This window comes from Myotis brandtii, unplaced genomic scaffold (genome assembly GCF_000412655.1).
Source record: "Myotis brandtii unplaced genomic scaffold, ASM41265v1 scaffold354, whole genome shotgun sequence".
NCBI lineage: Eukaryota > Metazoa > Chordata > Mammalia > Chiroptera > Vespertilionidae > Myotis > Myotis brandtii.
This window is the reverse complement of record NW_005363609.1, coordinates 902,865-974,953: the sequence shown is the minus strand read 5'-3', so window position 1 is coordinate 974,953 and position 72,089 is coordinate 902,865. Positions and strand designations below refer to the sequence as shown.

Genomic DNA, 72,089 nt, shown 5'->3' with positions numbered 1-72,089 from the left:
GACCACTGGGTTCAGCATGAGCGTGGACTCACTGCAGCATGAGCGTGGACTTGCTTACTCGAGTTTTATTTGTTTTTCAGGATTGCTGATCTGGACCAGTCCATCTGAGTGACCCCAGCATTAATAGAGCCCTTGGCACCGAAAGGGCACCAGATAACTGTTCACCAGTCAATGCTGACTTAATGGGCCATGTCATTTCTGGGCTTTCCTCACAGCACCCAGCATGGCTCTGGGTAGAGTGTCTAAAAGAAGGCTCAATTGATGGATTGATTTTCCTTCAAGATGTCCAAAATGCCTGTCTCTCTCAGTCACCCATTTGTTCTCCACAAATATATTAAGCATCAGCACTGTGCTAGTTTCTAAGGTTACAAAGTCAAATTAAGATAGAAACCACTCCTTTGTCATCTTGCAAATCAGTAAGAGAGGGAGGAGTGTGCTGTAAGCAGCCTGGTTTGGGGCTCCTCTCTGCTCATGCAAAGATCTCGCCTTCTACCAGGCATCTCTGAGTGCCCCACGTGGACACAAAACACATTCAATTCCAGAATGAGGGATGCTGCAGGTGCAGCTGCCGCCACCCTGTGCTGCCTGCTCCTCCTGGCACCAAGGTCCCTGCTGTGGCTTGGGGCCTGTCAGAGCCACTTTGGAGGACATGGCAGGTGTTTATCTCACTGTTCTATCCTGGCCTCCAGGCGCCACAGGTACAGAGGTCTCTCCTGGTGGTTGCCTGGGCTCCTGGGATGCTCAATGCTGTGCAGCCAGAGTGGTGTGATATGTGTCCCCCCAAACATGTGATAGCAGCTGTGGCAGGGCCCCAGTTTGTTATAAGGTACAATGACTGTTCTTCTCTGGACTGAATTGTGTTCCCCAAAATTCAGGACCTCAGAATGTGACCTTAATTGGAGATAGGATCACCGCAGAGGTAATTAGTTAGGATGAGGTCACACTGGAGTGGGTGGACCTCCAGTCCAATATGAGTGATGTTCTTACAAAAAGTGTACATTTGGACCCAGAGACAGACATGCATGGAGGGAGGATGGTGTGAAGAGACACAGTGAGTAGCTGGCCATCTGTAAGCCAAGGAGAGACACCGGGAGCAGAGACTTCCTCTCAGCCTCAGAAGGAACCCACCCTGGGAACTCCTTGATCTTGTCCTTCCAGCCTTGTCCTTACTTTAGTTTAAGCTGCCCCGCTGGTGGTACTCTGTCAGGGCAGCCCCAGCAGACTATCACAAAGTGTTGCCCTTTAACAAATAGATGGCCAGATGTTTCTCCAGAAAAATGGGTTTATTCAGGAACAACAAAGAATTGCAATTCTGCACGAGTGGTTTAATGGCAACCACCAGCAAGTCCTAAGAAACAAAGGAGAGGATGGTCTTTGATGGACTTGGGAGGAGCTATTGTAAACAAAGAGTCCATTGGAAGAAACTGGGAGTACAAAGTGAAGTGACTTCTGATTGGCTGAGCTGTTACTAGGCCAGGAGGAATCTCTTCTTTCTCTTGCTGGAGGAGTGGTGTCACTTCCTGTGGGAAGACGCAGGTCAGTAAGTGCATGACATGGGTGAGAGTCCTCTCCTTTAGGCTGCATTTTTAATGAGGGTTCTGAGTATTAATTTCCACAAAAGATGCAGGTCTGCTTGTTGTTCCTCTGCCCCCTCCACGTTGGTACAGGGGAGAGGCCACCTTGGGATGTTTGACATCCAGGATACTGTCCTCAGTGTCCCTCCCTCCTGACAACCAGGACTGCTACCAGTGAGGATCAGTGGGAGGCCTTCCCCAGGAGGCCCTATTCCCCTGCAAAGGCTGCCCTTCTCACCTGCCGGCTCCTACAGGCCAGACCCTGGGCCTGGGGGGTGGAGGGACCCGCAGCCAGAGCCCTGCCCTCGGCTTGAGGAGGTGGCACCCAGGCGTAGGTGCTGGCATGGTGCAGCGAGGCTCAGAGGGACTGCTGCTGCCTCGCAGAGGGACCCGAGCAGGGCGGGTGTGCAGGGCGGTTTCTGCAGAAAGACAGCCGGGCGGGAAGGAGAACAGCTCAGGCAGTGGGTGCCACAGAGCATTACAGAAGGATGGCGGACTCTGCCCCGTGGGGAACAAGGCTCCGTGGTTGAGGAGGACGCACAGGATCGGACTGCACTTTGGAGCAAACAGCACCGGCAAGAGCGGCAGGTGCTGGGAGCTCCAGGCATCACTCACAGTCACCGCTGCCCTAAGTTTGGATGCATTCCTTCTCCTCACACATGTACACACACACACCACACACACACACACACACACACACACACACACACACTACACATTCTTACACACAACACACACATACCAGTCACACAGACACTACACACACTCACCACACACAACACACTCATACTCTCATAAATACACAGCACACACTACTCATAAACATTACACACACACACACTACATACACATGCCATCCACCACAGACAACATGCACACACACACTCTTCCCACTGTCTACCAGATAATGTTAGCTCAGGAGTCACACCCTGGGAAAAGCTCTTTGTAGTTGAGAATGAACAAGCCAAAGGTGTTCACCTCTCTGAACTTAACTTCTCTCCTGCTATATTCACTGACCGAGTTGTTATATGGATGAAATTAGGTTTTGATATTGGACAATGCTCTCTACCTTGGCATGAACATAAGGAGTGCCGGCGAGAATGATGAGGATGACTACAAAGGTAACAATAATGGTGACTAGGATGATGACAATGATGGTGATGATGAATATGGTGATGGTGATGGTGATGGTGGTGGTGATGATGATGGTGGTGGTGATGATGGTGGTGAGGGTAATGATGGTGGTGGTGGTGGTGGTGAGGGTGATGATGGTGGTGGTGGTGGTGGTGATGGTGATGATGGTGCTGATGATGATGATGGTGGTGAGGGTGATGATGGTGGTGGTCGTGGTGGTGGTGGTGGTGAGGGTGGTGATGGTGTTGGTGGTGATGGTGGTGGTGATGGTGGTGGTGACAATGGTGATAAGGGTAATGTAGAATGCCAGTGTAACTTACCTTCCAGGCTACTGAACCTCTTGATTGGGCAACCATCTTATGCTGCCTTTGCCACCACAGCCAAGAGGGCACTGGTTGGAAAATGCGGAAAGAGCAGCTTGATCCCCGATATTCATGCTCATCAAAGCACAGGGATTCTGCTGCTCATAGACCCTCTGTCTTTCATTCAGAAGCTTGTACTTAGCACTGGAATGAATACTCAGGACTGCCTTGGCACCATCCACCAGCCTGGTCCTTGTGTTTCAGAAGGAAGTCCTTGACTTGTTAGACTCAAGGGGCGAGCACCATAGACCTTCCACCCTGGTGAGTGAGGCCAAGCTAAGCTACTTCTTGCAGCCCATGGTGTGCTCCCCAGTGGGAAACTCAATTTAGCCAACGGAAATGGTAGTTCAGTGCTCATTCTTGCAAATTAAAAAGTGATCAGCAGTCCTCTGTCTTAGTCATATCCCTTTACCTCTGTCCTAGAAATCTGAGACTTGTGGCAAGAAAAATGCTGTCACTCAATCCCCACAAGCCTCTCAAGGCAAATTCTCAAGGCCTCAGGGCCTTACTCAGCAACTCTATCTTCCCAAGGGCATTGGATCTTTTAAAGGTTATCACTTGTAGACTGAATATTTTCAGTATTTTGGAACAAAAGTGAATTTCAGCAATACTCTACAAAATCTGTTTCTAAAACAGGTTTAATATGAGGAGGAGAATTAGGAGCAAGTGCCCAATGGCCATTAGTTAGCATAAGCAAACATCTTGCACCTCTGAGGTCACTCAAGCACTGACAGAACCCGACCCTCAGGGCTCCCGTCAGCAATCCCACTACTGCTAAATATGTTATTAAAAGTTGAACCAAGCAATTCTTGCCAAACCCCAGGGGGGAAGTTTCAGGGAGTGAATAATTCTGAAAAGATTCTGGGCATCCATGTGCATGAATGACAAAGTCTACCTAAGCCCTAGCCGTGGAGAGTAGGGGGGTTTCAAAACTTGGCTCATGTGAAATGGCAGCTCCCTCCATGTGTGGGATGCCAGTGCCTGGGCCCCCACCCACAGGCTCAGCCAGGAGGGGAGCTGCCTTCTTTCTCTTTTGATCGCTGGAGAGGAACAAGCAAACTCCATCTCAGCAGTTTAGCAGGAAGCTGCTGCTGTCATTGCCTCTGGCTACTTATAAGGCCCCTCCAGCACCCCACGGGGCAGAGGCAGGGACTGCAGCCAGGAGGGAGCTCAGGGAGGAGCCTGTGAAGCATGCCACACACCCTGTGGTGGTGGAAGTAGGGCATTGACCCACCCCTGGCACAGGCTAGGGCAGGGGTGGGCAAACTTTTTGACTCGAGGGCCACAATGGGTTCTTAAACTGGACCGGAGGGCCGGAACAAAAGCATGGATGGAGTGTTTGTGTGAACTAATATAAATTCAAAGTAAACATCATTACATAAAAGGGTACGGTCTTTTTTTTTTTTAGTTTTATTCATTTCAAACGGGCCGCATCCGGCCCGCGGGCCGTAGTTTGCCCACGGCTGAGCTAGGGGCACCTTCTCCCAAGGAAGCTCAGTGACCTCTTCCCTACTGTGCTCTCTCCTTTTCACTCCCCACCAATGATAGACAGTCTAGGTCCGTGGTCGGCAAACTGCGGCTCACGAGCCACATGCGGCTCTTTGGCTCCTTGAGTGTGGCTCTTCCTAAGCCTTAGGAGTACCCTAATTAAGTTAATAACAATGTACCTACCTATATAGTTTAAGTTTAAAAAATTTGGCTCTCAAAAGAAATTTCAATCGTTGCACTGTTGACATTTGGCTCTGTTGACGAATGAGTTTGCCGACCACTGGTCTAGGTCTTCTTGCCTTTACCATCAGCATATCTTTATGACATTAGGTTCATTACTTAACCAATGGGAACCTCAATTTTCTCATCTGTCAGATGGGAATGGTCCTCTTCTGGTTGCAAGAACAGAGACTCATTTATGTTACATCAGAGGAGGTTAGGAGACCCTTGGAAATCAGAATGGCAAGGGTCTTCAGCATGAGGCCATTGCGCCAAGAGACTGAATTGTTAGGCTCTAAGGGTCCCACAGCTGAACTGTTGACTGACCAAGAGCTCTGGAGTGGTGTCTCTCGAGGGAATATGTACTCATCCCAGCCCTATCACATTCACATGACTCAGCCTATCTCCCTTTGTGTGTATCTCTCTATCCAGTGGGCACTTCTGGAGAAAGACACTCAGATACGATTGGGTGACAGCCGTCTTCCCTGCTTGGCCCTTTCTGTGTGAAGCTGTATCGTAGGTGCTGGACTGATTACAGGTCACCTGTCCTTGGGTCACGTGCCTGTTGTTTGCCTGATCAGACTGTGGAGGTCAGGGTCCCCCCCCACAGGCATAGGTGGTGTTTCATGCTATGCCATTAGCGGGGATCAGGCATGTGTGCCATGCTCCCCAAATGCACCCTGTCATGAGAATCGTGACACTTATATCACACATCCAGGCTCCTGCCGTGGAGAATCTGATTAGGTCTGGTAGTCAGAAAAATCTGAACATTTAGCAAGCGCCTTCAAGAGGTTCTTAGGCTCCCCATGCAAGCCAGCTTCATGAATGTGACCAGCACAGTCACGCAGGGCCTGACACAGAAGGGTCTTGTGCTTGGGATTAATACTTCAGGATTGCTGTCTTAAACTTCTTCATCATTTTCCCTTTGAATTAGTGTTTTGTAAGTGAAGTCTGATGGGGTAATGGAGGGTAGTCCCACGATTTCCCCACCTCCCTGGAATGGGTTCTTGGCCCCCAGCTCATTGACCCTGGTGCCCCAGGCCCTGCTCCACCCCCTCCCCAGACCGAGACCACACCAGCCTCTGCCTGGGTGGGCACCAAGTTGTATCTGTGGGAGAGGTATTTGTTCTGCTGTCCCTCCACCCTTGGCTGGGGCCTGCGCATGAACACAGGGGGCAGGGTGGGGCACGTGTCCAACAGTGTCTTAGTATTGATGGTCCAACAGGAAATAAGACAAAATTCTCACTTTCATGGAACTTATGTGACAGCAGGAGAGATAAGCCATAAATAAATGAGCAAATAATGTGATTTCAAATCACAAGTGCTTTTTTTAAAAAATAAGCAGAGTAATGAGGCTGAGTGTACCCATAGAACAGAGGCCATGCTAGGTGAGATTTTTTTTTTCTTAGATGAGATCTTAAGAGAAAGCCCTTGAAAGTGATATTTGTCCAGAGACCTGCATGATGGAAAGGAGCCATCTGTGGCCTCCCTGGTAGAGGAAATAGGAAGGAGAATGGCCCGAGGAGGAAAGTAGCATGGTAGGCTAGAAGAACTTCCAGAGGTTAGTGTGGCTGCAGTGAAGAGAGCACGGGAGAAGGTGGCAGGAGATCAGGGTAAAAACGCAGAGGGGTCTAGGCATTGAAGGCCCTGGTAAGTGGTCTGGATGGTGAGTGCCATGGGTAGCCCATTGGAGATGCAAGTCAGGACGTGATGTGACTTAATTTACATTTGAAGCATTACTCTAGCTTCTAAATTTAAAATGAGCTGTGCTGAGCAAGAGTCAAAACAGATCCAAATTTAATCTAAAAGACAGTATTACCTTGATACCAAAACCAGATGAAAACATTACAAGAAAACATCACAATATTCCTATGAACATAGATGCAAACGTTCTCAACAAAACACTAGCAAACCAAAACAAACACTAGCAACCCAAATTCAACAACATGTAAAAAGGATTATTCACCATGACCAAGTGGGTTATTTCTCAGGAATGCAAGGTTGGTTGAATACCCCCAAATCAATGATGGGTCCTAGAGTTCTGGACATGTCTACTTTTTTGTTCAAATGAATCCCAAGATGTAGTATCCCTGAGTGAAAGGATATGGGAGAATATCTGGTTTGTAAAGGGTTTAGAGTTGTGGTTTATAACTCAGTGGGGTCACATGGTAGTTAGAGTGACGAATCACCCCAGTCCTGGTGTAACTCAAGTTCTTCAGTATATGTGTAAGGATGGATGAAATGGGAGAAAGAACCCAGGTCCAATTTTAGGGATTGTTTCCTGCAAGCTGTCCACCTCCTCCGCCCCCCCCAAAAAATATCATGACTAAAGTGTTCATGCTCTGGACCCACGCTGTGCCTCCCAACCCCGAAGACTTGCAAGCTACTTTGCAGAAGTGTGGCTTGTTTAACTAATGCTTAGAAGGACAAAGTGGCATCAGCTCCTAGAGGAGATCCTGTAGTTTTTACAAGTGTGACAAGCTGTAACCTGAGACCTCAAGGAGAAGAAAGGGATAGGACAATCTTTAGGAGGCGGGCTGAGACGAGGACATGGAGCTCTGGGCGAAGGGATGAGACAGGAGCAAAAGTCCAATGGCAAGGCTACTCCTTCTGAGCCTGAGGCATCCATGGGAGCCCCCAGAGAGCCAGGATAAAAGGGGCCCACTGGGAAGAGGGCAAGGGGGCCTGGGAAACCCACCCGCTTCAGCATTATGCAGGAGTTGGGAAAAGCTGCTCACACAAAGTAGACAGCATGTGTGGGCTTGATTGACTAAAAAAACAACAACACACAAAAACACAAGACAAACAACAAAATAAAGCCAAACTCGCACCTTTGCAACCTCTCACCTCTGTCTCTCAAGGGGCCATCAGTAGACACTTACCTGTTCAGAAGTGACTTTACTGTATTGGTCTTAAATCAGAAGCTAAAATTGTGAAATGGTCCCTGCCATTTGGTGTTAATGTTTGGTTTTGAAGCCAATGAGCTGAAAACTACAAATTCAAAGTATCTCTAAGTAATGGACTCAGAGCTTCCATTAGTTCTCTTTGCTAATTGAGGTTTCTATTCTGTCAAAGGATTCCAGAATGTTCCAAGGCTATTTGAGTTGAATCCATGTTGCATCATCTCTTTTGTCCAAAGGCAGTGAGGTCACCTCTGACAAGCCTGGCATCGTTTCCGTGTCAGTTCTGGCAAAGAAAGGATCATCCATCTACATTTCAGTGTGAAGGTCATCACAGGAAAGAAGCCACCCAGTTCTGCAGGGTCTCCAGTGCCCACAGGAGGACACAGTGAGGATGAGGCCTTGTCACCCAGCCTGGACTGCGCTTACTCCAGGATTGCAAAGCTCATCCACTTCCAGGCTTTCCTTCCAGAGTAGCAGCTTGACCAGAACATCTTGTGATTTTCTGGTAACCTCTGTACCTATTGCAGATTCTTGAAGTAAAGATTTATCTTCTTCATGTGCCCCAAAATATTCTCCCATGAATCCAAACTGGGAGTGAATGTCCCGTGATCAAATAGATTTGCTCTCTCTCTCTTTCTCTCTCTCTCTCTCTCTCTCTCTCTCTCTCTCTCTCTCTCTCTCAGATAATCTGCCTAAATTTGTACTACAGGTCAGTAATTTCTCTTCCATGTCCCCAGGAGTTGATGTAAGTACATTGAGGAGCTTCCAGAAATTATTATTGAAGAGGAGGAGGAACAAGAGGCAGGAGGAAAAGGGCAAACAAAACAAAACTAAATCCCCGCCCCTCCCCCCCAAAAAACAAACAAAATAAGCTCTGTGAGGATAGGACTGGATAATTGGAAGAGAATGATATAGAGCGTTGGATGCCTTTAGCTATAAATAAATTGGAAAGGCTCATTCAGGGCACACAAGGCAGGATCTCTGGGAAAAGAGAGAACACTGGCTTGGAAAGCGTAGCATTTTACTGGTCGACACTGCTGGTCGTGGACTATCCCTAACCGCAGATGATGTGCAGGTAGCATTCTTCCTGGTGGTGCAGTAACTGCCTCTCATGGTTGCTACGGAGACTACGTGAGGGAAAGCTCTAGAAAACCCCCATTAAACTGTTGTGTGTTATTCAATTTCAGGGACTGTTATTTTTGATCATCAAACAAAATTCGATTTGCATAAAAAGTATTTATCAAGGTGTTACTCACATGAAAGACACTTTAAATTCATGATTTACTTTCATCTTTACAATTACCCTGCAAAACAGATATTGGTCCATTGATTTTTTAAAATGAAAATAACTTATAGCTCATCTATAAGAGAAGCATCTAAGTGTTTCGCATTTCAGGGAAAATTCACATGCACACAAAGTAGCTCTACATGCAATTTTTGAAAACCACGAGAAGAACAATAATGTAGCATCTGGGTTTAGCTGAATTTGGCAGCACTAAACCCAGAGCTGAGTATTAAACACATACCCACTTGGATGTTTACTGCAGTGGGGGACTGGCTGGTCAGAAGACATTCATTCTCTGGAAAGAAAAATACAGAGAGATAAGAGTACTTGGTGAAAAGGAGAGAAAGGGCACGTTTCTCAGGTTCCCTTAGCTGCTAGGTACCACCTTACTCATTGGTGTCAGCTAGGTCTTCCCATGGATTTGCTCAAAGCACTGGTCTGGGCATCAGAAGAGAGGCTCACAGTGGAGGAAGAGACAGGGGAAGGTTTTGAGTGAAGATGCTGTAGGGACAAAGGGTATAAGATGACCCAGGTTCTTCAAAGGTACCTCAAAGAAAGGTGTTTCTCTTAGCCTCGTGCATTCAGAACATCCTAGGATTAAAAAAAAAAAAAGATACAGACAAGAGAAGCGAGATAAAGCTAAGCTGGGAAGTGTTGTGGAATATAAAAGCAGAAAATGGAGCTTCTGGACCCATTGGTAGGTATGAATTCTTAAAATAAAGTTTAATTCCAGCAGGGTATAAGGTGACTTAAGTGCTAAGCAGATGCCTTTTTAAATAATAGCTATTGGCTGTAGCGTGGGCTGGGCGCTGTCCAAGGTGCTAAAGAAACAACAGTGGGTGGGACCCAGGGCCTGCCCTCATGTTGGTTCCAACCTAACTAAAAAAATCAAATAGGTAAGCAGGGTTATGAAACTGAAGACGGTGCTCCAATAAGAAAGATGAAGATCCTAAGTACCCTGTGCAGCCCTGACTAAGCCTGCGCACAGCAGCCATGGGAGGATGGAGGGGGCCGGGCATGATCCTCATTGTAAAAGTGAGTGAGGGACAGCATGCAGATGGCCAATAAGCCCATAGAAAGATGAGCTCAACATCACTAATCCTTAGGGAATGCAAATCGAAACTACAATGAGATGCCATCTCACACTATCATGATGGCTACTATAAAAAACAAACAAACAAAAAACAGGAAATAAGTGTTGGTGAGGATGTGGAGAAATTGGAACCCTTGTGCATGTTGGTGGTAATGTAAACTGTGGGAAACAAGATAAAGTTTCCTCCAAAAATTAAAAACAGAATTACCACTGGTCCAGCAATTCTGCCTCTGGGTATATACTCAAAAGAATTGAAAGCAGGACCTTGAAGGGTATTTGAATGCCCATGTTTCATGGGCATTATTCACAGTAGCAGAAATGTGAAGGTTCATTAGTGGATGAATGAATAAACAAAATGTGGCATATACGTACAATGGAACATTTCTCAGCATTCAAAGGGAGGAAATTCTGGGCTGCCAGCATGGATGAGCCTGGAGGGCATTATGCTAAATGAACTAGGACAAGTGAGTACCATGTGAATCCACTTATACAAGGTACTTAGGGTCGTCAAAGTCATAGAGGCGAAACGTAGAGGGGTGGTTGCCAGGGGTGGGTGGGGGGGAGAGCTGGGCAGCTGGGGTTTCATGGGCACAGACTTTCAGTTTTGCAAGATGAAAAGAGTTCTGTGGATGGATGGGGTGATGGTGGCTCAACACTGTGAATGTATTAATGCCTCCAAGCTGTACACTGAGCGATGGGTAAGACGGTATGTTTTATGTTATGTTATTTTATCACAATGGAAATACAGTGGGTGAGGGAGGCCGATGCCGGGAACTCAGAAGCAGAGGGTGCAGGAAACGGGAAAATGCCATGTACAGTATTTATTGAAAAGAATCCGCCTATAAGGGACCCGTGCAGTTCAAACCCATGTTGTAAAAGGGTCAAGTGTATGTACATACAAATCATGTCTCTATAAAGCTGCTTTCAAAACAAACAAGCATTCTTATTGTCGTGTCCGCTGCACGAGAATGTCACTGTTATTGGTTCCAGTCCTTTACAGGGAACATGAAGCGATGAACTTGAAAGAAGAGCCCTTTGTGCCCGAGCAGCTCCAGGCAGCTCCCTCTGATCCCTGGGTGGCCCGTCTCCGCCCCACCAGGCCTCCCTCTCGTGGGATGCATGTCCAACCCCCTCGGAGGCTGGGACCATCCGGCCATCCTGCCAGCCTCCCTGGGAAGGACCAGGTGGCAAGCACCAGGCAGCAGACACTCACACTTCCCCCAAGAGGGCCGGGCTGCTTCATCAACACCATTTCCTTTCCCAGTTAATCCTGAGGATTGGATGCAGCTGTGTTCCTTCTCCCCGGTTCTTTCCTTTCAAAGCGGCTCCGTGCACTTTGATCTACAAAGGCCCAGTCTCTTGATGTGGAAGATGTTCGTCTTAATTAACGATTTGCTACTCTGTTCTAATTTGTTCTAGATTTGTTCACTTTCAAGCTGCCACTTGGGCACCTGCTCTATTGAAGCAACGATGAAAGAATCCCGTGGTTACAGAACATGGAGTCCAGGCATGTGTGACCCGCCGCCGCTGCTTCCGACTGGCGCCTCCGTGTCTCTGCGTAGCTCCCGGGTCAGTGGAGATGTGTGCTCCGAAGACTGGAGAGCAACGTACTGGGTGCCCGTGCTTTGGTTGGGACAAATATGGTCTTTGGGAAGAAGTCAGTTTCCGAAGGAGCAGGAATGACCTTCTACGACTTCACTCATGTCCCCCTCCTCCAAAAAGCTACTAAAACAAAAGTCACTTACAATTTTTGATACCCTAACACATCTCCAACACAAGACTCAGGAGCACACACCACACATACATGCATGTACACACATGTATATACACATGTACACACATGCGCGCCCACACCATCTCCCTGATGTGTGTTCATTAAAGAGTGTCCCTGGGCCAGAACCCACCCAGCAGTCATGAGAGTCATGGAAATGGAAGGCCTCCGCCACCGGCTGGATGTCTAATCCTGACCACACTCAGAGCAGGTGGCCTGAGGCCGTTTGAAGATGAAGATGCTGAGTCTGGAAGAGGATGAGGCACTTGCTGGAGGCCACCAGGCATTGGACACCAGAGCAGGCGAGTCTGGATCAAAAGCTCATGCCTTTTCCATGGAGCCAAAACGCCTTCCCAACGGCCCCAAGAGGGACACCACACAGCTGGAGCGCGGCCTTCGGAGGAGTTCCAGTGCGAGACCCAAGCACCTGCCATGCAGCCTCTACGTCAAAATTAAAGTTTGTGACTACGGACCTGTGTCCCCTCCCATGTGTGCCAAGCAAAGGCACCTAGGCCACCTGGGCAGATCAGTGACACCCTGGCATCAGGCCCTGGTGACCATCGCTGAGCCACACCAGGCGTGTAGGGTGCGGAACCACTCTACTCCACGACAACCTCATTGTAACTAAGTCCACCGGGCGCTGGCTCTTCGCTCCAGGGTGCGCTGAGAGGAGGACGGCACCTGTGTGGGCACCTGTTTCCCTCCCTGTGCCGTAGAGACGTCCTCTGTGTCCCTGTTTCCCTTGGCCGGCACGTGGGCTCAGGCCCCATGTTGCCTCCTGGGGGCCCAGTGTCTGCCCAGTGGTTGTCCTGAGGTGCTGATGAGGGCTAAGGAGGTAGGAAGCTGGATTGTGGTCTGAGATCCCAGCCCAGACCTCCAACCCAGCTTCCCAGTAGAAAAGCTGATATATTATGTCTGCGTCCTGTCAACCTTCAACTAGTTTGACCTTCAACTACTTTGGGACTTGGGAGTGAGATAAATTGGAGAGGAGGCTGGAAAGGACTGGCTTCTGAGGGCCAGAATTCATGGGTGGAGAGAGGGAAGCCTGGCTGGGACAGGGCACAGCTCTAAGCCATCACACAGAGGAGCTCGGTGTGCAGAGGGGGGAGCTGGGCTGGCTGGTAATCAGCGAGGCCGTGCACGGCAGTCACCTTGACCTGACTCAGCCAGGCCCAGCTGGGCCCAGCAGGGAGTGGAGAAGCAGACAGAGTCTTCGTGATCCCAGCCAACAGAGCTGCCGGGCATGGGCTGTGCGGGCAGCAGCGGGCAGGTGCTTCCGAAGGCGCTCTCTCCAATTTTCTCACCAGCTCCGCATTTATACTCGGAGAGATTTGGGTATAAATTTTCCTCTTCATCTTATCTGACCTTCCTCTAAGGTCAGGGCAGAGTGATCAGTCATTGTGTGGCCTTCTGCGTTCACTCTGAGATGCAGAAATGTGCTCGTGAGGATTCTGCATTTGGTAGGCATGGTAGTTCTTATTAATAAACAAGTGAAACTGTGTAAAGACCCACATAAGAGAGGAAAGTGGAGGTAAAGTTGAAGGACATTCACATAAATCTGAAGGTCAAATTAACCTTACATGAGACTGGGACCTGGGACATCTGAGGGTGGGAAGGGATGACACAGACACTCCCACACCTCGGGTGGCAGTTAGAGGAGTTTCAGGATGTAAAAGGGACTGAGCAGGGAGAGGTGAGTTCAGGCCCAGCCCATGCCTGCCCTGGGCGCCAGGCCTGCGGAGTCACATGCTGAGCACAGCGAGGTTTGGGGAAGGCAGAAGGGAGAAGTGTTGGTCCCACCGGCCAGCAGGCAATTTCAAAATCACCCGCAGCAGCTGCTATTCAGGAATCTGCTGAGGGCGATTCTCCTGGTGAAATGGAATAAATGCTGAGAAGTAGAGAGAATGAACTCTAGGAGTTAGGTTTCACTGGCCAGAGCAATTCTGCAGCAAGAGGCAGAGGTAGGTGCTAGGGTGGCCAAGACGCTGTCACTGCCCACCCTCGATGCAGCACCGGTGCCAGGTGAGCAGGGCTCAGAAGGAAGTGGAAATGCAAAGTCCTTCTAGACTTAGCATGTGCACAGAGGAACACAAATCTAAGACCTGGTGATTAAACTTCCTAAATTTTGCACAAAGTTAAGACATGTCAGATGCTACTCTTTGATAGAGGAAACAGGGGTGTTTGACTTCTTTTCTTTGTATCAGGCAGCCATTGCTACAATAATGCTGCTTAACAAACAAGCCCAGAACCTCAATATTTATTTCTTGTCCATAGGTTTGTGTTGGGCTGTGGTTCTGCTGCACTCAGCTAGGATCTGCTGGGCTTGGCTCCAGGCTGTGGGCTTAGCTCAGGTCTGTTCAATGAATCTCCTCATTCTCCTTAAAACAGTGGCTATCAAGGCAGGTGCCTTTTATGGCAGAATTGCAAGAAGCCAGGCCAAACCATGCAGGCCCATGGGAGGCCTCAGTTAGTATCTTGTTTTCTAACATTCCATTGGCCAGTGCAAGCAAGTCATGAGACAGAGCTCGAAGGCAACCAGAGATATCGGCTATCCTCCCCACATCCCATTGCGAGGTGCAAAGTCATCCGGGGGAAAGTCTGGATGCGGAACCTCTTTCAAAGAGGGGATAAAGGACTAGACCCACAATCCCATTCACCACTTTCCTAATAGGAGATTTTTCTCAGAGGCGTGTCGACCTGTAGGGTATGTTATAGACACATGGTACAAACACTCCAGACAAGAGTGAAATCAAGAAGAGCTTTCTTTCACATTCCCTCTGTCTGTCTTCTTCCTTGCAGCTACACCAATGTCCAGGCGGCCTTTGGACATGCTGTTGGCCTTGCATTTTTGGAGAATCTTCGGATCACATTGCACAGGCTCAGGTGAGCAACACAGCACAATGAGTGGGACACAGTTTAAGACAATTTTTGAAACAGAGTGTATTTTTAGTCTCAGGCACAATACGTCATGTGGCAAATTTGATTAATGTTCTATTCTCTACCTTCCAGAATCGTGCTGGGGAAAAGACTAACCTGCTTACCCATGTCCTGGACCCCCGCAGGATACACAAAGGAGCAGGAGTTAAAATTAGGGCTCTTCCTTCTGGACGGGTCCAGCTACAAATCCCTGTAGACCATCAGCCTGATGGTGCAGTCCAGTGGGCTGAGAACACAAAATGCAGAATCTGTGTTTACCCTTCACTTCTCACACTTTCAGAGAGGGGATATATTGGTCAGTGTGGGCTGGGTTATGCTGCTGTAAGGAAGAAGTACAGGCACAGGCCACAGTGGTGGACCCCAGGGCGTGTTCAGCTCCCCTCTGCTGCAGTAAGTACACCGAGGTCAGGCATAGAGCAGGACGCCCGTCTCCCTTTGTCCCCAGGCAAGGGACCCATTGCCAACGTGGCAGACATTCTGAGTCTTCCTGCTCTGCAGACCTTGCTCTCCTCCAGGTGCGTCAGCCCAAGGGCTGGCTTGGGAGCAAGGCTGACGAGAACCCCAGGTGGGTCCATAAATCAGAATGAACTCTTCCATATTCATTTACCTCTTAAACAAACAAACAAACAAAATCTCTTTTGTTGGTTTTAAAACAATCTAGTGTCATATTTCTTAGGGCTTATTACTAATTAGGACCCTAACAAAGGGCTGGCTTGGGAGCAAGGCTGACGAGAACCCCAGATGGGTCCATAAATCTGAATGAACTCTTCCATATTCATTTACCTCTCAAACAAACAAACAAACTCTCTTTTGTTGGTTTTAAAACAATCTAGTGTCGTATTTCTTAGGGCTTATTACTAATTAGGACCCTAACGCCCCCAAAGTCCATCTTTATTCACTTGATTTTTTAAAAAGTTTTAGTAATTTTTTTGTTAAAGTTTCATGAATGTAGAACACACATACAGAAAGATACACAAGGTGAGTAATAAACAGATGAATGAATTCTCATAAAGACACACATGTAATTAACACGGAGATTATAACATTCCATCCCTCAAAGCAAGAAACAGAACATTCCCAGCCCCGTGTCCCTCCTCCCCTTATGTTCACTTTCAATAACCAGCCCCCTCTTCCCACCATTCTGACCTTGAACATCATAGATTCACTTTGCCCGTTTTAAAACCTCACATAAACAGAATCGTACAGTTTACATTGTTGGTGCCTGACTTCTATTGTTCCGTATTACATTCTCGAGCTTCGTTTATGCTGGTGGGAAGAGTTTTGATTTGTCCATTTCCATCTCGGTGTGAGAACCCACTGTACGTCTTCCTCTCTTGTTGGACTCTGGGGCTGTTTTTGACCATGTGAATACTGTTCCTATGAAAATTCTAGTGTGTGTGTGTCTTCCGATGAACCATCACATGCTTTCTGCCAGGTATGTACCTGCGAGTGAAATCCCTGAGGATCAGGATGTAACAGGGCAAATGTCCATTCAGCTTCTAGTGTGCTTGTGCCCATTTACACTCCCTTTAGCCGTGTATGAGGGGAATAGGAGCTCCAAATGCTCTCCAAAACCTGGCCTGACGGCTTTCACCTGAGCTATGCGGGTGGCTGTGGAGTGGCGCCTCCTTGTGGTTCAATGTTGCATTTCCCTGACGACCAAGGAGACTGAGCACCTTTTCTCACACATATTGGCCACGTGCAGAGCTTCTTTTGTGAAATACTTGCTCATGCCTATGGCCCATTTTATATCAGGTTTTTTTCTTTCCCTTTTTCTTTTCACTATGTAAGAATGCTTGATATTTTCTACATATGAGTGCTGGCTCGGGGATGTGTCTTGAAGACACTTCTCCATCTCCATGACTTACTATTTCCCTATCGCCTTTTATTTCCCCACGTTAGCTAATAATTTAAACAGAGCCATTTCCCCTGCATCGGAACAACCCATCATAGGTCTCTGTGCATCAGGAATGGTCCGATGTTCTGGTCCTCACTTTTCAGCCTACCATTGAGTGCCCTTCAGATTGGTTTATGAAGAGGTGGGCCAGCAGGGTCCTCCTCCCGAATAAAGCAATGCCACAGTCCACTCAAACGTGTAGCTTCTCACATGGGACCCTAGTGGGAAATATTCTTTTACTCAGAGGTGTCAGCCACAATTCATATCAACATGCCCTAAATCCAGCCGTCTTCCAAGATATTTCCACCTCTATTTCAATCATATTTTTTAGAGAGAGGGGAAGGGGGGAGGAGAGAGAGCGAGAGAGAGAGAGAGAGAGAGAGAGAAACATCAATGTGAGAGAGACACATCAATTGGTTGCTTCCCTCACTAGCCCTGGTCAGGGTCAGGATCAAGCCTGCAACTGAGGTGCATGCCTTTAATGGGGAATTGAACCCGGAACCCTTCCATCCAAGGGCCAATGCTCTACCCACTGAGCCAAACTGGCTAGAGCTGTTCCTCTTTTTTAAACACAAAGGGGCCACCACCAGTCCTGGGAACTCCCACTGAAGGAAAGTGCAAGCAGATGTGTGTCCTGGCCTTGGGGACAACCAAGGCTCCTGTTTCTCCCCCAGGAGGCTCACACTGCCCCGCCTGGGCGCTGGGCTCCGGCGTTCCCAAGACGTATTTAGATAGGAATTTAAGATACACATATTCCAAACGTGTCTGTGAATGACTGTTTATTAAATGATACAAATATGCTGTAAACATGTATACAAACATAAAAACATGTCTAAAACAAAAAAGTCACATCTTTGATTCTAATGCGGGGCTAATCATTTTCAATATCCAAGAAATGCTCCTCTTTGATGTTTGTCTTTCAACATTCGATGCTCATTTTTCAACATCTCGCATCCATTGTTTTCTATTCTGCTGAGCGAGGCCAAAGAGGAGTTATTTTTTATAAAACATGGGAGCCGGAGCCGGCGCCACACGCGCTTTGATGTCATTGTTCTTCTGACAGCTCTCTCTGCGGAATTAAAAATTATTTGTGGTCTTGTCCTCATGTGAGACCATGAAGGAAATAAAACTATAAACACGCCGCTCATGGAACTTCCAAGTAGTACCGACTGGGACAGACTCTCCTACTGCAGCCTCAGCAGAAACGCTTGTTGCTGCTAATTAAATGACTGATTCATAGGGTCACTGTTTTATTCACGGTCTTCATAAAAGACACAGTGACAGCACAGAAGTACAGAACCACTATAACAACCTTCTAATGTGCCCTTTGACACCCCCGCCCACTTTTCTTGTGCTTATTAAAATCGTCAACTTTTCAAAAAAAAAATAATAAAATCATCAACTTTTCTTGAAGCTGATCTGGGAGAAGGAGGCCTGAAAAGCCTTACAACTCGCCCAACAGGCAGTGGCAGGGGGTGCACATTTTGGAGAGAAGTTCTATATTGCAAAGTTATATCATGTATCTTGCTTAATTCAGTTGTAACTATAGCAACTACCTATAACTGGAGATCAGTGAGGAGTGATCCCCATGAAAATTAACTTTGCCTTGGGCCATTTTATTTAAAGCATAAATATTTTGAGGAAGGAACAGTTAGATGTTTTTGAAAGAGAAGGGAGTAAGGAGGGGAAACTCAGCGCGCGCGTGTGTGTGTGTGTGTGTGTGTGTGTGTGTGTGTCTTCCTTACTTCTGTTTACTTTCCTGAACCATAAAACTGGGGAAATGACCAATAGAAAGGAAAAACACATTTGAAAAATATACATTTATAGTTACATTCATTTTTAAAATGCTTTACTTAGAAACAGAACACATTTGTTCTAATTTATATGCATGAACTGCAACCATGACACAAGCGATACCTGTTTGGAACATGCAATAAAACCCCGTTACCGCTGAGGATGAGGGGTCGATACACCCTCTCCCAGAAGGAGGCTGGGTTGGGTCATGGACATGGGCAGCATCTAGATTGCTGCCTGGGGGCCCAACCGACAGCACCATTTACTGGCTGCATGAGCTCTGACAAGTTTCCAAATTCTCTGAGCCTAGGTTTCCTCATCTATAAAAGGGTCATCGTAGTACCAGTCTCTTTAAAATCTTTCTTCTTTAGTAGTTAAGGTTTTTAAAGCTTGTATGTTTGAAGTGACAACACACTGTAGGTTTGATTTGTATTTTATCATTACTACTCATTTCTAAATCATTTGTAAATTTACTTTGACAGTAGTTGGTTTGCTCTTTGACTTAAAACTATTTGAAAGAGTACGTTCAACCCTAGCTGGTTTGGCTCAATGGATAGAGCGTCGGCCTGCAGACTGAAGGGTCCCAGGTTCTATTCCAGTCAAGGGCACATCCCCGGGTTGTGGGCTCAATCCCCAGTAGGAGGCGTGCAGGAGGCAGCTGATCAATGATTCTCTGTCATCATTGATGTTTCTATCTCTCTCTCCCCTTTCCCTTCCTCTCTGAAATCAATAAAAATATTTTTTTTAAAAAAAGAAAGAAAGCATGCATTCGCCATGTCCCAGCACTTACAATTGGTCTGTTTTATCCATCTGCAGTCTGTTTCTAGATTCAGTGCATTTTGGTTAAATAGGGGACCTGTAATCACGTTTCTCTTTAGCCTACATATAACCAAATTTTGTAAATATTCGTGGTTATTTGGGAGGAAAAGACCTTGACTCTATTTGCAGGACACAAAATTCAATATCTACTAAAATAAATACATTCATTGTAATGTACAAATCCCTTTCTCCCTTATTTATTTCTTGTCTCTATCTGGCAGATTCTGAGTTGGTGCATTAATTATTATTATCATTCCATTCTTATTGTGTTTTGATCATTTCTCCCAGCAACTCTAAGATTTGCACTTTCACATGTTTCAGGGTATTCCCATTTGTGCATCAAACACATTCATGACTTTACCCATCGAAGCATTTTTATGGAGGATGAGAATAAGGACTAGAGAGCTGTTATAGCTTTTCCTTGTTATGGAACAACTTTCCTGTGCCTCTGGTGTAACCTCTTTAACCACCAAATTTGGCCAAACCACACGTTGTGCACAGAAATCAGTTTGCTCAGTAATTTCACTAATGTTCTCAGAGACTCAGCTGGTATCTTCTCCCTGAATGTCATCCAGCCACTTCGTGGCGCTCCTTAACTCTTCCAACGCATTAGTTTACAATTTCTTAAATGATGGGGTCGCCATGACAAAATGAGCAGGGTCTAATTTGTACCCAGACATGGGTTTCTACTTTTGGCAAGACTTGCTCTTTTTCATCCTCAAAAATTTACTGTGAACATTAAAAACTCAACCACAGTTGGGGTATTTCCAAAGTGACGTTGAGTTAAGCTATAATTCTCATTTTGCCTTGCTAAATAAAATGGACTCTGTCCCAATAGGAAAGAAATTTAAACCCATTTCTCAGTCCTAAGTTCATATCCATCCATATTTGGAGTTTGATAGTTCATGGAATTTGAAGAGGTAATAAGAAGGATCCCCCCCCCCCACCTTAAGATCATCTTTCTGGGGGAAAGAACTTATTTTAGATACCTCTCTATATACTCTATGCATTTATGCTGCCATTCCTTAATCATAAATTTCAAAGAAGTGAAATTGTCATATCAAAGAGTGAGAAACTTGAAATTTTGATGCATAATTTGAAATTGCTCTTGGAAATGCTTATCCCAATGCACACAGTCAGATCTGGTGTGTAACTATGCCCTCACCACACCAGACACTGCCAGTCTCTTATGTTTTCGGTCTGGTAGAAAAAAATATATGTATCAACCCTCAAATTTGCATTTCTTGAACTGCTAGTAAGTTTTTTAGATTTTCCTAAATTGATTTACTTATTTACTTTTCCTGTTTCATTGATATGTAATTGACATGTAATGTTGTATAAGTTTAAGGTGTGCAACAGCATGATTTCCTGTATGTATATATTACAAAGTGACCATCACAAGCTTGGTTTAAAGTCCTACTGCCTTAAATTCACGGAGTTTCAGTTTTCAGGACTATCTACTAGTATGTTCAGTCTTAAGGGGAAAATATGTTGTTTTGTTTTGTTTTGATTTGTTTGAGAAACCAGAGAGCAGTTCTGCGGGTTGAAACAGAGTCCTGAGGTGAGACTGCCTCCCATTTGGTATTTGCCACGAACACTGGAGAGTTCTGATCACAGTCACAGAGCCTCCATTACGAACTTCCCTCTGAGACCGAGGTTGACTAGATGGACGGACGGTGTCATTAACAGTCTTCAGTCACAACTAGTGCCGAAGGGCCTTGATGAGGACCCAGGGAGAAGCTTACACACACGGTGCCCCGTTTCACTGTGTGGCACAAGACCAGCATTTCCTCTTTAGAGCCACTGCATCTCTTTGGCGACTGAACATGTGTGCGGCCAGGGACAAGCCTCCTAGCCCGGTTCTAAAAGCCAATGCCAATCAGCCAGTAAAATGCAGGTGGTAGGGCTGGTCTACTCAAGGAGGAGTTGCTAATTCTTCATCCTTAAGGAGTGAGGACAAGGTTTAGAGCTCTTGGAATATGCACTGTCTCCAAAGCATGAAGAATTTATTATCTATTTTCCTAAACAAAGCAATAATTAAATCACTCCAGATAACTAATACCATGTTTTCAGGAGCCATGAGTGACAATAAGCTAATATTTGTACAGTTGACCTTAAAAAATGACAGCTAGAAGCTCTTGGAGAGATGCCCAGAAAGGCACCAATTATCAGAGGATTGAGCAACGCTGTGGGGAATGGGACTTTCAGAATTCTTCAAAAAATAGTTTGCAGTTTTGTAAATGACTGTGCTAGAGTGACTGTGGCATTAGTCTCTGACGGTATAATTACAGTTTAATTGTATAGCAATTATGTGTTCAATAGTAATGGAGGGGAAATCCGGTACCCAGTCAGCTGCCACCACCATAAAATGTAGACTTTGTAATTCCTACGGCTGCTTTCTGGTGGCTGTTTGATCATTCAGTTGTATTTGCGCATTTACAAAGATGGTGAGAATTCTCTCCAAGGCTGTTGGACACACAAATACCCCAAAGAAACAGCCACTGTCTATCCAAAGCTCAGCTAGAGGCTATTTGACAAAATGTTCTGAAAGCATATTTAGGAAAATATTCCCCGTTGTGCAATCAGCTCCCATGGGACAATGAAGTCTCCAGAGAAAAAAGAAAGCCTTTTGCAGGGGGCTGAGCGGGTGCAAGAGCGTCATCCAAGATTCTCCTCTGACGGCCCGTTCAGAACTGTTCTGCTTTCTTTCTGCTCTAAATGTGAAATAAGTCAGGCTGGGAACCACAGCTAGCATTAATGAGCAATGAACCGATCCCTCATCCCAAAAATTCGAGTGTTATTTTCTCCCCCATTTTACACTTCTCATCCCCCCACCTCGCTCACTTAGACATCCATTGTCTGGCCTCTGAAAGGCCTGGAGTGGCAGAGAGGAGGAACCTTTCCAGTGAAAGGTGAAAGGTTCCTGCTACCTGGGAAAAAAGTGTGTGCCAATTTCTGTGGTGTAAATACTCCCACCATGGCTGATTTCAGGCAACATGATTCCACTCAATGCACAGTTGAAAGAAATGCACACAATTTGCCTTCACAATCCTCTCTCTCATTTCAGGATTATTTGAGAGTAAGTTAAAGTCTTTATATCCCTCTAAATATTGCAGATCACACTGTGCATGTATTTTAAGAACAGACAGACATAGTGTTCTTCAATTTCATTGGGGAACTAGATACTAGTCTTTTTTTCCAGAATCCAAAACCCATATCTGTATTTTAGGAACCCTCCCAACACCAACCTCCTGAATCTTGGTAGGGAGAAGAACGGGAAATGCCAGAGCCTCTCTTTCCCAGCATCCCTTGCAGGTGGGACACCTTGCAGGTGTCATGTGATCAGGCTCCACCCATCAGGTGCCCACCTCATCTGAGCTATAGGAGCTATAGGAAGTAGGACAGGCCTCCCTCCCCTGGGCCTCACTTTCCCTGCCTCTTTGGCAGGGAACTAGTAGGGGTGGTGCTCACAGGATGGCTGTGGAGAAGAGATATGCCTGTGAGGTATCTTATATGGCTGGTGCACAAGGAGGGCTCCATGGCCTCGCCTCCAGGTCTTAGAATGTTCCTGCTGTCACTGTATGTCTCTACCACCTATAGCAGCCCCACAACCCCCTAACATTGGAGAGAAACTATATGTTTATCCTTTAACACAAACTGTATTTTACAAAGGCAATTTTCAAGGTATTGAAATCGGGTCATGAACCCCAAAGACACTCACATTCTCCAGGCATGGGTATAACCTGGTGAAGAGCCCCTCGTGCAAGGAATCGACAGGTCTGGGTAGGAGTCAACCAGGTCTGGGTAGGAGTCAACCAGGTCTGGGTAGGAGTCAACCAGGTCTGGGCAGGAATTAACCTGGTCTGGGCAGGCTAACTACTCCCAGATGTAGCTTAAATCGCCCTCCATCTGTCCGGCCCCAGGGAGGGCAATGACCTTTTGGCAGGACTGCTAACTCTGCCTGTCACGGGCTTTGAGAGGGGACGTGACTTGGTCTTAGGCAGCAGAGTTGATACTGGGTCAGGGGCCTCCGGGTTTGGAAGTCTGAGCCATGTCATCGATGGCAGCGGACAGTTAGCAGGACACTGGGTGTGGGAGTTGGTGGGTGGGGGGATGGCAGGGGGAAGGGTGCTTTCTCTTGCATAGAGAATGGGTGATAAACTGGTGCCCCTTTTATAAAAAGCGACCAGGTAACATGCTCCAAGAGCCTTGAGAGTATTCACAACCTTTATCTAATCTGTGAGGGACTCAACCAGAGACACAGCCAAAGCTTTAAAATCAAAATGGTTTATTTCAGCTTTATTTATAAAGGCAGAAATTTAAAAGACCTAAAATAACAAAGGGTGGAAATGAATTCAAAACTATCATGCCTTCCTTTATGGAGCCATCAAAATCCATGATTCAGTGGGATGAGAAATTGCTCATGAGGTAACGTTAAGTGAAGAAAAGGACATAAAACTATACTCAGTATATCATATGTGTATCATATATATGGAAACAGTATATCTTATATGTATGTGGAAACAAAAAAAATGTTAAGAAGAATTCTAGATGGGTAGAGACATCATTGGTGATTTACAGTATTTTCTAAAATCCCTCCAATGAGATTTTGTAAAAATACCTACAAAATTCTCTAGTGCACATTTTATTTAGTTTATTTTACTATTTTTTCACCAGCTTTATTGAGATATATTTGACATATAAATTACGTAAGTTTAAGAGATATAACATGATGAATCGATACATGTATATATTTCAAAATGATTACAACATAAGGTTAGTTAACACATCCATCACCCACATAACTTCCTTTTTTTTGTAGTGAGAACATTTAAGATCTATTCTCTTAGCAATTTTCAAGTATACAATTGGGCATCGTTAGCTATAGTCACTGTGCTGTACCTTAGACCCCACGACTTATTCATCTCCTACCTGGGAGTCTGTGCCCTGTGCCTACATCGCTCCCACCCCCATCCCCACCCCACCCCCACCTCCATAGCCCCTGGGAACACCATTCCACTCTGTTCTAGTGCACATTCATGTATAAAAATGAACACATACAGCAAGGAAACTAAATGGTCTGGATTCCAATAATAAAAAGAAAATATTCTGATAAGATTAGATTGAAAGCAAAACTAAATAAATAAACCTGACACCTCAATTCACAGGACAAAGTTGAAATCTATTAAGAAGGGGTAAATCTTGTCACTTAAAATGAACGCATTATAGAATTAACCAGGAAAGGATGTTCTCAGACCGGTACTCAGGGCAGTGTGGTGGGCAGAGCCGAAAGTCCTGGAAAATCAGTTGTGAGTTTGAGTTTCTGCCATGAACCATCTGTTGGCCAGAGGAGTGTGGGGACCCCGTCTCTCTCTGCATCAATTTCTTCTTCCCTAACAGCAGAACACTGCGGGAACCTCTCCGTGCTGCGGTGCAATTAAATGTACTGTCTGTGCACTCTCATAATAATATGTGTAACTAGCTGCGCAATAAATTTCCTTTTCATTTCCTGTGCTGAACGGCTTCGCAACAAAACAGGCAAAGGAAAATGTATTAGACATGCGAGGGAAATGATAGACAGCAATGCAATTGTTGTGTGAGATTGTAACTCACTGTTGCCCCGATTCAGACAACGGCAACCACCTCCAATGGCTGTCTAGAGAACAGGAGACGTACACAGGGCTGTGTAACCCGTACAGCTGCACAATGTCAGTTACTTTCAAGATGTAAAATCATATTTATGTGAAGTGATTATATTTTTCCAAGGTCATAAATAAATTCTCCATAAATGTTAAAGAAGTAAAAATCTTATAATCCACATTTATGACTCCAATATAATATCTAATATTAGTATTTATGTTTAAACTGGAAAAACTCCATCCCCTGCAACATTTTCAAGTGTTCTTCTGAATAGTAATTGTATATGACAAATGAAATAAACTTTTTAACAGTAATTTATTTGGAAAATAAAGTACTCTGTATTGAAATAAAAGTAAAATAATAAGTAAAACCATGCCTTTAAAATGTAATTGAATATTAGATTTTTCGATGCAGGGTTAATTTAAGAGCTCTTATGTAATAAAAAAAATCACAAAAGAGACACTCAAAGGATTTAGTAATTTAAAATGCTTAAATATATAAGTGAGGACAGAGTGAGATAAAACATTCCCAGAAAACATCCACAGTCCATACAGTGCTCACAAAAATTGATTAGAAAAAAATTAAAGATCCCACAGATAAATGGACAAAGGATTTCCACCACAGAGCATGCTTCATTAACTCATATATAATAGATGGGAAGCAAATAAGAACATTTAATTAAATGCCAATATATTCTTCCCACGTGCTGAATGTCACTCTAAGCACGGACGTGTTAACTCCTTCACCCTCACAAACACCCGGAGATGGTCCAGCTACAAACCTCCACCCCTTCAGGGTACACTGGATGACACCAAGCAAAACCACGGAAAAGTGACTTAGTGCAATATTGAGGTTGCTCCCGGTCTCCCATGATAGTAACAAAACCAGTGGTGGCTCCCGGTCGTGGGTCACTGTCATTTTCAAAGCCCCATTGTACATCAGCTCGTTTTCTGTTCCACCCTCTGAAGTTTCAGGGCTGCGTTCGCCTTGTTCGCCTTGGGCCTAATGAAGCTGAGAGGGGCAGAGATGTGCCCAAGACAGCACTGACCTCTGACAGCCCTGCGGGGCGCTCTGAGCTCACCTGCACCTTCTTCTCTCCTCTCGCCACTGCACCTGCCGATTTTATAGACGGAGGGAACGACGGCGAGGAAGTTCAAGTAAGTATCTGAACGCACAGCCAGTGAATGGGAAAACCAGGGCTTGAACTCAGCAGTTCTGGGTCTGAACCCACGACCCACACACGTAGCCCCCAAGGCAGCGGGCCTCAGATTGTGGCTCCCAGACCAGCAGCCTCCTATCATTCGGGAACTGGTTAGATGCAGATTGTCACCCACCTCTCTGGGTGAAACTCAGCAATCTGTCTGTTTGCAAGTCCTCAGTGATTCGGATGCCCTCATCTGTGTGTGTGTGTGTGTGTGTGTGTGTGTGTGTGTGTGTGTACACTTATATACATGCACCTGTGAACACACATGTACCTGGTTGCGAACTGGTGAGACGAGGGCCCAAATCCAGGTTCAGGTCTGACTCCTATTGCAGAGCAGCTTTTCTCAGCCCCTGCTGAACACTGGATCACTCGGAGGGTTTAAAAGCAATTTGTCAACAATAAGAACAAAAGACACAAAGAAACAAAAAACAGTGTCCTGACCCCACCCCAGAATAGTTAAGTCAAGGTCGGTGCCAGCACTGTCTTTGTTAAAGCTCCCCAGATGCCAAACATCTGTTTTCCCCGCTGTCTTATAATCCTTGGCAATTGGTTCACATCCAAGAACCAGGCCCTAAGAACTGGACAGTCGCCGATGGGGTCACTGTAGGGGTCAGCCTCCACTGTCAGCAATCGCTGGGCTGTGTCTTTGGGAAACCTTCATGTTTTTTCTGTGAGTGTTCTAAGTGTTTGAGCCCTAAGATGAACAGTAAGTGTTCACCTCTGGCTGATCAGAAGTCCCCAGAGTAGGTTCTCCTGGTCTCCTTCCCCAGGAAGGGGTCAGGGGTCAAGTGGGGAATAAGCCTGGTGTCTGAGTTTCTGTATGAACCCTTCCACAGGGCCTTTGGGGCCTGTAATGTAAGTCAGATTGCTCCCCTGCTTTCCTCGTACAGGTTCACCTCTGTCCTCGCTTCTTTCATGCTACCTTTGTGGGTTTACAGTTTTTTATTGTTTCCGTGGTATTTCAGGAAGAAGAGTTACTCCATGCATGTGCTAAGTTTGCCACTCCCAACCAAAAATTTGTACAAAACGTCCTAACAGGGTCCTCCTTTAGCCCAGTGTTGTGTCGAAACACACTCCCTCAACTCTCTAGAGAAGCAGCCACCTCCCATCCTTCTGTACTTACACTGCTCTCTCCTGCCACAGGGCCTTTGCACGTGTTCCTCTCTCTACCAGGGATACTCTCCCCTCACATTCTGCCTGCTTAACCCCTTCTCGCGCTTCATAGTTCTACCTTTGCTGGCAGGGCACTGTAGTGTGGGTTGGTTATTTGACTAATACCTGTCTTCCCAACTCAACTGCAAGTTCATGAAGTCAGAAAAACTCATCTGATTGTATGCTCTGTTGCATGTATCTCTTCTACTCATCAAATATTTTTTGAATGAACAAAGGAGTAAATGGGCAACATCAAGTAAGCAGAGAGAGGACAGGATCTCTACTACCAGCCTTTCCAGGTGCCCACCCATCTGAGCCCCTATGGACAGTGTGAATCTGGACTCACCCCTGACAAAGGCTTCTTATTAGTTACCTACTGCTGCACAACAAATTACCCCAGAACTCAGGGGCTACTCGCAGCTCATGGTGTCTGTGGTCAGAAATCTGAGCACAGCTTTGTTGTATCCTCTGCTCCGCCAGTGAGGTCTTACAGCTCAGTGTAGACTGGGGAGGGATCGGCTTCCAAGCCATTGTGGTTGTTGGTAGGACATGGCAGCACGTTTCATCCTAGTGCAAGCTGAAAAGGCCACAGAGATTCTGCCAATGAACGGAAGTCACCATTCTTTTTTTAAAAAAATATATATTTTATTGATTTTTTACAGAGAGGAAGGGTTAGGGATAGAGAGTTAGAATCATCGGTGAGAGAGAAACATCGATCAGCTGCCTCCTGCACACCCCCTACTGGGGATGTGCCCGCAACCAAGGTACATGCCCTTGACCGGAATCGAACCTGGGACCCTTCAGTCCGCAGGCTGACGCTCTATTCGCTGAGCCAAACCGGTTAGGGCGGAAAGTCACCATTCTATGTAACCTATTGTGAAAAGGACATCCCATCACCTTTGCCACATCCTGTTGGTCAGAATCAAGTCTCTACAAGCAGCCCAGGGGTGGGGTGGGGGGGGAGGACCACGCCTTTCTCCATCCTCCTGGAAGGAGAGCCGAATGGGGAGCGTTAGGCCACCACAGGCAGGAAGAAGCTACTGGTGCTGTGCTAGTGTCCTGGGGCTGCCCTAACAAAGAACCACGTGCGGGAGGCGAAACTACAGAAATTTAGGGTCTCACAGTTCTAGGGCCGGAAGTCTGGCCTCGAGGTGTGGGCAGTGCCGTCCCTTCTGACGGCTGTGAGTGAGAATCTGCCAGCCTCTCCTGCTTCTCGTGGCCGCAGCACCCCTCTGCTTGTACGCGCGTTCTCCCTGTCTCCACGCTGCCTTCCCTTTGCCTGTCTCTCTCTGGGTCCACATTTCCCCTTTTTATAAGGGCACCAGCATTTAACCATTAGGATCCACTCCACTGGCCTCGGCTTAACTTGATCGTCGGTAAAGACCCTACTCCCAAGTCAGGTCACAGTCAAGGCACCGAGGGTTGGGGCTTCAACATCGTTTGGAAGGACATGTTTTCACCCGTGACCAGTGCTAACACGGTTTCCTTTCCTGACAGAAATCACACTTGACTAGGGCTTTGGCTCTTTTAAACTATGGCAGTGTTTTGTTTTGCTTTTTCCCCCAAACATTTAATAGTTGGCATTAAGTGGGGGTAAAATTCATGTAGCATAAGTTAACCATTTAAAAGTGAACAATTCAGTGACATTTTGTCCCTTCACAATGTCGTGAAACCATGACCTTTATCTAGTTCCAAGACATTCTCATCACCCCAAAGGAAACTCTGTGCCCACCAAATACCTGCTGTCCATCCCCCTGCCCCAACCCCCTATCACAATACTCTACTTTCCCCCAAGTGTACCCACAGAGCTCACAGCACCCGGGAAGTCAGGAATACTATTGTGTTAGTCAGGGCTCTCCAGAGCAACAAAACCAACAGGCTACACACACACACACACACACACACACACACACACACACACACACACATGTGCACACACAGAGTGTGAGAGGAGGGTGCTGTCTGAGCCCAGTCTGCACTGTGGTCCACACTGTCACCCATGCTTGGCCGTCCGTGGCCACACCAGCCTTAAGCTGCTGGGCTCTGACATCAGCCTGACCACAGATGCTCCGCTGAGGGAAAGAGGTGCGCTGGTGATGGTGAGGGCCGCGGCCATCTCTCTGCCCTGGGTCCCCTTCTGCCACAGCTCGCCCCCTTGGCTCTGCTGTCAGGGTTTCCTCTGGGCTGTTGGGCGGCCGGGAAGGGTGGGCAATCCTCTGATAGCAGCTCGGGGCCTCCCATCAGGGAGGTTTCCAGGTTCTATGCATCCTGACAGTCACCGCCTCCAGGAGCACTGTGTGTCCCTTCCTTTCCTGCCCCCTGCTCCTCTCAGCCCTGCGCTCTGCCACCATGCCCGCGCCTCATGCTCCCCCCCTCCTCTTCTCCCCACCTCCCGACTCTCTTTGCACTTCCGGGCCTCAGAATTGTCCATGGTATTTGCTAAAGTAAACATGTGCTGCTCTTTCCGGCTGCTGAAAATCACTGTGGAAAGAACAGATCACAGGCCGCATGGGCAGGAATGCAGGAAAAATCGCTTTCATGCCTAAAAGTAACAGGACAGGGGCAGTACCGGGGAGGGGTGGGTCAGCCATGTACCACAGCACCATGGCAGGTGAGGTCCTAGCTGTCATCTTGGTAAGTCCTGTAACTGTTCCAGGCCTGCTGTGTCTTCCCTGCCTTACTCTAGCCTCTAGCCGGGCACCCGCATGCCCACGTCCCCTACCCACCACCCTCTGGGGTCAGCCCCGTCTGGGTCACTGACGACGAGCCCAGCCCACGCCTGCTGGCTGGCAGAGCCTGGGGCCCTCGGTGCCTTCTCCCCAGTCTCACGGGGTTGCCGCTGGCCTGGACACCCCAGCCACGGAGTCACTTTGTGCAGAACGCCTACCCTCAATTTCCATTACCGCGGAGGCATGTGGAAAAAATCACCAGGACACCCTGCCCCAGCCTGCAGGGGCCTGACACTCCCACCGCCTTTGCTGAACGGACCGAAGGATGAAAGAAACACGGAGGACAGACCGCAGTGTGGATCTCAGAGTTACTGCGCCGTCTTGAGACACGCTCCTGTGGGGTTTTGTGGGATCTTTCCCTACGGTCTCTAGAGAGAAGAAAGATTTAGACGGACCCGCTGCTGACACATACACTCCATTTCCCAAAGCCTCGATGCCCCCCCTGGACACGCATGAGGTGACTATTGCAGGACTCAGTGGAGAGCACGTTTCCCCTCACTCAGTGCATCCCCAGTAAATAAAAGCAACGGTGGTGAGAAGGAAGCAGATGAAAAATTGAGAACTGGAAGGAGATTTGGGGGTCCTCAGCCTGATTTCCTGTCAGGGTGATGTCTAGCATTTGTCCCATCCATCAGAGAGCTAGAGGACCCGGCGCTGCCAGAGCCCTGTCCTGTCCCACGCCCGGCCTTCCCGGGGGCCCACAGCCGGGCCTGGGGGAAGCTGCCTGGCCCGGCACAGAGGCCACCACACACCTGTGGGTGACAAGCGGCAGCGAAGACGCCAGGCGTGTGGAACAAACAGCCACTCTTCCCAGTGCCTGCCAGCGCGAGTCACAGAGGACGTTTCCAGACTGAATGTCAGCAGTTCACAGCTCAGGATGCCTTTCAAAGGGAAATTTTACAAAATGCCAGTCCATGAGGAGATAATCGTGGGTTTCCAGAAAAAATAAAAAAGGAAACCAAGATAGCGGAGCCTTTCTGTTCTCTTTGAAAAGCCACAGAAACCGCAGCAGGAACCCATGTGACAGGAGAAGGCTTCCTGCCAGACGTGGGGAGGGACGATGACAGTCCCCCTTCCATCGCTGAGCTCCTCACCGGAAGTGAAGGAGGCCCCCGGGGAGCAGGCTGTTCCCACGGCCACAAACACATTCATTTCCAAGAGACAAATGGGGTGGCCCGTCAGCCTGCAGTTTAGGCAATAATGCAACTCAGTATTTATGGGGCTTCACAACAAAGCGTCATTAAGAACAGGAACACAGTTAAATATAGCAGCAGCCCAAGAACTATGCGCTCGGCTCTGACAACAGACAAATGAGAACAAGTGATGGCATCTACTCAAAACTAAACAGAGTTTGGTGTTTTTCTCACTGCGTTTTAGATTTAATGGAGTCTTGTGGGGGATGTAAAAGAGGTCAGAAGCCACAGATGTACTGCTAGCTCCTTGTTGGGTTGGTTTTGATGGCAGCCAGGTGTCCCCACCAGCATCTCAGCCGCGGGTTTAGCTGCTGCGAGGAGAGAAGCCCACGTCCCAGTCCTCGTGGCTGACCGTCGCCGGCTTCTCCCTTCCCTACAGCTGATGAGCTCCATTTATGACCACATTACGATGGCCAAAGGAGACCCAACGGACATTGTGAGAAATGGCTTACAGACATAAACACACAGATTGACTCCAGGAACCACAACTTTGAAAGCATCAGCAAGACGAAAGGAAACTGAGCTGACGTTTTCCACGTCTCATCTTCTTTTCTCGGTACTCCTTTCCTCACATCGACAGTAAGCATAATTGCTAAAATGTCATGGAATCTAGAGATAATGATGCAGCTTTTAACTTATGACAATAGTTAAGACAATTCAAGGGCAATCAGGTTGGACTATAGACTTAAAGAGGCCTCCCTCTTCTGAGCACACAAGGTTGTCCCAACTCAGAAAACATACAGTAAACACAGTCTAGACCAGTTCACCAAATCGCATGTCTAAGTCCTTATTGGAGAAAGAATGCTGCCATATAGCCACTCAATAGAGTGGCAGAGTTAGCATCTGACCACAACACAGAGCAATAATAGATTAAAGAAGAAACAGACCTGCAGTTATCTCAACTGCTACAGAAAAGGTATCTAGTGACGCTCAGTACCTATTAATGAGAAAATGGCTCTCAGCAAGCTGGGAGAAGTGAACTTCCATAACTTAATAGTTTTATACCCAGTACTTGCAGCCAGCCTTATATTCCTGATGGAGAAATTTTAGACACATTCCTCCTAAGATTGGTTGTAAGACAAGAATACCCATTATTACTTGTCGGGGCTGACCGGCAGACCCTGAGCGACGGATGAATGATTACTCTGACACACGTTTTTGTGAAAGAGAGGGCTAAGGGGCTGCTTGGCCTGAGAAACCAAACAGCCCCGTTCACCTGCCTCCTTGGGCTTTTATTGTAACAACAGCTTGAACTAAATTTAACTATTAGATACTATCAGCAGGGTAAGCATCCTTGAGAAGACATATGTATCTGCAGTGTCCTTTAAGCAAGGACGTCTGAAGACTAAGCATAAAGATTCCAGTAAAACACCTGGGGGCTCAGACTTGTTTGGAAAAGTCAAGGCAGGGCCAGCCGCCTTCAGCCGACTCCTGTCCTGTGCCTCCCCACAATTACTGACACCGTTGAGGGCACTGTCAGAGGCTTGGCCAACAGTAAGAGGAAAGAAAATGAATAAAGAATAAAGGAACTAAAGAGAAAGAGAAACTACCATCATTTACTGATGGAACAATCCCTTACCTAAAATACGCATGGGCTCTTCGAACAAACCTTCAACAGCATTTCTCTACATTAATACTAACAACAACAAAAAGTCATAAAAGCAATAACTCATTCACATGAAAAACACATTCTTAAGTATTTAGAAACTAGCTTAACACAAGGTTTCCATGGTGAAACTTCAAAATTATGATGAAGGACATAGAAAATGATATGAATAATATCTGAATATGTCTTTATTTTGTCTTAGCTTTTTGGGGATAACTATTGTTTTTGAAGAGACTCCACTTACACTTGACCTTTATTCCATGTCCTCTATGTCTGATGGCAATAGTTACCAATAATGCATTGCATCCATGAAATCTGCTGAGCGAACAGATCTTAAATGCTCTTACCACATACATAGTAACTATGTGAGGTGATGGATATATTCGTTAACTTGACTGTGGTGATCATTTCACAATATAAACATATATCAAAACACCAAGTTGTACACCTTAAATAGACACAACTTTTACTTGTTATTTGTACCTCAGTAAAGATGGGGGGAGGGGGGAATCATTCACAACAACAGACTGGAGGGAGGCAGTGCAGTCTACATGGAGCAGTACCTAGAATATATATTTTAAAATTGCTCTAGCAAATCAATTTGAAAATAGGTCAAAACTTCAAGAGCAAACAGGAATAAAATAGAAACACCTTTCACAGGAGAGAAAATGGAGAAAAATATAAGATGATAAAAATATAAAAAGATGTTCAACTTCATTTAAAAAAACCACACAATTCGTCCAAAACAAAAACATACATTTTCCAGGAACTCATATTGTGATGGGTTGAACTGTGTCCCCCTAAAACTCATAGGTTGAAGTCCTAACCCCCAGTTCCTCAGAACGTGGCCATATGTGGAGATATTCTTTAAGGAGGTAATTAAGTTAGAAATGAGGTCATTCAACTGAGCCATAATCTAATGTGACTGGCGTCCTTGTAAGAGAGGAGATTAGGACACAGACACGCAGAGGGAAGACCGTGTGAAGACAGACTGAGGAGGCAGCCGTCTGCAGGCCCAGGAGAGAGGCCTCAGGAAACACCAGCCCTGCCGACAACTCAATCTCGGACTTGCAGCCTCGGGTCTTCTCCTCCTTCACAGGTCCGGACACCTGGGTCATGGCTCTGTGCGATTTTCATTAATTCCCAGTCCTCCTCTTCCTGAGAGTGAGTTGAGGTGATTTACAAAGTACTTATGATATAAAAGATGACTAGATATTTGAGGAAATTAGATCATTTGGAAACTATTTACAGGGAGGTAAAGTAAGTGATCACACACCAAAACTACCATCATTTTCCAGTGAGTGGTTGATTTGGCTCTGAGTTTTACTAAAGAAAATAGGAGAAAATGTCACTGCACATCCAATAAGACATAACAGGCATCAGGGCAAGTCCAGCCAGGTGCTTCGGTAAATAGTTGTAACTCGTGAGATGGACTAAGGATTTATTTTTCTTTCATCACCACCTCGAACTGCATATTGTTAAATTTCCTTTTCATTCCTTCATGGTATCTTGAACAGAACCCAAATGTCCCAGTTACTTTTGGGTGTTAACACTCCATCCAATTTAAAGCCTCAGTGTGATTTACATGTCCCCTCCCTGGGCGAATGCTGGAGGCCACACTACCTGCCGGATCAGGGCCTGGGTGAGGCACACCTGCCTCCCTGCATGTGTGTGGGGAGGAGGACAGATTCTGCACAGGCTGTTGAGTTGATGTCCCTCTCAGTTGTGAAAATAACGTTCCCAAGAAGGAGGTCTGACCTGTCGCTGGGTCAGATGTGACAGTCGGCAGAGGCAAAGGCGATGACTCTATCACGACACAGGTTGGTGACAAAGTCACTCTCCTGTGACACTGGACTTTACAGCTAGAAGTTAATAAATGCAGTTTTTCACTTAAAAATGTGGTTTCTATGATATCCCTACACAGTCTTGAGTCTGTTAACCAGCTCGCCTGCAAATCCCAAAATGTGACAGGAATGGTTCTTGCCCCTTTTGTTACACAGACTCGGACATTTTTTATTTTAAAGGTAGAGAAGAAGTACACATGTAAGTTAAATTTTATGGTTTATGTTGACATCCTCACACCTCCCTTATTTTCTAAACCAGGCGATGATGTTCAATCTCCTCTTCTTCTAAGGCCACCAGTCAGATTGGATGAGGGCCCATTCTAACAGCCTTGTCTTAAATTAATTAGCCCCTGAACCCTCCCTCCAAGTACAGTCCCAATCCGAGGTACTGGGGGTTAGGACTTCAACACATGAATGTTGGGGGGACACAATTCCGTCCATAATAGATATGGTGTCATTCCCTACCATGGCTTTGAATGCTGGTTGTGGCCTTTTCTAATTGTATGTCTACGTTCAAATGTATTAATCTCCCTGAACATCCAACCCTACCTCTTCCAGATACAGGTAATGGTCACCACCTCTCTAGGCACAGGAAGGATTAAATGACATAATATAGGTAAAGTGACCAGCACCGTGAGTGACACATAGTAGGTGCTCAAGTAATGTAAGTTCCCTTCCCTTTCACGCTTCCCTCCCTTCTCTGTGTCTGCAGACAGGAGCCCTGTCTTGAACGTTCACAAAGAGGAATGAGTGTTCGTTGTAATGGAGATGGCAGGTTGCTGTGCCCCGTCAGCTCTGAGGTCTCTGGTCCAGGACCGTGGAAGACCAGAGGGCGGCTGCTACACCTGATTATAGTGGGGGACCTGCCTTTACGCTCTGGTTCTAAGAAGGAAAATGCAGGCGTTATTTTAACTTTGGGCTACAAAACGCTTGATACTAAGACTTCTTGCCTCCTTGAAAGTCACTGAAGGTTTACAGAGATACTTCGAGCTATTTGTTTGTTTGCTTTTTTCTTTCTCAGTTACTATTTTTAAGGTGACTTTCCTATATTTCCTATTTTTTTATTTTTCTCTTGGCTAAATGTATTTTCATAATTAACATGTCTTCACTTAGCAGATTTATATTTATCAAGTTTTATGTCCATCACTGCTTCTGCTTTTGTAAACTGAGAAATGAGATTTTTTTCCCCCAACTAGTTAAAAATTACATTAAAATTTCATTGGAACTATAGTGCTTTGTGCTGTTTTCACTTTCGCTCTATAACCTCCATTCTCTTGCTTTGTTTTGAGTTTACTTTAAATGGACAGAGGACTTTGAGAAAAATCAAAGTAACATTTTACAGATAACAGTCTCTCCTTTACCCTTTGCTGACAAATGGAACTCTCTATGAAGGTTTGTTTGAGTCTCAGGATCTTGTTGCTCCATGTACTGTGTACTCTGCCTATTGCCACCTTTTCATAAACACTTGCTACCTGGGCTCATAAGAGCTTCATTCGTTCCAGTCCTGCGTGTGACTCCAATTTTGGAAATCGACAAATGAGTCCATCTGCTAAGTGACCACCTGGACTTTCCAATGGTGCTCACCAAAGACTCACAGTAAACCTCGTACGAGGGAGTGCCGGTTCACCCATCCCATGGAACTCTGCCTAGGGGACACCTGAGGTCCTCCTCAATCCTGGGTTCTCGCTGTCTACAAGATGCTTCCCTCTCCAAGTTAAACTAGCGTTTTTATTTGCCACAGAGTCCTTCAACAATCCATTCTGCTTTCAGGGCCAAGTATGGCCAACTTGTTAAGGTATATAGCACCTTACTTTTCCTTCAGAAGGAGTGAAAAAACACATTAAGCTAAAAACTCAGGTTGGAAATGAAAATCTCATTGTAAGGCTGGGTAAATCCAGCAACATACACCAAAGAACTGAAAAACAGGCCACCGGGGGTTTTGCCCATGACATGAATAACTTTGTGTCTGCTAAGGCAGAATTTGGAGGATGCAGTACCAACTCCATAGGTAGTTTATCTCATGCCACTGAGCACGAAGGGGATGTGTCTTCACAGCACCCAACATGGGTCCATACACTGCATGCCTGGGACTGGAACTCCAGTGTGACAGTCAAAATTCATGAGGTAAGTGAATGAATAGCACGCTAGAATAAGAATGACTAGATTCTTCTATATATGTGGCCTGAGTCTCCATCTGACAGATCCTCAAGTCTACATCTTCTCTCTCTTTGAGAAATAAAGAAACTGAGACCCAAAGAGGTGATGTGGCTGGCTGATATCCCATCATAGCAAGGCTCTATTTTTGACCCCTGGTGTTCTTTTTCAGCAACCCCATTCCCTTCCGAGTCACTTTGCATGGTAGAGGGGATGCTAACGGGACATGTATCCCCTTCTCTCTCACTAAGTGAGCCATCAGAGACAAAGACTTGAACTCCATCTGTACCAACTCTTTTCATCCATACAATGGGAAGAATGTCTGCTGTACTACCTACCCCACTATGGGGAGAAGGGTCCTTAGACAAGACTTTGGGTAGGGTTTGAAAAAGAAAACCGACATTAAATACCAGTGACTGACATTATTTTACTAGCATGTTATTCTTTTCTGTCAACTGGAAGCTACTTAAGGTGACATTTCTTTCATAATTCTGGTACAATTGGATATTTATTAGTAAAACTCTCTCCTGGCGGTCTCTAAATTCTTTGTTTCATGTTAGAAATCCTGGGTGATGGAAAGAGTGTGGGTTGACCAATGAGTATTGAATTCCACAGGGTATGGTACCATACCTGGCATGCCAGAGAAATGACAAAACAAAAGATGTGGGTGGCCATGACACCGCCACAACCTCAGTGGCCAACCACAAAGACATAAAGAATCTTGGAGGAAGTTAGGTTTTGGTTACAGGCAACCACAAGGAACTTGCGATCACAAGTTAACACATGGATGTGATACATCTACTGAGGAGCACATTTTCTTTGGGTCTATGAGTCATTGTCCAAAATCTGTGTTCTCCTTTGAGTGCATGTGAGATGAGATTACCACTTTATGCATTATCCTTACAATTCTGGAAGAATGGAGTTTCCCTGTAAGGGTGACTTGGGACCCTAAGCTTGTGGAAACTGGGCATCCTGCTCACAATGGCATTCTTTGGCTTGTGTTTACTACTTGGGTCGCAAGGCTTAACAATGGAGCTCATTCTTTTTTCAGGAAGGGCATATGGCCAGTGTTCGTCCATGCTACCTCCGGCCATCCCCCAAAACAAGGCCCACTGGTGCTAGAGTAGAAGTGATTGGGCCACAGTCTCCAGGTCCAACCTCTAGTTCCAGCTTTAATCCAGACCAGTGCTTTCACACCAAGTGTCTAAGAGCCTGACCTGACCCCTTTTTCGTGGTTAAAAGTCATTTTCCAGCCCAATCTAGAACTGAAATAAACAAGAATCCCTAATAAATTCCATGTTTAAACAACTCAAAAAATAAATTATATTCATCTATTACAAAACAACAAGGGAAAGAAAACCCTTCCAAGAATTTGAAATGAACTGGCTAGTGGAGCATAAGCCCTTCTGGTTTGATTTTACTTATAAAGAATATGTTACCTTATAAAACTTGAGTAATAATTCTAAATGAACTCATGCAGGCATTCAACAAATATTTATCCACACTTACTATGTGCTGGCCTCTGTTCTGCATACTTGGGATATAGTGGTAGGGAATTTAACAAGAAAAACAAAAAATCCTAGAATTCTAAAATCACAAGAACCACAGAAGCAAACACCAATGGTGGACTCCCTTGGAAAGATGAAGTTGTATAGGGGGATTTCAAAGGACTTGTTAATATACACAACTGTTTCCTTAAAAATACTTTCTAGATGGGAAGGAATACAGTAGAACCACAGAAGCAAACACCAATGGTGGACTCCCTTGAAAAGATGAAGTTGTGTTGGGGGATTTTAAAAGGACTTGTTAATATACACAATTATTTCCTTAAAAATACTTTCCAGATGGGAAGGAATACAGATTTGATGATGCAAGAGTCTTCCAAATATGACATAGACTTGCTCGTATTCATAGTTCCTATGAAATATTCTATGAAAAAAATTACCCTGCCACCCACCCCTCGGTTTTATTTCCAGATGAAACAAGTAAAGCTGAAAATATCAGGAGAGTGGGAAGCGATTGCTACCACTGTGTTCTCAGACGTAGCCCAGATGCCTGGGTCATTCAGCTCTGAGTGAGCACCAGTCCACTGTGCTGGTGACAGCCCAGAGTGACAGAGCGCCTTTCGCCTGTGACATGGTGGCAGAGAGTGTGGGTGGCCGACCTGACCTCTCCGCCCCCTCTTCTCCCCGCCTGCCTTTCCTGTAGAGGCCACAGCAGGGATGTGCCCTCCGCAGGGTCCCGCCAGGGGTTTAATTCTCTGTGGTCATCATCTTAACATTCTCAATAACTTTCTCTTTGAGTTTGTGTTTTAGGCGTAAAATCCAATGGGACAATGGAGCGTGCCCTGGGAGACTTAGAGCCTCGGCTCACCCCCCCTACATGTTCTCACCCAGGCTCGGTGACCGCTGCTGAGGCTCAGCAGGTGCACCCCGTGAGCATCTGCACCTACTTCCTGAGCATCCTCACCTCACAGCAAATGAAAACACCATGGCAGGCAGCTAGAGAAACTTGGGAAGAAAGGAAAAGCCTGTCCCCTGCTTTTTGAAGGAAGGGTTCCGGGTTTCCTCCTGGGGTCCTACAAACGATGTGGCCAGCCCTACGTATTGGCCAGAAACCGTTACCTGGCCATCCTCCCAACTGAGAGGCCTCCCACAGGTCCCACCTCCTGAAATCATTATCTTTGGGGTTAGAATCTCAACTTTTGAATTTTGGGGAGGACACATAGCAGGTATAACTGACAAAAATGCGTGGCTTCGTGTCTTATTGTACAAATACATTGCGAAATAATCACCAACCCTACGTATTGGCCAGAAACCGTTACCTGGCCATCCTCCCAACTGAGAGGCCTCCCACAGGTCCCACCTCCTGAAATCATTATCTTTGGGGTTAGAATCTCAACTTTTGAATTTTGGGGAGGACACATAGCAGGTATAACTGACAAAAATGCGTGGCTTTGTGTGTTATTGTACAAATACATTTCGAAATAATCACCAAGCTAAGTGACATATCCATCATCTCACAAAGTGACCATGTTGGTATTTTTGTGATGAGAACACATAAGATCTCCCCTCTTAGTAAAGTTCAAGTACACATTACAGTGCTGTGAACAATATTCACATTGTTGAACATTAGACTTCCAGAACGAACTTATCCTGCGTAACTGAACTTTGTACCCTTGACCAACATTCCCTCACCCCGGCCCCTCCAACCACCATCCTATTCTCTGCTCCTGGCATTTGACTACTTCAGATTCCACATATAAGTGAGATCAAGCAGTATTTGCCTTTCTATAAGGAATAGTATTTAGCCTTAAACAAAGAAGACACTCCTTCATCAAGGGTACTAGGCTGCAGCTGTGTGGGATGAGTAGAGAGAGCTAATGCCCGCCATGCTGAGTATAGTTAATACTGCAGCGGATACTGGAAATTGGCTAAGAAAGTAATTCCTGGTGCTCTCATCACACACAGAATGGTAGTTGGGAGGAGATGATGTGTGAATGAGCCTGACCGTAGTCATCATTCCACTACGTAGATGTAGTATATAAAATCATGATGTGGTACATTTTGAACATATACAATTTTAATTTAAAAAGAAAAGAAAGAAGTCCTAGCATTGCAACCGCATGGGTGGACCTGGAGGACACTGTGTTAAGTGAAGTGAGCCAGTCCTTTTCAAACCGGATGCCAGGAGGTCACTGCAAAGTGATTGGCACTTGGAATACGTCTATGGGACGTTTCTGGAATACGGAGACGAGTACGTTCAGCTACTCAGATGTTGGCTCTTCCTGGAGTAAATTGTAAGGAGACTGACACTACAGGAAAGAGCTGGTTATTGCCTGGCTCCCCTGGCCTGCAGTGTCTTTCCGCATGATGTCTGAGCCTCCCTGACTGTTCCCACCCCAATGGGAGCCTCGGATTCCCACAGCGCCAGCCGCAGCTGCCCAGCTCCGCTGCCCCCGCCTGACTTCCAGCCATTTGAGGATTCTGAGGCCATAGCTACATGACATCAAAATAACCCATCAGCTTCAAAAAATAACAAGCCAAACAATTATAAACAAAACAGCTGCTTGAACCAACTGTGTGTTTTTTACCCTTTAACGGGCGTTTCATCCACTGACAACTCTAGAAAGAGTCTTCGGGTGCGAGCTAAATAATGGATTTTTTGTGCTGGGAATGACTTCATGGAGAAGGTGATTGACGCCTCTATGGTTTTGGGGAGGCAAGGATGTAATTAAGAAGCCAGCTGATGTGGGCTGACAAATCCCCCTCTGACTTCCTCACGCTGATGCCCGGAATAAATTTCAATCTTGGCATTTAAGCCAGCTTCCGAATTAACCCTTTCCTTCATGTGCCCTCTTTTTCAGTGTTTGCATTTTCCCTGCCTTTTTAGACGTTAGTTCCAGTGGTGTTGTTATTCAGGCCTTAGTGGGTTATCTATTAGGATTATCCATGCCTGTCATTAATCTGTTTAGATATTTTGGTCTTTAATTGATTTGTTGTTCAATTAACAAATAAAAAAAATCAGGCAGAGTAATAGTGAAAGGCAACAAATTCCCACTCCCCTCCCTGCCCCCCAAGCCTTGCTCCAAAGGCAACAGCATTTCACTGCTTGTGCTTTCTTTCTGATAGCTGTCCCATATATGTAAATACTATGCATATGCCACTCAGTTCTGAGTGGTCCACCTTTTATTTGCTGTTGGCTTTCTGTTATGATGTATCTTGTAAAATCAACACCCCCCACTTCCTTCCACCCAATATAGTCACATCACTACTTAGTCACTTTCACAAACATGCCCCCCAATAAACTTCTCCCACTCCTAATTGTGTTTCAATGTTTGCTTCCCAACAACCCAATTAATACAGTGGTACCAGGAGCATCCGAGAAAGCAGGCGGTAAGGTGGGGGTTGAATGGGATGATTCAATATCAGAAAGATCTCAGTCCTCACGTTAATTTGCAAATGTCAAAATGCCAATAAAAATATCAGTGAGAAGCTTTATGAACCTAGGAAAGTTGATGCTGATGTTCATGTAGAAAATGAAACAGGCATGAATAGCTAAGGAAACATAGGCAAGAAAAAAATCTATGCGAGGGCCGAGCGCTTCCAGATACAAAGATGTTCTAGAAGGCCTCTGTAAGCAAAGCAGTATAGCCTGGATCATGAATAGACAGACAGACAGACAGATAAGTGGAGCAGAACAAATCACCCAGAAATAGTGCCAAGTACGTCTAGAAATTTAGTGTATGGTAAATATAGTATTTCAAATCACCAGAGCAAAGATGAACTTTTTAATAAATGGTGCCAGGGCAACTAGGTAACCACTTGGGAAAAGATAAAATTAGATCCTCACCCAACACAATAGGTAAGCATCAACTCCATATGAACCAGAACTCTAGGTGAGAAAGCTCACAGCCACGAACCTACTGCATGTAAATGTGAGTGGATTCTCTTTCATCTTAGTGGAGACCAAGGCTTTCCAACTGTGAAACAGGGGAAAGGAATAAAAGTAAGGACTGATAAACTTGACTCCATAATATTTAAAAAAATCTTTCACACAGAAAAGTATCACCATAAATAAAACTAAAAGAAAATTGACAATTGAGAGATATATTAACAACATATATTGGGGCAAAGGATAATATCTCTAATATAAAGAATTCTTTAAAATTGAGAGGAAAGTGGCCAGAACTCTGATAGAAAAATGGGCAAAAAGCATGAGCAGACCACTTACATACAAAAGTTATAAAAATGATCCAATAAACACGAAAACATTTTCAGTCTCACGTATAATAAGAGAAATGCAAATTAAACATGGAGATTCCATTTATCACCAATCAAATGGACAAAAGTTCAAAAGGATGACAATACATTGTATAGGTGAAACTATAAGAAACCAGGCTTCTCCCATGTTGCTGACAAGAATGCAAATGGAAACAACCCTCATGGAGGAGAATTTGGCAATTTCTAACAGTCTATATACACTTTCACCTGGTGATCTAGCAACTGACATATGGAGACAAGGTTGTTCATCCTACACTATTTATAATTGGAAGCAATCTAGATGCCTGACCTAAGAGAGTGGATGAATTAACCTTGGTATGCCCATGTCATAGAGTACTATGCAACTGTACAAAAGAATGACAAAGATTTCCATAAAACAATATGGAGGGATTTCCAGGAGACATTATTATGTTGGGGGAGGGGAGGGTCAAGTGCATAAGAAGACTAAGGTATGTTACCATCTATGTAAGAAAAAAGAGAAAATAAGAAAATATACATGTATCTGCTCACTTGTGCAAGAAGACACACAGAAAGGCTGAACCAGAAACGAATGGCATCGGTTACCTCCAGAGAACGAGGTGAAAAGGATGGGGAGAGGAATATGCCTGTGAGTTGGTTCTGACTTTTGGAACCAGATTAATGTTTTTATACTTGAATGAGAACAGTAAAGCCTAACCATGAAGTACAAGCAGAAACCAATGAACTGAAGTATTATGTGATTTCAAATTAATAACAAGCACAGTGAAGGATGAGGAGGGAGTTTGTACCCAAATAACATTTCTACACAGGATTTTAAATCTACATCCCTGGGCTAGAGATAGAAAGAACAGCAAACAAATACTGAACTCTAGCTATGAGGTATGTTTTGCTCAGTAGTATGGGTTAGCACTTCTGAAACTATATATTCCAGCATCGAGGAAATAAGTAAATACACAGGGGCTCATGGGAGCCAGATTTCTCATTATCTGAGAAGGAAATTTAAAAAATATGGAAAGAAGAAAGGGTAGAGTGAACCCTAAAGTGATGTATTGGAGGTGTCAATATGAACACATGGCTTTAAAGATAGATGATGGATAGATAGATAGATAGATAGATAGATAGATAGATAGATAGATAGAAAATAGAGGACAAATAGATGAGTAGATGGATGGATAGATGATGGATGGATAATGGATGGGTGGGTGTGTGGGTGGATGGGTGGATGAATGAATGAGTAGATGGATGGGTGAATGGATGGATGGATGGACAAAAACTGATTTTTTTTCTCTGTCCTCTGAGAGGGCATAGAAGCGATGACACCAAGTGATAATAATCAAACATATTACCCAGCTCTTCGGTTTCTAAATACCATTCTCCATTAAAAAGAACCAGAGTTATTTGAGAAATGGCTGGTTTGGGGTCTGAAGATGAAAAAGGTCTTGTAAAAGAACCTGGGACATCCTGTGTCTGAATATAAGGATTGCTCGAAGGATGGGGCATGTCAAAGGGACAGGGGGCCATCTTGAAAGCCTTCCCACTGGCCCCATCTGAGACAATTGGGCATCAAAACAAATAATGGTAAAATACTGACAGACACAAACAAACAATGGGAGAAGAAAAAATTCTCTCTCTGATAGTAAAATACCAACTAATACATGTAAAAGGAATCGTGCAATCAGAAAAATCACCAGTTGGCAACCACCATAATAAATACTGATTGAAGATGTAACCGGTGACCTGTTAGGCATTTATCATTGTAGTAATAGTATGGAAACACTGCCGAACTTGATGAGAGAGAAGAGGACTCATGGTACCAGATCAAGAAGGCTCGCCCATTGTGAAAACCCAGATTGGGAGAGAGCTTAGGCCAGATGGCTGATCCTACAACAAGAGACTTATTTGTTCCCTGGACAACCCGTTTCTATTGCATCTTATTGCTCGGCACAGCAGAGAGGGTGCCCTTTAGGCCGGAGGGAGCTGTGGGGATGTGCATAGCCGGGAGCTACCAGACCAGTAGGACTGCTTTGCAGCCTTCAGGGATCGCCTGGGTAGCAAGCTGGCTGGAGGGAGGCAGCGTTCTGCAAGCCCCTGGGGTGAGTGGTGCTTAAACAGTCCCCAGATTATCACCCCCCTTCAGAAACAGCCCCTGGGATTCATTAGCACCAACAGCCTTGCCTCTTGGAAAAGCACGCAATCATAACTCTCAAATGGCAGGCTTCGCGTCCCTGCGTGCAGAGGGTCTCCTGGGGGCCGCAGCATTTTTATGACATTGGATGTTTCTTGTCACTGTTCAAATGAAACATATCGAGGCAGCCCTGGGGTGGGCACCATATGGCTAGCTCCCTGCCCTGAGTGACACTGAGGGGAATAATGACATTCTTCCAGATCTGACTCCATCATTTTAATCACGGAAACGTATGCACTCCTGCTGCTAATCCCAGCTCGGGGCTTCCCGGCTCCCGAAGTCAGCCTCGTAGGGAATTCAATTAATGAGCCAGCCTTTCGGAATAACTTACTCAGTCATTACAACTGGGGAAACAGATTGGCAGCGAAGAGGAATGGAAATTGTAGGTTTCCTACTCAGCCCCCTTTGTCCCTGCGAGGGAGAATGGGGGTTTTGTTTTCGTTCGATTATCAAGTCAAAATTTCCACTTTCTTGTCTATTCACTGGCTACCATCTGTTCAACTAAAGGGCTGTGAAGATTCTAACTCAATGTCTCGTTTTTTGGAATGTTTAGAAACTAAAGGAACCCCAAACTTAAATTTTGTATTTTAATTTAATGTTAATAAGAGTTAGAGGTAGCATCCAAAAAGATTTTCTTTTATTTAATGTTCTGAAATCCTTTCTCTCGATACTTCTTTAAACGGCCCATTTTATGAGTTCTATTTATCTCAGAAAAAAAGTAAACATGCTGTTTTTCTTCTTCTCTTTTAAAATGAAAGAAGAGTTACATAACCACATGGAGAAAACATGGAAATCAGAAAGTATTACCCGCAGCCCCCGTGTCAAAACACAAATGCCTGGTGTTGGCCCCAGTCTGTTGTTTGCCCTTTTATTTTTCCCACGTTCACAATTTCCCATGTTTATATGTTGGTTTCTCTTATGACTTGTGAGCTTAGACAGTCATTCCTGCTCGACAGTAGTCTATTTTAATTTCGTATGGCTTTTTTATATTTGATTTTTTAACACTTTAATCCATTTAGAAGTTACTTTGGTGAAAGATGAAGCTTTTCCCCTCCCCCTGCAAGGAAGCACCAAGGGCTGTCCAGGGGGATCCCTGGGTTCCACACATGTTCCTGTTGAGTGACAGCCACCCACCTCCCCCCCGTGTCCGGACGATTACTCCTGCCAAGACAAAGACTCCTCTTGCTCGTTGACCCCTGGACACAAGGATTTCCAAGCAGCAAGCACAGCTTGTAGTTCATGGGACCCATGCCCCCTGGCAAGAGGACGCCCCATCTAGGGGCGGAACATGTTGTCCTGCAGAGCTCAGAGTTGTGGGGACAGGAATCACCCCAAATCCCCTGGTGGGTCGTAGGAGGTCAGGGCAGGGGAGGCCACTCCTACTTCACCCTGGGGCACAGTGTCAGGCAGGGCACCCACTGCAGCCTGGAGAACAGCACCCATCCTCAGAGCACCCCCTCTCAGCGGGCATCTCTGCACTCTGTTCGGTGTGATTGGAAGCACACAGACTGATCTCATGCGCATGGGCTCACCCCACACTCCTCCATCCGCCCGGTCAAACGCCGTGTTGTGTGGGATTCCATGCTTGAGGATCAGGCGCTTCCAAAGCACCCAGGTGCTGGTCTGAGACATCGGCACCACGCAGGGGAGCAGGGAGATGAGACTGACCCCAGGACCCTGCAGGATCCCAGCTCGGTGGTACCGACACTCCTCCAACACACGGGAGATCAGCCTCAGACCACGTCCGGCCAGATCCCTGGAAGAACAGACGACGCGAATAGTGGCATTGATGACCCTGAGAAAAACCTTGCCCCCCTGGCGACACAGGCCAGGGTGCAAGAACTGGAAAGTGAAAACAGGACACCTGCCACGCGACAGTGGAAGGTTGTGAACCCGCACTAAGGTCTGGAAGGTGGTTTTCTCTGCTCAGAGAAGACCACGGGCTTTGCGATGAACTGCTTTGTGTAGACAGGTTTTATAGTAGAAAGTTTGCATTCTTTTTATCACATTTAACCAGTTTATAGAATGATTTTTCCCTTCCAGTGTTTTTTTTTAATCCTCACCCAAGGATATGTTTTTATTGATTTTAGAGAGAGAGGAAGGGGGGGAGAGAGAGAGAGAGAGACATCGATGCGAGAGAGAAATGTTGATCAGTTGCCTCCCGTACATGCCCATCCAGTGATCAAACCTGCAACATTTTGGTGTATGGGATGATGCTCCAACCCACTGAGCCTCCCAGCTGGGGCTTCCTCCCAGTTTCTTGAACATGGTAACTTCCCATCTTGGACCTTGGGCAGTTGTGCTATAAAAAATTAAATACTGCCCTAACTGGTTTGGCTCAGTGGATAGAGCGTCAGCCTGTGGACTCAAGGGTCCCAGGTTCGATTCCAGTCAAGGGCATGTATCTTGGTTGCGGGCACATCCCCAGTAGGGAGTGTGCAAGAGGCAGCTGATCGATGTTTCTCTCTTATCGATGTTTCTAACTCTCTATCCCTCTCCCTTCCTCTCTGTAAAAAAATCAATAAAATATATTTTTAAAAAATTAAATACTAAGATTTTGGTAGTTCCTGCCTAAAATTGTCAACATTTTGTGTATACTTAGGTTAAGTCATTTTTTCCCCTATTATTCCTTTTGTAGTAATTGCTGTCTGGTAAAACTTGCAGTGTAATATTTTTATTAGACAAATAGTAAATTCTTCTATTACTAAAAAAAAGCCTTCCATGTCCCCCAGTATACAGGCCACAGCAGTGTCTTCAGGGGTGGGGCAGGCTGTCTCCAGAACCGGAAGAAGCTTCCCAGGGGTCACGCTTCCTTCTTTGGGGGAAAGAAGGCAACATGTAGCGAATCGCCTTTCAGTGGGGAGGAATTCTGGATGTGCCCCTTACACCTGAGTAACAGGTCCCTGATCTCCATGACCCTGCCAGCCCGGAGCCCATGTCTTGCCCAGGCCTCCAGCACCAGCACCTCCTGCTCATTGTTACAGACATCATCACTTCAGTAAATTAATATCACGTGCACCTGGAGGTCCAGAGGGGGCGAAGCTCTTTGACCCGTGTGCTGAAAGAGATCAGGAGAGTGAATACAACTCCTGAGAGAAACTGTGGATGTGTGTTATTGTCCATAACAGGTGAATACAAATAGTTTCAGATCCTCTTTCCTCACTGAGATAGCAGAATGCATTCGCCAAGATGATGGCTGTGTAACACGAGGCTGTAGTAATCCAGCAATAACACCAACGCAGCAGCTGCATGGAGGCTACTGCTGGGTGGAAATGGCGGTGGTTACCCTCCAGATCCACAGGGCAGGAGCCAGGCGGGCAAATTAAAAGGGATTATGATGGGGGCCACCACCCCTGCACTTGAGGTCTTTGACGATGGCACCGATGTCCCCCTTAGGAAGTGACAGTATTTCTTATTTATTATCTGGGGCTGGGGAAGGAGGCGGTGTGAGGGGCTCCCACTTACTATGATACTCATTTCATCAACCACTGAACCAATATGGGGCTTTCTCCAACAGCGAAATCTCTCAATCCCAATGATACAGTGAGGAAGGAGGACAATGACCACCCGAAGGAGTCACCAAACCACTGGACACAGTCTAAGTTGGACTTGGGCCGGGATGCTATTTATTACTTGGCCCCCCTAGGCCCTCACTCCAACAGGGGACACTTTGGGTCTCTGCGTATCAATGTCAACACACTTTACTAAAAGTACTCGGATGTCCTGGTATTCCCAGTGTCTAGGCACTTGGGTAAATGGCCATAGTTCCTTTGAGGGAAGACTGGAGGGGTTGTTAAGCATATAGTTGTGATAATATTGGGGAGCCCTTCCTTCTGGGAGCCTACAGGGCTCTTCAATCAATGGGTCCAAGGCTGAAACCTGGGCCAAGTCCCAATGTTTGTGACATTTTATTGCAGAGACGGCCCTCAGCCTCCTGCTCATGTGTTCTTGCTTTCTTTTGATTTTATGCATGAAACGCACCACTGTTGGCAGCCCACCGTCTTCCCCTAGGGTGCCATGTTTTATTAAATGTGAAATACTAAATACATTTCTTTGCAGCCCTTTCCCCTGGCTGCCACTCCCTCATAATTGTGACCCTCTGGCTCTGGTGGTGAGGTGCTAGCCCACAGTCTCTGTTGCTTCAGGGCCTCCCATGTCTGTAACAATCACTATCAATGAGCCCAGCTCTGTGACAGCTTCTCCTGCTAGTAGCTTTGGCCTAGAGTGGCTCCAAGGAGAAACCAATGGCTCCCATGGAACAAAGGGGAAATGCCTGAGTTGTTGTGGCAGATGGTGGATGGAGGGATTAAAAGGCTCAGGAGAGCCCTTGCCGGTGTGGCTCAGTTGGTTGAACATCATCCTGTGCACTGAAAAGTCACAGGTTCAATTCCCAGTCAGGGCCCTGGGGTGCTAGAGGAGGCAGCCAATCAATGTTTCTCTCTCACTCCATCTCCCTTCCTCTCTCTCTCTCTAAAATCAATAAAAACATACTTTTAAATTTAAAAAATGGCTCTGGAGAGTGGGCATGCTGAAGTGGAGCAAACTGGACGAGCATCCCTTAAACTTCTTAGTGATGCCGGTGTCCCTCTCACCACACATTCCTGATGGCCTTGCTGAACAACATGTGCCCAGCTCTTCCCGTGGAACATGGAACATAATCCCCTCGTGAGTCTTCTGACCTCTGCCAACCCAACAGGGAGCTCTGGAGCGGAGACTGTCCATTAGGAGAGTCCTGTCTTGGGCAGCAATCACCCTGACCATGTGCTCTCATTGCCTGGGAGCTGGCCAAGAACAGTGTGCCCTCTTGTCCAGCACCGAGGCAGGCCTGGAGGGCACGAACTGCTGGAGGCCCGCAGCTAAGTGGCCAGTTCTTTCTTGAAGGAAGATTAAAGCAGCAGACCTCCAGCATGGCTATATCTCTGGTACAATTATTAAGTGTTTCCATATTTATCTGTATGTTTTTTATATTTTTCTTATGTTTTCTAAGAACTATATTACCTTTATAGTCACAAAAAATCATAAATGTATTTTACAAAAATTAACTGATAGGTTTGGCACTTTTCCCGCTATACCTTGCAGTCATTGGTGACCTTGGAAAAGGCAGAGTTGCCAAAATGGAAGGCAGATTAAAGGAAATAAGTATGTAGCTGGTATCAATTCCCTGATCAGTAACATGGCTATTAAGTTACTTCCTCGTAGACTTTTATGATGATCCATGAGACGTCTTGCATTATCTTCCACGGTGGGGGGGCGGGGGGGGCAGGCAGGGTTCTGCCGTGAGGGGTCACAGTGCTTGGGCATCAGAACAGGAAGAGATTGGGGCATTGCTGAGTAGCCATCTACCATGACAAGAGGCAAAACTGAAGGGTGGGCACACAAATGGAGCCAAGTTCATGAGAAATTGTGGTTAAATAAGGGATGATCTCTGCAGGAGCCTCTGGAAAGATAGAAGCACTGTGAGCTGCCAAAATAACCATTGTTGCCACAGAACCGAATTTCCCTACTCCCCCTGGCTGCCCCAGAAGGCTTGTCTGCATAGTGTTGGGCTGGGGAAGCCCCTGAAATTATCATTACTGTCCATCCTGTTAAATAAGCTGCCATGTTTTTCTATGGCAAAGTGGGAATGACCCTAGCTTGTCTTGAGTACATGAATAAAAAATGAAAGCTGTGTCTTCTCTCTGACTTCATAGCCAGGAATCTTAATGCCAAATTCAGCTCCCAGGAAATGATTCGTCTCAGGTCCTTTTTCTCTTGTTAGATATATTTTCTGACTTATCTCTAGGTATTTTGTTTTGCTTTATGAATTTTAACTCTTAAGATGCCTTGAATCTAATCGAAATAGAAGTATAATTCTTCAGTTTAAAATAAAAAATCCTGTCTTGTAGAGCCAATATGAAGATTCATGAGTTAATATTTACACAGAACCTTAAGAACATTGGTGAACAGAATTTTTTAACACAGAGTCATAACCTGCAGCATTATAATAACCTCTTCCATTCTGGAAGCTGGAGCACTCGTATTTCCTCATTAATTCCCAGTTAAAGGAGCCATGGCTTACAGCTGCCACGTTTTTCTGAACCAAATGAACTTTCCTTAGGAACCTACCAATGGGCTCCTTACAAAGCACAATAAAGGGGGAAGAGCAATCTAGGACTTTGGAGACCTCGTTCCTCATCTAGGCTTTGAGGTGATCAACCCACCAGACCAGCACCAAAACTCTCCTTTCCCTAGGCTTCAGTCTCCTCATCTAGAATAATAAAAGCATAATATGCTAATTAGACCCGACAGCCGAACAACCTTCCAGACATTATTCCGGACATCCTTCCTGACGAAGCCATGGCAGTGGGGGCCGAGGCAGAGGTGGTTAGGGGCAATCAGGCAGGCAGGTGAGCAGTTAGGGGCAATCAGGCAGGTAGGCGAGTGGTTAGGGGCAATCAGGTAGGCAGGCAGGCAAGCAGTTAGGGGCGATCAGGCAGGCAGGCGAGCAGTTAGGAGCCAGTAGTCCGGCATTGTGAGAGAGGGTGCAGGCTGGGCTGAGGGACCCTCCTCCCCACCCCTGTGCACAAATTTCATGCACTGGACCTCTAGTCTATAATAAATGGGTTGGATGGTGGATCTTAGTCGGCTTGGGGTTGAAAGTCCTGGGACTACCTGGTAAAAACCATGGACCTTCTGCCAAGAAGAATGTAACATACAACATTTATGGACAGTGTTTCATGGGGGGTTGTGAGGCAAGGGAAACACACTGCAGAGTCCTCTCTGAAGAACCCAGATGACCTCTTAGATCTCTCCCAGCTCTTAAGTTTTATAATCCCGTGATGAAGGTGCCTCTTAAAAGGAGGGGGGAAATAGGAATATACTAAGCTAGCTTCCCCCGAAGTGCAGCCTGTCCTCTCACACCGTTCCTGGGTCCACCAGGTAGACCAATGGGAATAGGACGGGTGCAGCCAGGAGCAAAAAGGACGCTGTGCAGGGCCAGATGCTGGACATACTTGACATTGCTTTCTGAGACCACAGATCTTTCCATGCTTTGAATTCTCATTCCTTTCTCCTGGTGTGAGCTTGAATTTGTCGCCTATAACTTATGCCCACCTATCACTATGATCTTCGTCTCTAAGGCTTCCTGGTCTATTATTCAGTCATTAACTAACTCCATGAATCCAAAAGGCACTCACTGGAAGAATTTTAGCCCACTGTGTTATGTCCATTCTTTATGTGTAGCCATGTGATTCCTTTTATGTCGCTCACACAAGGACACCTTGACTCACACCGCGGATGTGTTTAATCTGGCACTCCCATACCAACAGGGAAGCACTGAACCCAAGGGCTGTGCTCTGGGATGAGGCTCCTTTCCTTGGCCAGATCCTGAGATCTGCGCCCCTAACCTCCTTTCTAGGCAAAATGGCCAACCTATTCCTGGCCTACTGCGCCCTGTGTGGGACATCCCATCTCAATAATTCAGAGACTTCACAGAACCACCCCACTCGGGCCCCTCAGTTAGGCTGAGGTTATGCCCTAAACAAACCTGACCTTGAATCTTTGGAGGTTTCAACAGTGAGAATTCTTTGGGTTGCAAGTATCAGAAACCCAACCCAAAGTAGCATAAGCAAAAAGGGGGCTATATTTAAGGACTCCTAAGGTTTCTCAAGAACTCAGTGGTAAGACACCATCTCGCCTGCAGAAACATATGACTCTTTTGGGGTGTAGGGGGAGTGCAGTCTCAGAGTCTCTCTCCACCTCCTGTCTCCCTGCCCAGCATCCTTCCTTTCTTTAGTTCACATGGCAGAAACCACAGTTGCAAGTCTAAACATCAGGCACCTGCAGGAGGCTGACTTCTCTCTCTTAATCCCAAGTCTAAACCACACAGGGCACTCTCGGCCACATGGAGTCAGGGGCCCACTGAAGACCCCGTTCACCGCAGCCAGCGGGTGGGAGTCACGCAGTATCTCCACGGCACCTCCCATGAGGAGCAAGAAACGGAATGGAAGATGGATGAGCAAAGTTCCCAGGAAGGGTGGGGATTGTGCTGGGTGGGAAGAACTCCCCTCTCCCTTCCTCCTCTTCTTCTGGTCCTATAGTCACCAGCCCAGAGTTCCTCCAACCCCTTATTTGTAAATGTAACTACCATAAAAGAGATTTAGTACTCAGGCAAGTTTTAGAAGTCTTATTTCACTCGACAAATATTTATTGAATCTTTTCTATAGTCCAAGAAATGTTTTAGGCACTAGAGATTCAATAATTAACAAAACAAAGAAGGCCCCTGTTCTCACCGGAATTTATAGTCTAGCACAGAGTAGAGGGGGAGAGAAAATATCAGGCAAAGATGAAATGATATACAGACAATTCAAATAAAGAAACAAGATGTAACCTGGCATTATATGTGTGTGATTTTTCTGATATTAATAGCGTTACTTTCTGGCTACAAGCCACTAGCTTTCTTTCTGATTATATTCATCGGGTATATCTTTTTCTATCTCCTTAATTTCAACTTCTTTTGTCGGCTTATGTTTTACTTTGTAAACAACATATATTGGATTGTGCATCTTTTAATAGTTGCATTTGTGCTTTCATGTTTGTTGTAATTGTTGATATATTTTGGACTTATTTCTCCCATATTGTCTTCTCTCTTTTCTTAAATCGTGCTTTTTCTTTTATTCTCAATAATTGAACTGCCTCTACATCTTTTCCAAGTTTCTCTTGAAGCCCAGTTTCTACTTAAACATCAGCAGCCCCTGATGTATGTTAGATATTATATTAGTAAATAATAAAATTCCCCTTAATCTCCACCCTGTAGTCTTCATGTTGTATTCACACAGAACTCATCCATCAATGGGTACAATCCCCATCTGAAAGAATTAGCCCTACAGTAATCTGATCCGTCCCAAGAAAAATGAGACTATTTCCTCCCTCATTTAGACAAAGCGTTACCATCGCGGGCACTAAGCTTGCGGTGGCTCTTGGGAGCTGAATCACACGGTTGGCTTCCAGCAAACTCACTGTCAACCAAAGTCCCTACATCATTTCCCTACTGTGAATCCACATCTCGTCTGTCTATGTTTTACAGCTGAATTGTCTTAACGCAGGTACCAGACTGCACTTATCCCAATCAGCCTTCATCTTGTTAGATCCGGGCCACCGCTCCAGGCTGTCAGGACACTTGGATGTCTCCCAACGTTGTGTCACCCACCGAAGGAGATGTTTTCTTCGTTCAGATTTCTCCATCTGCAATGCCCAGCCCCGGCCCAGTAATTCTTCATATTCCTTCCTTATTTCCTGGAAATACAGTCATACCTGTGGGCAGTGTGTGGAGGGGAGTGGAGAGAGGGAACAGAAAGGTACCCCCAGAGAACTTGCAGCTGCACCTTCTTTCCGGCCTCAAGTAGTAAATTCTCCTGTGATGGGTGTGATGAGACACCTGCGGGAATGAGCAGAGAGGGTGCTGATTGCCACAGGAAAGTTTGAGAACATTCGGCAGGCCAACCACGGGAAATCTCAGGAAGGAGGGACCGCATCGCGATCAGCACGTATTGAGCAGAAATCAACTCATTTGTCTCATAGCCTGTTTGGATAGAGAAAGGGTGGGTCAGCAAAGGCAATTTTTTTAATGGAGACTCTTAACAGCAAACGTTATTGGTGCCCTAGGTTTGGCTATTTAGTATTAAATTGAGTTCCTTCAAAATTGAAGTCTCGGAATGTGACTGTATATGGAGACAGCTCTTTTTTTTTTTCTGTACATCAGATTATTTATTCACTTGATTCTTAGATTCACTTGTTGATAGATGCATGTTTGTTGTTCACAATTTGTATCTTTACCTTTTTCTTCTTCCTCTTCTTAAAGGATACCTTTCAGCATTTCGTATAATACTGGTTTAGTGGTGATGAACTCCTTTAGCTTTTCCTTATCTGTGAAGCTCTTTATCTGACCTTCAATTCTGAATGATAGCTTTGCTGGATAAAGTAATCTTGGTTGTAGGTTCTTGGTATTCATCACTTTGAATATTTCTTGCCATTCCCTTCTGGCCTGCAAAGTTTCTGTTGAGAAATCAGCTGACAGTCGTATGGGTATTCCCTTGTAGGTAATTGAGTCTCTTTCTCTTGCTGCTTTTAAGATTCTCTCTTTGTCTTTTGCTCTTGGCATTTTAATTATGATGTGTCTTGGTGTGGTCCTCTTTGGATTCCTTTTGTTTGGGGTTCTCTGCGCTTCTTGGACCTGTAAGTCCATTTCTTTCACCAGGTGGGGGAAGTTTTCTGCCATTATTTCTTCAAATAGGTTTTCAATATCTTGCTGTCTCTCATCTTCTGGCACCCCTATTATTCTGATGTTTGTACGCTTGAAGCTGTCCCAGAGGCTCCTTACACTATCTTCGTATTTTCGGATTCTTTTTTCATTTTGCTTTTCCGGTTGGGTGTTTTTTGCTTCTTCGCATTTCAAATCTTTGGCTTGATTCTTGTGCTCCTCTGGTCTGCTATTGGGTGTCTGTATAATATTCTTTATTTCAGTCCGTGTATGCTTAATTTCTAGTTGGTTCTTTATCATAGCATCGAGGGTCTCATTAGTTTTCGTGACTCTCTCCTCAAGTTTATTGACAGCTTCTAGCACATTTTTGCAAGCCCTCAAAATTGCGATTTTTAGCTCTATATCCTCCATTTCTGTCATGTTTTTTTGTCTCCGCATTTTTTATGCTTTCTTGGTGCACCCCCTTGTGGTCTTTGTGCGCAGTCTTGTTCTAGTTAAGCCTTGATTGTTGTAGTTAATACTAGAGGGATTTGACCACCAGGCCGACTGCTGGAGACAGCTCTTTAAAAAAGTTTTGTTAAATTGAGGTGACTAGAGTGGGTCCTAATCCAATCTGACTGGTGTCCTTACAAGAAGAGATGCTTAGGACCACAGACATGCACAGAGAAAGACCCTGTGAGGACACAGGGAACAGACAGCCACCTGCCAGCCAAGGAGAGAGGCCTCAGAAGGAACCAGCCTGCCAGCACCTTGGTCTCAGACGTCTAGCCTCCAGACTGTGAGGCCATGAATTTCTGTTGTTTAAGCCCCCTGGTCTGGGATACTTTGTTACAGCAGCCTGAACTGGCTAACACAGACCATAACAACGTGTTGGCAAGGCTGCTGCATGTGGCAGTGACCCAGGCCACCTTCCTAAGATCACCCAGCTTCCTTTGTGCTGACTCTGTGCTCCCTGACTCCCGTGTGGTCATCTGTCTCAGCATTTACTTCATGGGCACATTTCTCCTGAAACGTAGCAAACCAGCAGATGGCTTGTTGGCATAGGCATGCATGTAGACATATATATATATATCAGTGTGCACACCTACATGCTATAGCTACAGAGAGAACTCGCCAGATTGCGTTTCTAAAAATGCAAACTTGAAAACCAGACCTTTGGACATTAGTAAATGAGCCAAGATTTTGCTGTTTTATGAGACTGGCCAGGTAACCAATGGTGAGGGTCAAGTAATACTCATCTCTCTTATCACTTATGTTCTTGGAAATGAAACACCACTCTAGCTGTGGGCTTTCATCTAGATGGTGCATCCTTGCGCAGAAGTCGTGACATAGAGGACTCCTGCATAAATTCTTCATATCTGCCTTTGTGCGTCCTCCAGCCACGTTTCTTCTTATTTTTCCCCTCTTTAAACCTCAAGCATCATTGCCAAGACAAAGCTTAATACCAGTTAATTAACCATAAATTAATTGCCACCCTAAATAGTGCTGGAAATGACTCCAGTGGCCATTAAATTTAGGTGGCAGTGAAGCTCATCGGACGCTGTGTTTACGAGAGAATCAGAGGCCTGGAGACTGGCCCGAGCCCACGAGGGCCATCGGGCGCTGTTCCCCTCTCGTACCCACAGATTGAAATGCTGTGCGGTCATCTGTGCCGTAGAAACAGAGAAAACATCACACGGGAAATTGCAAGGAAGAGCAATTTTCTCTTAAAGAACACAAACCATAGCCCAGCCAGCATGGCTCAGTGGTTGAGCATCAACCTATGAACCAGGAGGTCATGGTTTGATTCCTGGTCAGGGCACATGCCCAGGTTATGGGCTCGGTTCCCCGTTTAAGGTGTGCAGGAGGCAGCTGATCAGTGATTCTCTCTCATCATTGATGTTTCTATCTCTCTCTCCCTCTTCCTTCCTCTTTGAAATCAATAAAAATATATTTTAAAAAATAAAAATAAATAAAAGAACATCGCTTTGGGACTCTGGCACAGCCAGGTTCATGAGGCCTCCTCACTGCACTGTGATTTCAGGGTAGTTCATGTTGGTCTAGGTTTGCCTGAACATCTATATCTATATCTCCAGAAGAACTCATTTAGAAAAGAAAAGTAGGACTGTTTTGTACCATATGGGGAACGACACAGAGGAAGACAATTTCAGATAGTTGTTAATCAGATCTAGTCAGTGAGGCAATAAAATAGGTCAAGCCTATGGGTTTAAAAGAAATTTTGGGTCATCCTAAGGCCTTTAATTATGAGGCTAAATATGCTATAAATTTAAACATTAAAATGAAACTCAATCACTGGGTCCTCTCTTCAACATAGAGACTCAAAGGACCAGCTAGGTTCCTGTAAGCTCCATTAACCCCACATCAAATTTGGGAAGAAATTAATATTTTTAAGAAAACTCTTTAGAGAAAAATCCCAAAGAAAGGCAAAGTTGAAAAGAGAGAGAATATGTGGTGTTTCACTTTCACGTGGATGTAGAACGCTGGAAACAACACCACTCCTACCATAATGATGACAGAAAGCGGAATAAATTACAAAATCATAACATGTTTTCAGAGATCTGGGATTGCAGATCAAATATCCTGAAATCCAAAGACATGCGGGCAGCTCCAAGGTAGGGCACACGCACCTGCTCATCGGTGGCACAGCGTGAGAGGAGATGCTGAGACCACAGGAGCAGGAAAGGGGTTCGGCTACAGGTCTAGGGAACTGCAAAAGGCTGACTGTGGGCTTGGAGGAGAGGGTAGGACCTCAGCAGACACGAGGACACTTTGCACTCACTTGCAGGCTCTTTTCCGCAGACTTTTGGAAAATGTTTACAAGAGGAGTTCAGGGTTGGGGAAGAGACAGGCGGGAGACAGCTTTTTCAGTGTTGCAGGCCTGGAGGAGGGAAGCAGCCGTGGATGCAGAAAAGGGACAAGGCCCCAACTACACCCTACACCATGGGGAACAAAGGGTTCAAACCTCTGGGGAGGGGCAGCAGACCCCACAGAGCACAAAAGAAAACCTGCGAAGGGCCAGGAGAAGGGTCCGAATACAAATCCTCCGCCGTGAGGTGGGGAAGGGAACAGGGCTAGGTCCAGGTCCTACACAAATACCATTGAAGGCCTTGCCCACAAAAGTTGTACCAAAGACACGGGCAGAGTTTGGCTCCCACAGGGAAGAGGGACTATATCAGTTAGAAAGACCCAGACCAAACACTTTGGCACATAGGCCTGCCTAAGACTGAGGTTTGATCGGTTCAACGGAGAACCCAATAACCCCAACCACCCAGATACCAAGAAACAAGAAATAAAAGTCTATCACTGGAGAGGGACCAGAGCTTAGGAGACACCCCGTCTGTAAAGAGGCACACAGAGAAAGCCTAACGCTGGATGTGGAGCAGAGAATGTGAGAAATACCCTTTCACACTCCAGCCCTTTTCATAAATATAAACCAACACTAGAGAAATTCAGTGAGGATAGTGGTACATTCACATCACCAGAGCAACAAGAAAACCCAAACCCCGCTCAGCTCCTGATGAGTGACTCAACCCCATGCTAACAGAGCAGGTAAGAGAAAAGGTTTGCCCACTCTAGGCATACTACTATTTACCTCCTCCTCTACTCTTCTACACACAACGCCCAGCATAATCACAAAAAGTCTGAGATACATAGAAGCAAGAAGAAGCAATCTTCAAGAGACAAAGAAATCAACAAAACCAGACTCAAAGGTGACTCAGCTATTGTTACTGTTGGTAACTAGCTATATTGTCCCATTATTCTACCCCTTTATTTCTCTTTCCCTGCATTCTTTTGTGTTAATCAAGTAAGTTCTCAAAATCATTCTACCTTATCTCCTCCCTTTGGGAGGTGCTATTGCTCCTCTTTACTTCCATTCCCCATCCCCACCCTCCTAACCAGCTTTCTGCAGACCATGCACTCAGCAATCCCTTGAGAGTGAATAAGCGGGCACGGAGAATTAGCCAGCATTTGGGCTTCCTCCTGATTTCTACCCATATAACCAACCCACTTGGCCATAAAAATGCCTCTGGGTCTTCTTACCCAGGAAATTTTCTCTGCTCTTGCCCTGACCTGGCAATTGCCCTCAGAGAGGAAAGTTTCTGCTAACCTCACTTCCCCAAGGAATGATTTGTCTCTGTGTGAAGTTTTGTTTCTTTATACTTTGCATCATAGCTCTTAGATGTCTTTTTTAAAGGTATGATTTTTTTAACTTCATTTAGTTGTTGTTGTTTTTTTAGTTTATATGGTGTAGGAGATGGTGTGTGGTGATCTCTGCATCCTCACATGAAAAAGAAATTCCCATTTAACAAACATAGATTAATCAATTATCATATACCAGACCCGCACCCATTGCTCAGGATACAGTGGTAAATAAGACACATGATCAAAACTCTAGATCAGAACAGCAGAGAGCTGAAAACAGTGAGTAAGAAGAACTGCTAGTTTCCAGAGAGGTTGCTATGAATCTACTGAATCTGATGGGTGCTGTAAGTGGGTAATTGTTAGCAGGCATTCAATGCCATTTTTACTGTTTCTTCCCTAATTACCTGTTCTTATGCAAACTTAATCTTTTCACCTGTTCAGTGTGTAAAACTTGGCATACTTCTTCCCTTTATTTCCCCACACCCCCTATTTCCCTTAAAAACCACAAAGCCAACCCAGCAATCTCAGTCTCCATAACATACAGATAGGTGTTGAAAAGAACAAATACTAAATATGTAAAATACTAACAATAAACCCCATTTCTAGGCAATTTTGCCTCTCTAAACATATTATTTCATTGGTTTTGCATTTCTTCAATGTTAATAAAATAAAACAGATCAGCTGACACCTAATATTTACATCACTGCCACTGAGTAATTGGCAAGAATGTACCAACCCAGGTGGCTGCATGTTAAGTAAAACTCATCAAGGCAGGGCCTCTAGGATGCCAAGCAAGCAGCTGTAAACTGAAAACTTCAGTCTGTTTGCTTTGTTTGACCTAACTATGTAAATGCTTTGAGTGCCGCTGTATAACCAATGGAATGTTCTGCCATGGCCAATTAACCAGAAAGCCCTCCCAGACTCATGGTCCCAACACCACAGACACGCAGGAAAACAGAGCCCTCCATCTGGCATCAAAATCCAGTTTTCATCTAAGTCTGCCATCAATGAGCCATATGTCCTGGGCCAGTGACTTCCGTCACTCAGGCTCCAATTCCTCATCTCTAGAACAAGGAGGCCGGACCAGTGAAACATCTAGTTCCTGCCATCTGTCACGCATACATTCTTGGTAATTGGCCATTAGTTGTTTTGGAAACATGGGTGTTCGTTCTGGGTGAGCTCAAGGCCAGGTAGTGAAATAGCACATCTTGTCTCTGGTTTCTGCAGCTCAGCAACTCCCCCAGTCTCCACTTCAGAGAGTCTTTCTCCCCCTTTCCCACCATAACTGCTCAGATCATAAGCAGCAAGGTAAAGCACTGGCAACAATTAAACCTTTACCCGACCCCAGGCGTGAAAAGGAAAGTAGAAGAAACTACTGATCAGTGTTACAAGTTGGGCTTGGAAATCATACTAGTAAGTGGCTGGGTTCACACCAGCCATCTGACTCGGGCACGCATGTTGTACCTACTTTCTAGCATTTCTATGAGGATTAACTGAGAAAATGTCTACAGAATCCACAGAACTGTGTTTCACATTTAATAAAGACTCAACAAATGGTAAATGTTTCCACAGCAGGAAGTGATGAAAATATCAAGATAATAGAATTAGATTATTCGATAGTTTGAACTGTCATGCAGAAAATGTTTATCCTCTTCCTTTACACGGTGGATGAAATATACTGCCCTGCCCGATTGGGACTAAGCTTGGTCGTGTGACTTCCTTTGGCCAAAGGAATTTCAGTGGATGTGATGCAAGCAGCAGCTGCAAACATGCTTTCATGTTTTGGTCTCGGAGGCTTCTGATCTCTGCTGGGAGAACATGCCTTGGGTAGCCATTCCCCAGGTAGCCTGGAGCCAGAATGAGACATGTGGAACCAATCTGAGTTCAGCTCACAATCTAGAATCCAGTTGCCTTGCAGTGAACCCACAAGTGTCAAGGTAATGATTGCTGTTTTAAGCGGCGGTGTTCTGGAGTTGTTTGTTACAAAGCATTATTAAGGAAATAACTGACTGGTACATGTTGCAATAATGTTATTGTGGGTCAATGCCTGGAAATAAGGGAAGGGTTTCAGATGTCAATCATGTTTCCTGTGCTGCCTTGTTTCCAAAGTCACTTCCTTTCTACTGCTCTGTGCTTGGGGTCCCCCCACCGAAAAAACTTCACTGGGTACCTCTCTGCCAGGTCCTAAGAGTATAATGCAAACAACACATTACCCTTGCCCTGTCTGATGAGAGCCATGGATATCTCAACCACAAGTAACAATCTCATGGGTTCAGAACTCTAATGGAACAATGCCAGACTGCTATGGGACCAAACAGCAGGAACAGCTGGCCCAGATTATGGGGTCAGAGAAGGTGGCAGAGTATAAATTGAGACCAAAAGAATGAGTAGGAGTAAGTAGGCAAAGAATGGAAGGAGGTCTCTCACACTGAGAGTGATGCCACAGGGCACCAGTCAGCAAAAGCTCATTTTTCATGATGAGGTTTCTGCCCCGAGTCCTCACTCTCCTCCCCTGGCGAACTGGGTTCAACCACGGAGAAACCGCAAGATGGATCAGTGTTTTTCTCAGTCTCCCTTGGGGAGCTGCTTGGAAATACCCAGGCTGGGCCCTTCCGGAAATTCCGAGTTAGCGCATCTTGGAAATGGCTTGGGCAATCTTTATGAATAAGCCCTCCGATGATGCTCAGGCTCACCCAGTCTGGGAATTGCATCTTTTCTTTTTCCTGGGTACCACCCTGCCCCCACATGCCAGGGCACCTGGAGGAGGCACCCCATAAGCCTGTCACACCAGGCAGCTCCAGGGGAAGAAAGAGCCTCCTGAGGGTCATGCGGGGGGTGGAGGGCAGTGGTGCTCTTTCCTACTGAGAACGCCCTGCAGTGGTGGCTGGGAGCTTCCCTAGTTGCCAGAGGTCCGTGTCCACAGGGATGACTTGTAGCTGGGCTTTGTGGTTCTGCACACAGATTCTAGCAACAGGGCGTGTGGGCAGGAACGACCTTGGTTTGGGCTGTAGGGTTCAGGTAGATCCCAAATCTGGAAATTCAGTATCACACTGCTTCTGAGCTTTTAAACCCAGGTTTTCAAATGGAAAGTGGATTGTGGCAATTTTATTCCAACATATTCCTGGAAACCAGAGAGTTCAACTAAATCATGTATGAAGTGGCTGTCCCATGCTGCTCCCACACCTGTGAGTGCTGTCTCTCCCCACCCCCTTCATCAGGCCTCATTCTCTCTCTCTCTCTTTCTCTCTCTCAGCCTCACATGTTCACACACTCTCACACACACAGAACTGTGGGATGGAGGAGAAAGTGAAGGTCAAAGCCACTGAGCTTTGCAAATACAGTATTGAGCCATACTTGTGTCCTGTCCCAATGGACCAGCTCCTAAGGGCCGCACAGGACACCTGGAGGCTACGATCTGTGGCCAGACACACAGCTTCCTCTGTGATTGCCTTTTCCCTAGAAAAGAACATCATTCCACTTTGCACTGAGACTCCAATTTCCTGTCAGAGCAATCTGACTTCAGGAGGGGAGGGGAGATGGGGAGATGTGGTGTGGTGTGCAGGGTGTGTGATGTGCATGTATGTGCCTGTATGTACTGTGGTGTGTATGATATGTGTGGTGGGTGCGCCGTGATGTGTACGTTGTTGTGTACATTCCACGTGCATAGTGGTGTGATAAGAGGTATGTGTTGTGGTGTGTGCCTGGGGGTGTGTAGAATGGTTTGTGTGTGCAACCATGTGTGTGTATGCATGAAGCACAGCATCCAGAATAGCAGTGCAATGACTAAGAGGAAATTGCTCCCTAAACTCCTATTTTCCAGGGTTCCCCAATTTTTCAGGTTTTCTCACTGCATGTCATTTTCCCAGCTTGGACCTAACGCAAAGGTGAATTTCTTTTCTGGAAATAGAAATGATCCAATCAATACACTTCTGAGCAACATCAGCAAATTCCATTTAAGGGCAGATGAAAGGGCACAATTTCCCATCAGTTTCAATGAACAATGAGATTTTGAAATGTCAAAACAGCCCCCTCTCCCCCAGAGGCTCCTCTCCGCCCCTGGAGGGACATGGCATAACGGGGCTGCCTGGAGCAGGCCCTGAACCACCTCGCTCTCTTCCTGCAGACCTTCCTGCTCCCCAAGCTTGGGTTTTCTCATTCTGTGTACATTCCACGTGCATAGTGGTGTGATAAGAGGTGTGTGTTGTGGTGTGTGCCTGGGGGTGTGCAGAATGGTTTGTGTGTGCAACCATGTGTGTATGCATGAAGACACAGCATCCAGAATAGCAGTGCAATGACTAAGAGGAAATTGCTCCCTAAACTCCTATTTTCCAGGGTTCCCCAATTTTTCAGGTTTTCTCACTGCATGTCATTTTCCCAGCTTGGACCTAACGCAAAGGTGAATTTCTTTTCTGGAAATAGAAATGATCCAATCAATACACTTCTGAGCAACATCAGCAAATTCCATTTAAGGGCAGATGAAAGGGCACAATTTCCCATCAGTTTCAATGAACAATGAGATTTCAAAATGTCAAAACAGCCCCCTCCCGCCCAGAGGCTCCTCTCCGCCCCTGGAGGGACATGGCGTAATGGGGCTGCCTAGAGCAGGCCCTGAACCTCCACGCTGTCTTCCTGCAGACCTCCCTGCTCCCCAAGCTTGGGTTTTCTTGTTTGGTCATCCTCTGAGGCCCACCCTCAGAAGATCTTTGCAAAACAAAGTCCAGACACAGAGCCAAGAACAGACTGTGCTCCATACGCCGGGCACCAGGCGCTGCCCAAGTTCGCAGACATTAGAGCTCGGAAGGCCATGCCCTGGGACTGTGGAGCTCTGGGACTCTGAAGCCCTGGGACTTCTGGGGGTCACTTGGGCCACTCCCCTATGGGCAGGGCACTGAGGGGGAGGGGCAGGTGAAAGCAGAGTTGAGAGCCCCCTGTTTATCTGCGGCTCTTCCAAGAAGAGAAAGCTGAGCTGTCTCTGGGCAAAGTGTCCAAGGAGGTGGCCCTGGATGGTTGACAGCTGCCCAAACAGCTCAGTTTGCTGAGTCCCCTGCGCCCTCCCCCCAGACCCATTCTCCACCTTTCCTTTCCCTTCCCTCCCCTGGAGGCTGGCCAGGGCGGACCACCTCAATGGGGCCACTGGCTTCTGGATTCTGGTGGGGTTGGCCAATGGGGAGCCAGGCAGCAGGTGGGAAGGAGGGACAGAGTGGGGTTGGGTGTTCCCTCTGCTCCCTCGGATGGAGTCGCCCCTGGCTGGCTGCCTACCTTATCTGCTGACCTGAGATTTGAACTTATGGAAGGGGTGCCGCCCACTCCTGTCCTCTGTCCCTAAGGAAGAGGTAACAGCACCTGAACTATAAAGAAAAAGGTGAGATGGGATTGAGAGATTACTTCATTTATGTGTTCATGTAAGGAAGGCTTACTGAGCCCCTGCTGTGTGCCCAACTCTCTGCTGGGGCCAGAGGCATCAGTGAGTACAGGAGACAAACAGCCCTGTCACTGCGGGGCTCACAGTCCAGGCGGAGCAGACAGACCACAGGTGGAGGCAACAGACCACAGGTAGAGGTGACAGAACACAAGTGGAGATGACAGACCACAGGTGGAGATGACAGACCACAGGTGGAGGTGACAGGTTGGAAGACAGTGAATGCTACAGAAAAGGTGGGGGGACGGAGCAGATAAAGGGGTTGGGAGTACGGGGATGAGGAGGGAGGCAGGTTCAGTTGTCAATGGAGTAGCCAGAGTGAGCCAAATTGAGAAGATGCTGTTTGAGCAAAAGGTGACAGAACACAAGTGGAGATGACAGACCACAGGTGGTGGTGACAGACCACAGGTAGAGGTGACAGAACGCAGGTAGAGGTGACAGGTTGGAAGACAGTGAATGCTACAGAAAAAGGTGGGGGGACGGAGCAGATAAAGGGGTTGGGAGTACGGGGATGAGGAGGGAGGCAGGTTCAGTTGTCAATGGAGTAGCCAGAGTGAGCCAAATTGAGAAGATGCTGTTTGAGCAAAAGCTGGCAGGGAAAGCCCGGCCAGTGTGGCTCAGTGGTTAAGCATCAACTTACGAACCAGGAAGTCACTGGTTCAATTCCCAGTCAGGCACATGCCTGTTTGAGCAAAAGCTGGCAGGGAAAGCCCGGCCAGTGTGGCTCAGTGGTTGAGCATCAACTTATGAACCAGGAAGTCACTGGTTCAATTCCCAGTCAAGCACATGCCCGAGTCGTGGGCTCGATCCCCACTGTGGGGTGTGCAGGAGGCAGCTGATCAATGATTCTCTCTCATCGTGGATGTTTCTATCTCTCTCTCTCCCTCTCCTTCCTTCTCTCTAAAATCAATAAAAATATATATTTTTTAAAAAACTGGCAGGGAGGGTCCTAGTGTGAGGTCCTTTGAGAAGGAACATCCCAGGCAGAGGGAACAAGTACAGAGAACCCCGGATAACAGGGCCTGGATCGGCCAAGGAACAGGAAGGCACCCAGGGCAGCTGCGGTGATGGGGAGAATGGTGGCTCATCAGGCCAGGAGGTAATGGGTGGGGCCTAGCAGGTAAATGGGCCTTGGAGGCCATTGTGAAAGTTTTGACTTCTATTCTAATGAGATCGGAAACCATCTCTCTGAGATTATTTTTGAGCAGAGGAGTAACCTGATTATACTTAATTTTGAAAGAATCACTCTGTCCATTGATTGAGGGAAGATTGGGGGATAGGGAGGAGACGGGGACATGGGGACTGGGGAATAAGGACACCAGTACTGTAGGAGAAAGCAAAAACACAGGACAGTAGCGAAGGGGGCTGGAAGGGTGTCAGTTTCTGGATAAATTCTGAAGCCAATCCAGTGCCAATAGGATCTCCCCTGGGTTTTGATGTGGGAGCAACAGAAAGACAGAAGGAGAAAAGGCTTCCAAGTTTGGGGGCAGGACATCCTGGAAGTCGGAAGCTGCTATAACCTGAGACAGGAGGAGGCCAGGGAAGCAGGCCTCAGAGCACATTCAGAAGTCAGACGTAAATATAATAGGCTGGAAATGCCTGTTGGACGTCCAGGTGAGGAAGTCAAAGTGAAAGTCTGGAATTCAGGAGAGAGGTCACGACTGGAGATGTAAATCTGAGAGTCTCGGCCTCAAGACAAACCCCAGCAAAGACACACCTGGCCCAGATCCAGCACACTGCCTTCTGAGCTGTTACCTGAACACGTTCGACTTCATCACAACACAGCGCCCACAGCACGTAGTGTGCAGCGTGCCATGTTCTGGGAATTTCATTTGCAGTCCCCTTCGATGGGATCCGGCCACTTAGTTACAAAAAGCAATCATGTGCTGTGTAAAATGGCTTACATGCCCGCAGGGTCGCCTCGCTGCAAAACCGCTGCTGCAATCTACCCACCGACACGTGCCGCTCCGATCCAAGTCCGAGCTGTGGGACCACAAGGAAAAGCGCCCCATCCGTACTCAGCGACGTCCTGGGAACTAACGAGTCTGCACTGTAGTCGCCCAACCACCGAAACCACAAAAGAACACTTCAGAAGAAACTGGTCAGTGAGTGACTGATGATAAAAAGAATCACAAAAGCATGAGTCAGTGGGAAGGAGGGTAGTGAACTTGGAACATTCCTATTGAGTTATACAAGAAGTTGTGAATCTCGCTGGGTGGCTTTTGCCCGAGGGTTTGGAGTTCTGGGTCCCGTTTCTATGGACACCACTGTGAGTGGTCAGGACGGACACCTTGGCTGCTGGGCAAAGAAACATTCTGGATGGAATGAATGCAATTCCACTCAAGCTCCATAGAAAGACCAATCTCTGAGCATCCACCACGTGCCACAAGCTATGGGGCACTGCAGACATGAGATCAAACGTGGCCCCTTTCTCCCACTTCTACCCCCTCCACCTCCAGCTGCACTCTGGCCTTTTATCAGCTCCTCCAAAAAGGAGTCCTACCAACCCTGTATTACCCCTTCCAATGGGGAAAGAAAGGCGAAAAATTGCACACACCCTCCTTCTGTCCTCAGTTCTTCCTCCCTCCCACTCCTCCTTCATGAATCCTGCAAAAAGGCAGCCATGGCATTGGCCCTACTGACCTTGAAACTCACCACTCTCAAGGGGAAGGAAGGGGGAAGTCCTCCCAATCAATGCAAGCCATCACGGACCAGAGCAGGGTCTGAGGTCACATCCCCCCTCCCCCCCCCCCCACCCACACCCCGGTCCCCCCCCCCCCCCCCCCCCAGGGACACTGGGCAATGTCTGGGGACAGGTTCTGATTATCTCAACGGGAGGGACTGGGTGGGGAGTGCGACTAGTGAGTCACCTCCTGGGCAGAGGCCAGCGATGCCGCTGAACCCCCTACAGTGCACAGGACAGACGGCCACAACAGAGAGCGACTCAGCCCACACGTCAACAGCGGTGCAAAGAGATGAAGCCAGATAATACGGAGAGATCAAGGCAAATCCTTCAGATCCCAGGGGAAGATTTCAAACAAATGTTATACTTACTTGTGGTGTAGTCCACAGCGTTGCTTCTAGGTATTTCATTCCTTTCTCCCTTGATGCTATGACCTTGGAAAAGCAGAGGTTAATGTGAAGGGGAAATCCGGGCCGGCAAACCTCGGGCAGGCTTCCTTTAACCCTGCTGCTAAGTTTTTATACAGACCTGCATCCTCATCGATTCCCTGCCATCGCATCCCATCACAGGCCGGAACTAGAAATGATCCTGCTCCCCGAACACAAACGCCCCTGAGATTGGTACCTGGAGGGTATTTAAAGGAGAAGGGTCCTGAAAACTTGGCCAATGAAGTTCTTCCAAGGGTCGGTACAAATATAGACACACATGGAGCAACAGGTAAAGAAATTGGTTGCACATTTTAATCAGATGTCCTGCTTGATTTTTTTGAGTGTTTTATTACTCCCTTAATAAATGAAAATCTAAATTAAAGTGGATATGAAGTCAGAGTTGATTTTCACATTGAAACTGCCTCCCATGTTCAAAGGGAAACTGCAGGCTCCTGCCTCCCCCGGCCATGAATAATGTAGTAAAATATTAAAGAGCCTTTGATTGTGAAACTTGTTTCCCCTCCTTCATCTTCCTGCGCAGACTCGAAGGGTGATACTGCACAGGCGCTGGCGGTTTGGGGACTCTTCTCTAGGTCTGTTTGGTGGTGTCTGTCCCTTGGGTTTGCTGGCCGTAGGAGGAAACATCACTAGAGACATGAAAAGACAAGATTTCCTTTGGCGTTGCTGGTGTGAGTGCCATGTCTCCGTAAGCTTTGTTTAATGAACTTGTTTCCCATGGCCTTGCTGTTACCAAAGGGCAGGCTCTCTCTCACCCAGAAGTTGTAATGAGGTCCCACAAGGAGTCCCCTTTAAGATCATCCTGGTGGATATAACACCAAGATCCAGAGTAGAAAGTATTTGCTGGAGCAGGCACCCCACTGAGATAATGTGGTCTGGCTACTGGAAGCTTCGTGCTTTTCATTCAGGCTTGTATCTCTGAGTCACTGAGTAATTGACACCTTCCCACTTCACCTTAAACCAGGCAGGTCTGACGTAGGCCAAGGAAATCAGCAGGGCGCCACGATGGCCAAAAGATTGAAGATGACTCACTCACTGGTCACGGGTGACACAGACAGATGCTTACGAGACAGACGTTTTGCCAGTGAGAGTCTTAATTTTCCAATACACAAGACAAATTTATTTTCATTTAACGTTTTTCTTTGGTGTTGGGTTAGGTGCTAAGAATATGTTGTTGGCAAAGAAAGTGTCCAGGGGGACTCAACATATCCTACTTGGTAGATGGGGATTAATGAGGGGGAAGGAGAGAAGACTGCTATTGTGTCTATTATGTGCACACCCTATAGAAGGCACCTCACAGATGTTCCCCTTCCATCCCCCAACCACCTGAGGGGGGTGGGCATTATCAATAAGTTGGGATCACGAGGCTCAGAGAGGCCAGGCAGCCTGCACACAGTCAAAGCAAAGATGGTGGAGAAGGAAGCTGAGCCCCCGGCTGGCTCAGGCCAAGGTCTTCCCTGGCCCACTCCGTGGTGTTTGAGACATTCCAGGTGCATGTCCCAGTCAGGAGGAGGAAAGTGCACCTCCTGGCCCCATCTCCCACTGGTTGGCTTCTCCTGTGACCATCACCTTCCCTGCATGTCCCATGGCACTCGTGTGGGTGCGGTGGCCCGTGGCATTGGCACATAGACCACAGGGAAGCAGGAGAACGAGGCCGGGAAGCAGGGGCAGGCGGTACTGTGGGCTTGCTCTCCCGTAGCACAGGTGGCTACAAACAAACACCACAGCAGGGCCCATAGTGGTGCTGGTGGCCTCGGCAGCGACCTCGCTCCGCCACCCCAGTGGGGCACAGCCATTGCTGGGCGCTCTGAAGGGACACTGAGTCCTGGTCGGGCTTTCACTCCACATCTCAGGCAGCGGGTATGGGGGTTCCGCCAGCTTCTACCTCACAGAGCTGGGAGATAGCAGGGTGCTGTGCAGACCCAGGAAATCTCAGATACCTCCTCCTCCTCTGAAGGGAACGCACCTGCACCCAGGCCCTGAGTAGGCATGTCCTGAGCAGACCCTGCAGCCCAGCGTTTCCCAATAACAGAACTTTCCACCCGCCCATGGACAGCCCACAGAACCAGTCCATGGGACAGCATGGAGTGCTGTGCCCACACACCGCTTCACAGGAGCAGCTGCAGACGCAGAGCCTCAGCCACCTCAGCACCCGTGAGGCTCCGAGGGAAGCAGCGGAGGGGCTGGGTCTCCCCAGCCACCGACTCCATCATCCTACTCACAGCCTGTTTCTCACAGCAAGAAACTCACTTTGGGAAGGGGCGCGAATAACGAGCATCAAACACTGGGCTAAAAACATTCCCCTGTGTGGCTACAGGGCTCACAAGTGCGACTATTTCCACTAATTTAGTGAAATATTATTTGCCTTTGGGGGCCAAGGATGTGCAAGTCCTGAGACCTGGGCCTTTCTCACTGACACATGGAGGCTGTCGCCTGTCATGGCGTCTGCCCCTCTCGGGAGCCCCTGTCACATGGATGGTGCTAATTCCGGTGAAACAGACCTTTCTGGACACCGTGGACATAAGCCAGTTAAAGGATTTTCTCTGCCCGCCACCCCCTGTCACATACAACTTCATGCCTGTCCAGAAGCTGCCACTCCACCCGACCTCTGCCTAAAGATGGGGATCCGCAAGGCTGGAGGTGTCTCAGAGTCACAGAGAAGTGATGGTCCAGTGGGACCAGGGGAAGGGCTGGAACACCGCAAAGCACATGCATGCACCCCGACTTCCAGATGACACCATTGCGACGCCAACCCCACCTCGCCTCCCACTGACCGAGCCTTTTGGATCCCTCATTTGCTCCAGCCACGCCCCAGGCGCCACTCCCGCCACCCTCTGCACCCAGAAGGGCGAAGCAGCTCCTTGCTTCCCGAGTAACGACAGCTTCCCCGACACTCTGTCAGGATCAGATGAGGGACAGGAGCCATTCCAGGCCTGAGGAGCCATCGGCAGTTGGGAGTGGAGGGCCGAGACCTGGCTTTGCAGTCCCAGGGCTCCAAACGCCCTCTACGTGGTACCAGGGTCTCCCAGGCTGCCTCCCAGGGGTGTGCCTCCCCGAGATGAAGTCATTAAGGGGGCGATGCGCTAATTAGCTGGCCAGTGCTGGGTAAGGGTTCCCGGTGTTATTTTTAGCCCGGGGGTTTTGAATCAGGAGTAGGCATCATTGCAGCAAGCTGTGTCAGCTTTAATGAGGCACCTCATTATGTCCAAGGATGCACATTCACACCTGTCCCAGGTCGGGAGCCATTATGGGTCACTGGAGGAAACAAGAAGCAGGTGGGGTGGGGCAGGAGCCAAGATTTTAGAAATGGTCCAGACCTGCCTGAATGCCTCCTCATCCCCCCGTCCGCCTCCTGCCCTTTTCCGTGCTCTTTGTGGCAAAGCTCTTAAAAGAGTTTTCTATACCTATGTCCCCAGGTCCTTAACCTCCATTCACTCTTCACCCCATTCCACCGAGGTCTTCTCCCCACCAGCCCCCAATCCAACCTGGTCAAGGTCACCAATGACCTCCCATTGCCAAGTCCAATGGCCAGTTGACTCCTGAATGCGTTTGTCCTGCCCGCTATCCCTGAGCTTCCTTCCAGGTATACACAATGGACTCCTCTTCATCTCTGCATGAATGTCTCACAAGCATCTCAAAGCTACCCTGGCCCAACAGAACTCTTATTTGAGCTCCTCACACTCACTCCTCCACCAGCACAGCCCAAGCCATGAGGGGCACAGCCCCCACCCGTGTGACCAGGCCAGAGCAATGACTTCCTTCTTGACTCCTCTTTTCCCTCACTCCCCTCATCCAACCCACCAGCACATCTTGTCAGCTCCACCTTCAAAATATATCCAGAATATGACCAGTTCTCACCCCACCACTAGCACACCAGTCCAAACACCCTTACCTCCCGAGACTGCCAACACCTTCAAATGGGGCTCACTCTGTCTGCACCGCCCGTCATCTACTTTCAACTTAACTCAAAGAGCTGGAGGGAGACTCCGAGACTCCAGAAAATGCCACTGTTTAGCATCACTGTTATTGACGCTCTTCTGGGTTCACCCTGACCCCAGCTCAGGGGCATGGAGCAGTTTCTTTGGCAAGACCCAAACTGAGCAGAAATTGGCCTCTCTCCTCCAAAGACTATATATGCATACATCATATTTCAAGAGTTCACCAAACCCTTTGGCCTTTGTATGTCTAAGTATCAGTCTTGAATGAGAGCTATGAGCCCTCACTTTCCCCAATAATTGCACAGCCACACAAAAGTGTGGGTGCAGCCATGGGTGTCTTCTGCCCCTCCTAATTTCCCAGGACACTAGACTGAGGCACTGCCCCTGGGATGGGAACGGATGATACCATAAGTGAGTTATCTTCCCAACAGCAACTTGTTGGGTTATATTCAACTAACCTGTGATTCTGAATCAAAAT

At 46.6% G+C, this 72,089-nt stretch overlaps 1 pseudogene; it reads left to right on the top strand.

The window, feature by feature from the left end:
* Positions 1-46,326: 46,326 nt before the first annotated feature.
* LOC102262397 lies at positions 46,327-46,647 on the top strand (annotated as a pseudogene).
* The last annotated feature ends 25,442 nt before the right edge of the window (positions 46,648-72,089 follow it).